Below are 51,984 nucleotides of genomic sequence, written 5' to 3'. Positions count from 1 at the left end.
CTTCCACGCATTGGGCATCAACTGCCCCGGCGCTACCTCCAGGCGATTTAGCACATCAACCACCACTTGAGGCAATGGCAGCCTCAGCCCCCCTTTCAGCGCCTCCTCGTACAGGGAAAACTCCCCTGGCTTCACCATAGACGGCCTTTCCTCTGACGTCGGCAACCGTAAATCTACCTCCGCCGGAATCTGGTATCGCCCCCTAATCGCCTCCAAATCCGCCACCGTGAGCGTGGATCTGTCCGCCTTAGTGTGCCACTGCCCCGACTCCACCTGGTTTAATGGCTTTGGGGCCAATATCAAGTCCGATGCCTCTGCCCTGTACTGCGCTGCTAACTCCTCCCCATCATCGTCCCCCAACGGGTCTACCCTCACGTTAACTACTCCTTCTTGTGCCATTTCTAGGGCTTGCTCACAAAACACTTCTGACGCAACCACAAGAAAGTTGAGAGAATGCTACACAGATATGTCGCACACCGTGCAAGAGTTGGATATTTTGAGTTCTTGTCCCACGGTAGGTAAAACGCATTATACCTAAAACCTACGGTTTTGCCCGTATTCCACGGATCCACATTAATTTTCACCCATTTCAAAACCTTTCAAATCAACCGCCAAAACCGCCTTTTTCAAAACCCCCCCTGACCTATCGCTTCATTTCCTGCCCCAACGCTTCATCTTCCCCCACGACACTGCCACGTGTATGGCCACGATGCACTGTCCCCTACCCTTACCCTGTCTTTTCCATTTTCACATCAGCACATTTTAGAACCCCACGCCCCCCTGGTCGGCACACCTCACGGTCGACCCCCGCCGCTCGGCCACCCTCGTGGTCGGCCCACCTCACGGCCGACCCCTCCCGCGCGGCTACCCTCATGATCGGCACGTCTCACGGTCGACCCCTGCCGCTCGGCCACCCTCGTGGTCGGCCCACCTCACGGCCGACCCCTCCCGCTCGGCTACCCTCATGATCGGCACGTCTCACGGTCGACCCCTGCCGCTCGGCCACCCTCGTGGTCGCCCCGCCTCACGGCCGACCTCTCCCGCTCGGCCACCTTCCAGTCGGCCTCTCCACCCGTTTCACACTTCTCTCCCTTCTCACTATTCCCTTCGTTGGTCTAAAGCTGCACTCGGAAATGGGGGACTACTGACATGGATAGGCCCACAAGGCACACGGCCCACGGTAAACCACCCCGAACCCAGTGCTTGGGGCCAATGGCACAACCCGGTTGCTTGGATGACAAGGCCCAGAACAGCTGGAGGCCACCTAGACATGAAGGGCCAACGGCATTTAGGCACACGGCAGGTGGGACACGGGCCACATCAGCAGACAAAGATCTGCAGAGTTATTATCACAACACATCACCATTAATGCAACCCATCACAGCATTTATTACAACAGCACTCCCCGCCGGAACAAAGCCTCCATCACCCTAAACAAGATGAGCTATGGCACAGGCTTTCGGCGGAAAAAGCACGTCACAAGAGACAGGAAAAATGATGACCAAAGGATATAAGCAAGGATAAGAGGAAAAAAAGAGGGTTAGGTTGCTCTCTCTCTTGATCTCTCGATATACAGTCTTTTCATACTCTGCTCTTCTAATTCTTGCACCGGAGGGTTCACTGGGGGACTACCCCGTTCCCCCCCTGAACTTGCTTGCAGGTCATCTGACGGAGCCAGCCTTCCTGAGCCGGAGTCTGGAGAACCTGGGCCGGTCCGACCCATCCACCCGGGAATCGATACATCATCAGATAGTAATCAGAAGTTTTAAAATAAATAAATAAATAAATAAAGGGTTTCCAAATCAAAAAAGGGTAATTGAACAAGCGAATGATTTTAAGTCCACACAAGACAAAGATTGAATTGTGGGTTTGGATTGCAATCTCGCAAGTAAAAAAAGGGTTTGCAATTCAAAAAGAGTCGACAAAGTAATTGAACAAGTGAATGGTTCTAGGTAGGGTTTTCGATTGACATACTACAATAACTACATATACATACATAAGAATACACATATATACACATCTTTGGATAAGCGTTGCAAAGCATGTATGTATATGAATATGACAAACCTGAGGAGTGAAAGAGAGAGAGAGAGAATGATGTCAAGGCGGTTAGAGATTAGCAGTGGCGTCTCGTGCAGGGAATGGAGAGTGAAAGTGTGCACGTAGTGCTTGGATTGAGGTGAGTCGATAAAGTTCAAACAACCACTAGCAAATCAACTTTGAATCCTCTTTGACTATTGTATTTATTTTCTTTTTTTATTGGTAAAAACAGAATAAGAAATTTCGATACTTTTTTCACTCGAATCTGTAGTTGATTTGTAGTTTTCAAATAGAGTTTTCTGTTTTCAGTTTTTTTATTTTTATTATTTTATTTTTTTATTGATTTTTTATATGCTAATTATTATTTTTAAGATTAAAAACATAAAATATTTATAGAGAAATCTAAAAAAAATTTAATAATTATATTAAAGTTTTGTATATTTTTTTTATATTTAGTGACTTTTTTAAAGGTTTTTTTTTTTCCAAAAAACAAAAACCAAAGCCAAACATACAAAAAATCTAAAAGGATAGCCAACATAAAACTCAAAAAAATGTATTTCAAAACTCTAAAATAAAGTGATGAGTATCTCATCTAGGTTAATCCTCGACTTTATACTACAGAAAAGAGGATGTTAAATGCTACCTAAATTACAACTTTTGTTCCACCACCCCTCCAAAAAAAAATTTGGTGGATGAATTATTTGAGCTAGATGATTTTTATAAATTTTGTTCTTATTTGGCAATAATTTTTTAATTTCCATTATTATTGACTAACTAACTAAGTACTGTAATAATCAATCTATATTTGAATATACACAAGTAAAAATTAGGGGTATGCAAAAGAATCACATAACTCATAAATTGATCTAACCTAGGGAAAGACTTGAGATTCAAATTTATGAAAAAGCATCAAACATTAGGTTGTGCTAATTTAACATATTAATTCGTTAGCATCTTTCTTTGTACAAAAGAAATATTCAAGTTGAGTTGGTTTACTTTCACGCCTTTGATTGTTCTTATTTTAAATTCAAAACTTGGGAATCGATGAATTCGATTGTGATCTTTAACATTGGGCTTGACTCTTTCTAGGCATTATAGTGGCCCTAGTTTTGTCCCATGAATTTATTTATTTTTTGGAGTATTTACACACAAGTTATAATTTATGAACTTATACTCTGTTAAGTTCTAATTAAGATTTTTTAGACCTTCAAATCTTATTAAATTTTTAATAGTTGAAATTGTTCTTCAAACAATAATTGTTTATCATTTATGATTATCTATAAAAGAATATGATGATTTGACATTTATTTTAATCTTTAAAACTTTAACACATTAACTTTCAAATTGAAAAAACTAAAAAAAAAAATTATGTGAAAAGGAAAAACTAATCAGCTTGGTTGGTTTTGGTTTCCAGAAAACATTTTTCAGAAATTCTACTTTTTATTTTTCATATATATACATATTTTCGTTTTCAAATAATTTTTGTAACATTTTAAGCAATTTTTTAATTTTTAGACACAATTAATATAAATACATTTAAAAAGTATAATATTTGTGAAAAAAAAAACTTTAAAAAATTCACTAAATACCAAAATTGCAAAAAAAAAAATGAAAATTCAATACATTTTTGTGCAAAATTGAAATTTTGTGTCTATAAAGGAGCATGATGATAGAACATTGATATGCAAAATTGAAAAAAAATGAAAAAATTGATAATATTCTCGGTTTTATTGGATAGTTAAATCAAATTAATAAGTATAAGGGTAAAAACATTTAATCTCATTCTCTGTTTGTTTCATCAGTTAGTGAAACAATTATCTGAAACAACATTATGCAAAATTGATAATGTTCTTAGTTTTAAAATTTGAGAAAAACTGATAATATTCTTATTTTTACTAAATAGAATTTATTGGTTCAAAAAATCTTAAATATAATCTGAGTTACCAAAACATTTGTAAATAGGGCTTTTAAGTAATTAACTTTTTATTTTTTTACTCTGTAGCATGATCCAACTCTATACTTCATGAATTCCATTTTGTGATTATCTATTTATGTTTTTTTTTTTTTTTTGCTTTATAGAAAATACAAAAAAAAAAATAGTTTGGTGAATTATTTACTCAAACAGTGTTTAATTTAAATAATAATAATAATTCACTTTTTAGGAGACGTCAAACAGTTATTTTTATATGAAAATAAAAATGATATGAATACTATAAATGTTTTTAAATTTATCATTTTTTTTTTGTTTAAAAAACATGAAAAATGAAAATAAAAACTAGAAATACATCAAATTGTTAATTGGAGTTTTGAGTTTAAGATTCTTAATATTAAAATTTTATAAAATAAAAGATATGTAATATTTTAATAGTAAATAGAGTCACTCAATATTTTTCATAGAAAAATTTGAATTTCTTTATGATGAGTTAAGATTTCTCTAATAATATTATTGAGAGACCTTAACTAAATAAGAGAAAAACATGTTGAACCTCTCTTACGATAAAAAATTATTCATTGAAGAGAGATGTTTTAGTAATTTTCTCTTATTAATTTGGTTACTTGCATTTTTTTTCAAAAATTAAAAAAAAAAAGAAAAAGAAAAAGAAAAAAAACAACCAAAAAGTTATTACTGGGAAACACTCAGAAAGTTGTTTCTGCATTGTGGAAAATTTTGCAGAAAAAGAAAAACGGAATTAACAGCCCTGATAGTGACTTCATTTGTTGTTTCCCCAAAAAAAAGGAATACAGGGGCAATCAATCCTCACCACCAGCCACTGATACATACATACCATTCCATACCATACCAAAACTACGTGCTCAATATCCATGTAAAATGTATGTGCGCGCTCAATATCCCTGTAAAATGTATGTGACTTCTGAAATTAGTCATGCTTATAGCTAACTGTTAATATCAATTCTGTTTCTGCTTTTTCTTGTTTTTGTTTTTATTTTGGGTTAATTACACTTTTACTCCCTAAACCATCACCATTTTGTTTATATAGTTTCTAAACTATTAAATTTGTCTTCTTGGTCCCTAAACTTTCAAAAACCCATGCTACTTAATCCCCAATGATAGATGACGTTAATTATTTAATAGAAAATGGGGTCATGTGCACTGCACATGAGCTACAACGATGGTAAGAGGGTTAAATTAGACATTTTACATATATCTCCATAAAAAAAAAAAATCAATAGGACGGAAACTTTCCCGCCAATTTCATAGATAGATAGATATATGCTCATCAAATCCAAACCAAACCAAAGTTCCTATATGAACAAAGCACATTGCCCAATTCTTTTGGTACTTATTCCAGAAACATGTAAACCTTAGGAGTGTAAAAATGGCCTACGGTCCGTGGATGGCCCGAAACTCGCTCGCGGCCCACTAAGGTGGGCTTGACCTGTTTAGGCCCGTTTGGACCCAGGCCCGAGCCCAGCTCAAAACCCTAGGCCTAGGCCTAGGCCATCATTTTAAAGCTCGGCTTGGCCCGTGGCCCCACCCATCGACCTACTTAAGGCCCGACCCGAGTCCAGGCTCATGCTGAAGCCCAATGTCTTTTTTAGTGAAAAATAATAAAATTTTGGTAAAAAAAATTAAAAAATTAAAAAAAAAATTGTTTAGGCCCGCCCGAGCCCGAGCTCAGGCCCAGGCCCACCAGCCTGCCTAAGGTCCGAATATCCCTGGGCCTAATTTTCTGGCCCCCAGTCTAACCTAAAGTTTGGCGAGACCCCGCGAGGCCCAACATGGGTGGGACCGGGCCAAATTTATACCCCTAGTTGACCTGCTCAAAGCAGCAGATCCATCTGATAAAAAAAAAATAGCAAATTCATAAGCAGAATTGTATTGCCTTCTAGGAATCAAATATATGCATAGAAACAGGTCTGAAAAAAAAATAAAGGAGAACAGAGTATTGAAAAAAAAAAAAAAGTTGAGAAGATGAGAGGTCTGAAAAAAAATAGAGAACAAAATATTGGGAAAAAAAAAAAGAGAAGAAAAGAAAAGAGGTTGAAAAAAAAAGGGGGGGAGAATAAGTTTTTTATTTATTTATTTAATGGAGATATATGTAAAATGTCTAATTTAGACCTTTTACCATTCTTGTAGCTCATTTGCAATGCACATAATCCTATTTTCTGTTAAATAATTAACGTCATCTACTATTGGGGACTAAGTAGCATGATTTTTTGAAAGTTTGGGGAGGAAGACAAATTTAATAGTTTAGGCATAAACAAATGGTGATAGTTGAGAAAGTAAAAGTTTTGGTTTGGCAATTTGACTTTTTGTTAATTTTTTTAAAAAAATATTATAAAAAGACAATCTATTCTCTTTAATTTATTACATATTATTTTTTAAAAAATAATAAAATTATTAAAAAAATTCATTTCTCAAACCACCTCAAAGTCACTAAAAGAAAAATCAATTCTCAAACCAATAAAAAAAAATCACCATTGAACAGGTTATTTTAATAATTTCCTACCTTTTTAATTAAAATATGAAATAAAAGGAATAGTATGTTTGAGATAACTTCTTAACTTTTTACACACACAAAAAAAAAAAAAAAAAAAGTGTAAAAGTATAGAAAAAATAAATTTTTGATTTTTTTTTTTTTATAAAATTTGTTAATTTCTTTAAATGAGTTTTTTTAACTTTTAAACTAAAAAATGAAGGGAGAATTACATATAGATAGGAGTTAGAGAAAAAAATTACCAACACATGAAAAGATGCAAGTAACACTTATACCTCTATAACATTTCATTTGTACTTTATACCCATGTATTTGTAAAAAAAAAAAATTCCAACTCTCACATTCCCAAAAAAAGAAGCCAATAACATGGGAAAATCCAATCCCACCACATGTTTAACTTAAAAAGATAGCGTAGCACAACACGTGCACCTCGAAAATGACCCCGTTTGGTAGAATTGTGGGAAAGTGATTATAACTTATAACCTTACAGTTTATAGCTTATAACTGTGAACATAAGCTGATTTTTGACTTATAAATTAAGTTTCTCCTCCCCCACTCAAAGAATAAGTTGATTTTTAACTTATAAAAAGCTATAAGCTGTATTGTTAAGCTGAACCAAACACATCAAAATAGTTTAAATTAAGCTAAAAGCTGAAATAAGCTAGAAATAAGCTGGAAATAAGCCCTATCAAACAGGGCCAATGATTCCTCACCACACTTGGTGCTCTAAATCCCCCTCACACGTGTTATAACCCACGTGAGCGAGCCGCCGCAGCTGGGAACGTTACCAAAACCCATAGCTCACCACCTCACTTTTCACTTCCACGTGGCATATTCCCCAACACCACATTTTTACTGTCAAAAACCCACTCCCTCCCCCCCTTCGTCGCTAACGTTAATGGTATGCGCACAATCCCCCACATACAGAAATTGCGACTCTAACAAAAAAAAAAACCAGCTCACACAACTAAACTCTCTCCCTCTCTCTCTCTCTCTTTCTAACCTTAGATCATACCTTTGTTATACACACATATACATACATAATATATATAGAGAGAGAGAGAGATTCTCTCTCCTACATATCCAATTGCCTTATTATACATAAATATGTGTGTATATATATAATACCATTATCTCTCTTTCTCTTGTTATAATTAAATTTTTATTTTTATTCTATTGATTAATTGGATTGTTTGATGCATTAGAATTCTGGGTTTCTAATATTCAGTGTTTTGATTGTGTTGTTAGGTCTCTTTTAGGATGAATGGTTTGAGATTGTATGCTTTTTAAATGTGTGAGCTGCGTTTGTTTTCTCTTGTGTACAAACCCCATTAATACTATTGGTTTCAACTTAATCTGATTCGTTTTGTTTCCTTTTCATATAACACCGTATGTCCTTGTCGTTGAATATACTCTAAACAACCTATCAAATCTTGAATTTAATTTAATTCAAGGGAGATTTACAGTTAGGTCTTGTTTCAGTAAATAATAGTTCATTAAGTCTTACCTAAAAAACTTTTTACCTGTAAGTCTCATAAAAAGTTTAAATGACAAAACTACCTATACCAAATCAAAAACACAAAATAAAATCACAACTTTTCATTCATCACAGTTCATTCGTGCCATTTCACATCCCTTACAGATTTCAATCTCACCTTCATATCGCCTCACATTTCGTCTTACTTCATCAAACTCGGCTCAGATTCCAAAACAACAAACTAGATCATCAAAGATTTTCATATTCGAACAACCAAAATGGTGAAAATAAGTAAGATTCAAATACCCTAAACACTAGTTTCTGCGAAATCTTCCATTTTCAAAACTTTTGTTTTTGATTTCCATTTCAGTTTGAATGTTGAGTTCCAAAATGGTGAAAACAAGTAAGATTCAGAATATCTTAAACCCTAGTTTCTACGAAATCTTCCATTTTGAAACTTTTTTTTTTAATTGCCATTTCAGTTTGAATGCTGAGTTTGTTACTGTTGTTATAAATGTTTTAAGATTTCAAGTCGATTTGAGTCAAAAATCATAGTTAATAACGTTATCTTCCTTTAGATTTTAGTTTGAAGGTTGATTTTGGTACCATTATTGTGAATGCTCTCAGATTCTGAATCAATTTGAGTGAAAAGCCCTTAGTTAACCATGTTCTCATGTTTGCAATTTAGGTTTCATTGTTAATTTTGGTATCATTGATGTGAATGTTCCCATATTTCAAGTCAATTTGAGTGAAAAACCCTAATTAATCATGTTCTCTTACTCCTAATTTAGATTTCAATATTGAGTTTGGTACCATTACTGTGAATGTTCTCAGATTCTGAATGAATTTGAGTCAAAAACCCTGGTTAATCATGTTCTCATGCTTTCGATTTACGTTTTATTGTTGATTTTGGTACCGTTGCTGTGAATGTTCTCAGATTTTGAATAAATTTGATTGAAAAACCTTAGTTAATCATGTTCTCATACTTTCGATTTAGGTTTCATTGTTAATTTTGGTACCATTTCTGTGAATGTTCTCAGATTCTAAATCAATTTGAGTGAAAAACCCCACAAAATCATGTTCTTATGCTTTCAATTTAGGTTTCATTATTGAATTTGGTACGATTACTATGAATCTTCTCAGATTCTAAATCAATTTGAGTGAAAAAACCTAGAAAATCATATTCTCATGCTTTCGATTTATGTTTCATTGTTGATTTTGGTACCATTGCTGTGAATGTTCTCAGGTTCTGAATCAATTTGAGGAGAAAACCCTAGTTAATCATGTTTTCATGCTTTCGATTTAGGTTTCATTATTGATTTTGGTACCATTGCTGTGAATGTTCTCAGATTTCGAATCAATTTGAGTGAAAAACCCTAGTTAATCACATTCTATTTCTTTTAATATACATTTCAGTATTGATTTTGGTACCATTGTTGTGAATGTTCTCAGATTTTGAGTCAATTTGAGTGAAAACCCCGACTTAATCATATTCTCTTGATTTCAACTTAGGTTTCAATGTTGAGTTTGACACGATTGCTTTGAATGTCTTAAATGTTGAATCAATCTGACTGAAAAACTCTAGTTATTCATGTTCTCTTCCTTTTGATTTAGGTTTCATTGTTGATTTTGGTACGATTGTTGTGAATGTTCTCAAATTCTGAATGAATTTAAGTCAAAATCCCTAGTTAACGATATTCTCTTGCTTTTGATTTCAGTTTCAATGTTGATTTTGTTTTTATTGCCATGAATGTTATCAAATTTAGACTTCATGAGAATGACATTGGAGTGATTCTTTTAGGAACATTCTCAGTGTTAATATGTCTTCTATGTCGATTTTCCGTACAGGAAATCAACTCATGGAAACACCAAGACTAAAGAGCAATGCAAGGAAAACAATAAGAAGGCATAAAGGGTCAACTTTCAGAGAGAAAAGTTAAAGGAAAAGCATAAAGAATGGAAAGTAACTTTCAGATCAAACATGGTGACAATAGTAAAGCTGTTACAACACATCAAACTTAGAAACGAGCATATTAAAGGGTTAAAGAAAACCCCGTTCTGGTTATTTTTTGATGCAATATTGAAGAATATGTTGAATTATAAACAATGTAGAAAATATGATGATATTGCATTCAAAATAATTCAAACATACCAATCAGGCAGCAGTGGTTCGCTCCAGTTAGGACCGGAAACTGTAAAGCTAACAACAGAAGACATCAAGTCTATTTTTGGTATATCTTGTAGAGATAAGCCGATGAATCTTGGTTATGAAAATAAAATTATATCATCATTTCTGACAAGAAGATCCATACAAACTGAAAGACTATCGAACACAACCATCATGGACTTGTTGCAAAAAACATTGAAAGGCAATAAGAAAGAAGACACTGAAGATTTAATTAGGATGGTGTGCATGTATACTTGTTTGAAGCTTTTTCTTTTTCTCTACATCAGGAACGACAGTTGGATGGGTATTTCTTAATTATATGGAAGACATAAAATCAATGAGAAAATACAATTGGGCAGAAGCAATAAAGAACACCCTGATATCTTCAATTGAAAAATACCACAAAAATCCAACAAAAGTCACAGAATGTGTTATGGCTTTCTTAGTAGGCACATCTTTACTCTAATTTATTAGTTTGTTGTTAATAACAGAAAGTATTATTTCTTATTCAAATGACAAAAATTCTTTACATTTGGTTTGTAGTATTGATTGTGTGAGCACACACTGATCATCCACCCTGAAGTTAGCCAAGTATGCCCAAGGGTGATCAAGTGGAATATTATCAAATTACATAAACGTATGAAAGTCATATCACTACATGAGCTGACAACAAGACAAGTCACATTCTCATCCCATTTGAATTTCAATTCAAGTTGGGAAAATTCCCTATTTTTATACATTGAACTACTACCAAATATGTAAATAGGACTTTTAGGTAATTAATCCTTAATTCAATTTATTTTTTTTTTTCAAGAGAATTTCAATCCTAAAAAGGGTTGTGTTCAAATTCAAAAGAATTTAATCAGAATTCAAAGAAAATTTTATTTTCATGGAAAACAGGAATTCTTGAGAAGCAAGAAAGACATCGCTTTTCAAACATTTTGGTCACCAATAGAATACATATTTTTAGCGACTAATTAATTTTTGTCGTTGTTACTTTTGCCCACTAAAAGTTTCGTAGCCAAAAGCCTCTTAACATTCCCTTCTTCACTTTTTGCCACCAAACGTTTTAGTCACCAAATGATACCATTTTTTTTCTATGACTAAAAAATTTAGTGGCCAATAGTTTCTTTCTCTCATTCTCAATTGTTTTAGCTACTAATTATTTGGTCACAAAAAAATTAGTGGGTTATGTTCATTTCTACTAAATTCTTAATCACCAAAACATTTGATTACGTATTTAGCTACCAAAATATTTGGTGGCCAAATACTTTAACGTGTTTTTTTTTTTTAAATAAAATTTTCTGAACAACCTGTATCCATTATTAATACAATCTATACCCTGTATAAACAATATAATCCATCAACACTAAATATGTTATCAAGCATTCAACAACGTGCACATATTTCAGTTCCAACCATCCAAAAAATTAATATTGAACGTCCAATTATATATATATTACAAATTCCATAAGAACCAAGTCTAATCCAATGTCAATAATTTAATTTCATACATAATACAGGAGTAACCAAATTAATTGTACACCTACAACTTCTGTACCACAACAAAAATTATATTCTCTACCGCCTCAAAATTATTTTGTACCACGTGCTATGTTCATTTCTACCATGCCAAATTAGATGATATTTACCACACCAAAAAATTAATTTGTACAAACCACTAGATATACGGATAGAGATATAAAAACAATGCCCTCCCGTACTTGTCAACAAAAACACAATGTCATTTGTATGCCAAAAACATCTGCAAAAAAGGGGAAAAAAATCATTAGTTTGGTGCGTGTAGAGGCACTTTTGGACTACATATATATATTGTAATAATTTCAAACATTATATGTATAGGAGAGTAATATCTATTAACTAATGAAAGACATCCAAACATGGACCCATCATGAGCTCTTGTTTTAGCTTTTTAAGCTCTAAATCTATCTAAGTAAATTTTAGTAATTAAATGTGAAACTAAACTGTGTGGGTATTACCAAATTACAGAAATTATGGGTGTACTTACCATTTCATCCAAAAATTATTTGTTATAAAAATGTAAGAGGACCCATCATTAGAGTTTGTCTGGTATCCATAAAACTCACTATGCTTATGCTTTTGTGACCTCCATGAAGCTTCTAGTTACGTTAAAACGGTGCTTTTCTGACCTCCATGGATGGAAATTGGTGTGTACTTTTTCTTCATAAAATATTCTAATTTATTCGATATAATCATAGAAAGTTTGGAAACGCTTTCCTTAAAGAAGAAATTAAGTCAACAATGTAATGAAATCATAATACTGTTCATTTCTATTTAACTAATTAGTGGGTTTATAGATGTAGATATACTTCTATTTGTGAATGAGTAATGCCTTAGGTTCTTTACAGGCTTATGGAGACAAGAGCTGAAAAAGATTATGCTTAACTATTCTTCCATAACACCATCTAATTTTGATAGATATCTTCAATACTTAGCTTCTTTAGTCCTAAGTTCCCTGATCTGTTGCTGACGAATTATCCTCTCATCAGCCAAATCTTGAGGCCATGTTATATATATGAATTGTGTACTATTCAACTGTTGTTGCACATTTTGTAGTGGTGATAGTTAAACTGATCAAATACACAATTGCGCCTAAACCTTTGCTGAACTTTACAAATCCATTATTCGAATTTCCAACCGATTAGGTCAACGGGATATATCCTTTGTCACATTTAGTTCTTGCAAAATGGTGCCCCCCAAATCCCTTTTTTCGACTAAGTTTATGACATTTTCAACTCTAACTCCCAACGTACTTGTCCTACTTATGTACCGTCTGTCCTTACATGTCACATTTATCATCGGGAAGCTTCCTGTTACGAAAAAACAGTGGCTCGGGGGCTGTTTTGCATTTTCGCCCCCCGAACCATTTTTTCGACTAAGTTTATGACATTTTCAACGCTAATCCCAACGTACGTGTACTACTTATGTACCGTCTGTCCGTACATGACACATTTGTCACAAGGAAGCTTCCCGTTACAAAAAAACAATGGTTCGGGGCTTGTTTTGCATTTTCCCACCCCGAACCCCTTTTTTCGACTAAGTTTATAACATTTTCAACTATAACTCCCAACGTAGGTGTCCTATTTACGTACCGTCTGTCCCTACATGTCACATTTATCACCGGAAAGCTTCCCATTACGAAAAAACAGTGGCTCGAGGGCTGTTTTCCATTTTCACCCTCCGAACCCCTTTTTTCGACTAAGTTTATGACATTTTCAACCCTAACTCCCAACGTACGTGTCCTACTTACGTACCGTCTAGCCCTACATGTTGCATTTGTCACTGGGAAGCTTCCCGTTACATAAAAACAGTGGTTTGGGGGCTGTTTTGCATTTTCGCCTCCCGAACCCCTTTTTTTGACTAAGTTTATGACATTTTCAACTCTAACTCCCAACGTAGGTGTCCTATTTACGTACCGTCTATCCCTACATGACACATTTGTCACTGAGAAGCTTCTCGTTATGAAAAAATAGTGGCTCAGGGGCAGTTTTACATTTTCGCCCTCCGAACCCCTTTTTTCGACTAAGTTTATGACATTTTCAACCCTAACTCCTAACTTACGTGTCCTACTTACATGCCATGGGTCGAGCTAAGCTCATTGTATAGCAATTCATATATAAACAAATAGATCTTCGCTGTCACTTTTATTATTCCAATTTTGTAATTAAGAGCTTGTTTTAACCACAGAATGCCCATCCTAAGTAAGACAACTATGATTGAGTTGAATGCTACAAAAACTGACCAGATAGATTTTTGGCAACTCAATGACATACTGACCATTGTGATTTGTAGATGCACAAATTGTGTCCCAATTCCTAACCCTATCTGCACAACTCAAGCTTCCCAAAATTTTGCAAAATAACAGAAATAAGAGACAAAATTTGGCAGACTTGGCTAATAATACAGTTAATTCCACCAAAGTATCAACCTAAATTATAGCCTTTCCTAAATGTCGTGAAATGGTATTGCATTTGAGCAAGACTTGCCAATATTCTGAAACCTGACTCCATATTTTCATGAATTGTGTATTTTTAGGTAGTGAATGTCAGATGCAAGTTGATTTTGGACAACTCAATGACATACTAACCACTGTGATTTGTAGATGCACAAATTGTGTCCCAATTCCTAACCCTATCTGCACAACTCACCCTTTCTTTTCCTTTTATTACTACTTTATTACCAACTCAAATGCCTCAATCACATTTCAATAACAATGCCCTAAGTGTTAATTTCAATCACATTTCAAAAAAAATGCCCTAATTTTCAGCATTTCCTATATGATTTATGTGTGTTTTCACATATATATATATATGTATGTGTGTGTGTGTGTGTGTGTGTGTGTGTGTGTGTTTAAACAAAGACAGAGGCAAAGAGAGTGATATCGGGAGGGAGATATAGAGAGAGGGAGAGACAGATGCGAAATGGAGGACATACCTGGAAGGGAGTTTGGGGGATAATCCAGCAAGCCTTGCGATGATGGCGATGGAGACAAAGCTGTAGAGAAGAGGGCGGAGGCATGAGTGAGATAGAGAGAGAGAGAGAGAAAGAGGGAAATGGAGAGGCCTCTATGAGAAGGAGACTATCTTCGAGAGGGAGATACAGAGAAATAGAGAGAGAGCGAGAGAGAGAGAGGACATACCTGGGAGGGAGTTCGGGGGATGATCCAGATATTTGCAGTGATGGCGATGGAGACAGAGCAGAATCAGACGCAGGAGTGCGAGAGGGAAGGAAATGGACTGTTTTGGTAATAAAAATAAGACAAACAAATAATAATTCCCGACCAAAATAAATTTTCGTCGCTAATAAATTTAAGAAAAATGTAATATTCCCTCCAAAATTTTGTGGCACGTTTAGCTACCGAATTATAGTCGGTATATAATTAATCATTAGCGACCAAAATTGAAATAATCGCCCAAACCCAAAATTTCCACGACCATTGTACAATTAGTAGCCAAAAATTAAATAAATACAAATTAAACAAATTATATAGTTATTTTTCGCGACTAACATCATATTTAGTTGCCGAAAATTATATTTTTAACGACTAAAACGTAGTTAGTCGCCAAAAGTGAAGACAAATTCTGACTACACATTATTTTGGTAGCGAAATAGAGGACATTTACCAACCAACAAACTTTAGTAGCTAATAATTGAACATTTGGCGACCAAATGTTGTTTGGTAGCTAATGTGTGAACCATTGGCGACCAACTAATTTTTAGTAGCTAATACGTAACCCTTTGGCGACTAAATTTAGTTTAGTCAGCAAAATTAGTCGCCGAATCTGTTTTTTGTTGTAGTGTATCCATGCCATGGGTCAAGCTAAGCTCACTACTTTGTGGTTAGCTAGGCCAAGCTGAAGATGGACTTGAGTCTGCCTAACAGAGCTGACCAAGCTCCCTCTGTATTCACCGAGCTAAATCCACTGATCTGTGTTAAACCGAGCAGAATTGTGCCCTTGATGGAGGGCAAGGGCAGAGATCACTTGCATGTTTCCAACTGAGCTGATAGCTTAGTTGAGCTCTGGATGGCAGCATGGCATAGTACTTATAGGCGATAGCCACGGACTTAAACAGATTATTGCTACCTCGATCAAGGATGGATTGATTAGGTGCTACTCATGCCCCAACAGTTGGTAAGGGACAAACAGTGTCTTGTCCAAGTTAGTGTTGTTCGTCAGATTCTTTACTTCTGACAGGTACATACGTGTAAGAGAATAAGAGAACATAATGTTCTTGTACCAAGACAATGGGAATAATGCGCACTACATGGAGAAGTGAGACACGTTGTCCATATAAGACCTATGAGCCCATTCTAAATGGTAAGCAATCTTGAGCAAAAGAACTCTCTCATTCTCCAATATTATCTGAGGGTGTTGACTTGACCGTCAGAGGGGTTTTCCGACAAGAAACCTGCCAGTTAGCTCACATCAATTGTGTTTTCAAGAGAAATGACATCGTTTGGAGTGAGCCGAATCCAAAGGCAAGGAGTACGGTAGTGAAGAATATTTACTCATCGTAAATTGGTTTCATCTGTGGAAACTTCTTGACAAACAGAACCTTGTTCTCCAGGATTCTTTGGTCGACTTAGATGGTGAACAACGATGACCTTCAGATGTCAATCATCGACGGTTTGACACTAGAATATGTTACGAGGTGAGATGACTTGCCCTCCGTGCCAACAATGGCAAATCTGGACACTCCTATAGGCGGATTGACCAGCGAAGTGCAAGATAAATGCACAAGGAGCTCAGAACGCTCAATGGGCTCTAAAGTGCGATGATGGCATAAAGAGTCGCACACTCATCACTTGGAGAATAGATTGAAAAGCTAAGATGCCATTATTTAAAAGATAGCAGCATAGATGAAGACCATGAAGCGAAAATTAAAGGGAAAGAGCATAGCTAGAGTCGAAAACCACAATAAGCGCGCCCATTTCCTTCGTTCAAATGATTGGAGAAGTAGAGAAGCACATGCGCTCTCTATAAGTAAAAGTTTCAGGATAACTCTTCATCACTGACGAAGAGGTCTTATACTAAGGGTAGTAGCTATCACCCATTGCATTCTATTACAACATCTAGGTACTCCTACTCTGCTCGTTCGAGGACCTAAGAGATGTCCTGGAGCAGAGAGCAAAACAGAGGGAGACCTAAGGATGCCGGCATTACAGAGGTTAGAGCCAAGATCCCATGAGAGCATAACAGCCATTATATTGCCACCATGCGCCGTCGCACACACACTTGCAGATAGGGACTTGGCAAGGCTGAACGCCACCCCTTTCTCTCTAGAAATTGAGAACGCGCCACTCTCCTTAATCTTCCACCAGCCCAAGTTCAACTTTTATGATGGAAGGACTGACCCTTACTTGCACGTAAATCATTTTCGCTATGTCATGGTTGTTCATAGGCGTAACGACACCCTGATGTGCATGTTATTCCCATCAAGTTTGGGTGAGCTAGGCCTCAAATGATTCGAAGGATTGCCAGTTGGGAGCATTCATAGTTGGCAGTAGTTGGCTGGAGCATTTGTCACCAGATTTGAGGCACATACAATGGCACTAAAGGAGATCGACCATCTTCTATAGGTGAGCATGGAATAGGGAGAAGCGTTGAAGGCGTACAACGCTAGGCACTGGGAGGCTTCAATGAGATCCATGATTGCCCAACCAACCTAGCTATCGCTCAGTATAGACGGGGTCTACCAATTGGACATAGACTGAGGGATCCACTTATGATGACTCAACCTCCAACGTTGGAACTATTGATACAAAGGATAAATGAGCATATAAGGGTTAAGGATGACGTGACCATAGCTACTAGACAAATTCGGTAATAGTGAACAAAAAACCTACAGGGAAAGTTTATACTGTCAAGCAGGAGGAAAATCGTTTAGACAACTGCAAGAGGGAACGGAGTCATGGTCCCAACCATGACAAAAGCCGTTGCAATAATTGAACTGACAACCCTCAAGACAAAGAGGAAGAGGCAAAGCGGAGATTAAAGGCCCAAACTGGCATCACCATGGTCTTCAAAATACCAATCTACTGCATTTTGAGTGAAATCTGTGATGAGGCATACGTCCAATAGCCAACTCGCCTAGGTAGTTCTTAGCGGAGGTTCAATTTGAGGTACTACTGTACCTACCACAACGAAGGGGCATCGCATAGAAGATTGCGGGCTTATAAAGTAACAATTAGAAGAATTGGTTGTCGCGGGGTATCTTGATAAGTACATTGATGGAGAAGCAAGGGCAGTACCTTAATGGCAAGCCGAGCCTAATAGCTTAGTTGCCATGGACACCCCACCCCAGGGAGTCATTAATGTGATTTACGGCATTGTTGAGCCAACGCAAGTATGCGAGCTCAGAGGGATAATTAAAAAAGCAGAACACATAAGAGAAGTGTTGTTCGTTCAACTTGCGGCCAAAAAGGGAAGAGCTAAGGTGAATGACATCATGACTTTCTCGAGCAAGGATCTTAGGAGAATCCAAACTCCTCTCAATGATGCGCTAGTCATCACTTTGCACGTCAGGGACTTAGATATCAGGAGGATTTTGATCGACCAAGGTAGTTCAGTCGAGATCATGTATTATGATGCTTTTAAACAGTTAAAGCTAGAAGACAAAGACTTAGCGCCAACAACTTCTTCCTTGGTAATTCATAGCTGGAATGGCCTTTGGGCAAGATCATATTGCTGGTGAAAACAGGGTTGGTTATCAAACAAGTCAGGTTTTGGGTGTTGAAGGTGCCTTCCATCTACAACTTGATCTTAGGGCGAGGATGGTTACACGCCATGAAAGCGGTGGTGTTAACCTACCACCAGGTAATGCACTTCCCTTCTGTTGTAGGTGTAATTGAAGAAATTTAGGGAGACCAAGTGATGTCCAAGCAATACTTCGTATCGATAAACGGCAGGCGTGCTGCCAAAGGCTTTGTCCAGATGGTGGAAAGGAAAGAAGACCAGGAAGTCCTAGATGATATCAGAAAGCGGGCCGAGGAGAAAGCTATAGAAGATCTGGTGGAGGTTCGGATTGACAACGACGACCCAAGCAAGTTCTTTTTGCTGGCAGGAAATTGTGGATTTTTTAGTTGCTAACTTGGAAGTGTTCGCTTGGATGCCTAACGACATGCCTAGATCCAAGCTTCATTTAGTATGATCTTAAAATGACTACGATCTGGTCATAAAATCGTGTATCGTACTAAGATCCCAATTCTACTATAATCCCGATCCTACCACAAAACAATTCTTATTATTTATTTCTTATATATGTATGTATGTGTGTATATTTATATAAGAAATTTGACTATAAATTCTTTCTACAAACATCTCTTCTAATTTATGATAACATAACAGATCCATTATATCAAATTAATCATTTTTCTTTAATGATTTTATAATTTTTATTTTTATTTTACGTTAAAAGTAAAATCTTACTATTCTCGGTCCAATTTTATGATCCAATCCACAAGTCCTTCCCAACAATCCTATCTAAGATCCCAATTTTAACAACCTTGATTATATGTCACATGCTGGTGTTGGTGTGTTTTCATCAATATATATTTTCTTGAACCCCTTCAATAACGGTCACATCTCCATGTTTACTTCTTTGGGCTATCTATCATCTATATTGATGTCGAAGAATTCTAACATTATTATGGACGCTGATGTTATCTAATGGGTCAATCTGCAAGTGGAAATGTAAATGGACTGTTTGGCTTGTTTTTCTAGTCTTGTACAGGCAAAAAGGGATCCATTTTGTAAAAGATGAGATCAGTTTTACGCCTGTGGTTTATTGGCAGTTAAATTTAGTAGTTCTGCTACTTAGTGCAGTCCTTCCCAAGGTAAATGTGCAAACACTTTTGTTGGGGTTCTGGTCGGTAACCATTTATCATGTGTCTAATTTTTTTTTTTTCTTTCTAAATATAGAAAAAAGGAAACCTTTATTCATATTCTGGAAATCTATCATACCCTGTTTACAATTGAACAGAGTTAATTTATTTTGTCACAAAAATTGATGCTCCAGCACCCCGTTACATTATTTGGACTGTCAAGTTTAGTAGTGAATAAGTTGTAAACATGATGATCTTATGATCTTTCATTTTGTGTAATTTTTTTTTTTTGTAATCTTGTATGATTTCTTAAGTAAATTCTGCAGGTCAGCAATTAAAATAATTTTTAGTCTGTTTAGTGGCAATGGTTTAAATTTAAAGTTTTGAGGCGGGTAAAGATCTGATAAGGGCAATTAGTTTTACCCGTTTATGCCATTAACACCTCTCAATTAACTTATTGATTCCTTGTGGCATCATGGAATATTTGCAGTTGAGTTGATGCCGTACAACTCAGCTCTAAGGGCTAGTTTGGCTTGTCTGAAAAAAGTCAAAAAGTTAAAAAGTTGCTATTCTATTTAAGTCACATCATTTTATAAAAAATAAAAAAGTGCACTTAATTAGATTATTCCAAACAAATCGGATTAGATTTCATTTTGTTTGCAGAATTGCTAATGCCCCAGAATCTGCTCGAATGGATTGGTCCGCATTCACCAAAGGCTACTTCTTGAATAGAGAAACTCTGGTTGTCGTCCTACTTCTAATTGATTCTAGTGTACCACCTCAGAAGATCGACCTTGACTGTGCTAATTGCCTTTGGACGGAACAATATATGCTCTTATCTAATTTTTAGCTACTTTCCGATCCTCTTTCTGTCAGCAATACTATCAATGGTATGAGGCTAAATCTTGTCCTTTCCCTCGACTTTTATGCTTTTTTGTGCCTTTATCTTTCAGATACCAATGACTTTTGTTTTCACAAAATGTGACAAGATGAAGGGTAAGGGAAAAGGCCTCATGAGAACATCAAAAAATTTCTAGAGCTGATGAGAGAAAATTTCCGGGAACATCCTGCATGGATCATGACCAGCCGTAGTAACACTGGTTTGGGCAGAGACGAGCTTCTTTTGTACTTGTCACAACTACGAAACTTTTGGGATAACTAGTACATCCTAGCCAAACCTTGCAACTTATCCTCTTCTGGAAATGGCAACTCCAAAACCTAGTGATTTTATGTATTGATTAGCCAATTAAATTTTTGATATCGAAAGTATCCTCGAGGAATTGCTCAATTGCTTAAATTTTGTGAGTGTTTTTTTTTTTCTTTTCTATACTTGGGTGTAAACTCCTCTGTATCTACATGCTTAATTTGTGTTATACATGTCTCAAAAGTATTATCATCGTCTGTGTACTGTGTAGACTCTTTTATTCCTGTTATGTTATATAGCACTCTAGTATTATATTGAAATTTCAGCGAAGTAAACCCTTGTTCAATTATTACAGAGGATCATATGCTATTCCGGGCACGTAATCTTTGAGTTCTTCACTTGGACTTGTCTCTTGCTTGTTGCTTCTTCCTGATGTGGACTACCCCATAGCAAGGGTTTCGGATAGATATAAATCCATTTATGTGAATATCAATTATTATTATTTTTTTTTAATTTTTTTTTTTTTAAAGTGCATCAAGAAACAGATTTGTATTATCTTATCTTGGACTTCATGGGTCTTAACCATTGAACTCTAAAATGGATGCGTGGTAAGACTAAAAATGAGAGTTAGAAATGAGTTGAATGAGTAAGAGTAGTACTGATAGAAGATATGCTAAAAGAGAATAGATTAAAATATGTTTGGTCATATACAAGATACGATATATTGACGGTAGATGGAAATGTTAGCAGAATGAAGACTTAAATTGATGTGGGGTAGTATAGTAAATAGAGATATGAATCTTTTTATTTTGACTAACTAAATAACTTCTGAAAAAGTCAAATAAAAAAAGAAGAATTTATATAATGGATCCCATTTAATGAAATTTAAGATATTGTTTGATTTTGGGTACTCCTGAAGTTGGCCCAACTGCATAAACTTGACATTGGACGCTTTCCATCGTGCATTCAATTGTAGTCAAACCATGTGAACTGCTTTTGCATTATAAAATTGAAGTTCACATGTTCTATGTTTTTTTTTTTTTTTTTTGGGTTAATAAATTGGTATATATCCTTGTCACCTTGAAACACTTTCTCAAATAGATATGGTTAACACAAGGGTTGTGCATCTTGTACGAAGTGAATGTAATAGAAAGTGTACAATTTCATAAGCTTGTTTAACATGGGCTTTAAAGGTGGTGGTTAAAATGATTATTAATAGTTGGAGATAATCGTTAGAAATGATCTGAAAGTGTTGGCCAGAAGTAGTTATCAATTGTTGAAGGTGGTGGTCAAAAGTGATTCTCAACAAGAGGTGGTGGTTGAAGTGTTTGGTGGTTGTCGGCTGAAAGTAGTACCTGAACGTGATTGGTAACTGTTAAAAATGGTAGTCAAAGGTCATTTTAGACAGGAGGTGATGGTTGAAGGTAGTTTTCAACAAGATGTGATAACCAAATGTAATTTCAAGCAAGAGGTGATGACGGAAAGTAGTTGACGTTAGTGGGAGGTGATTGGCACTGGTCGGAGGTGATTGATCCCTAGGAAGTGGTGATTGGAAGTAGTTCTCGAAGGAAGTCATAGGAAGTGATGGTTAGAAATAGTTATCGGAAGAAGTAACTGATGTTGATAATAATGATGATGATGACCAAAGATGGTAGACGATAGGGTGATAAGTGGTGGCTTTAGAGAGAAATGGGAGAAGAAAGATTAAAGAAATATTTTTTTTTTAAATTTTTTTTAACAAGCGAAACAAATATTTTAAAATTTAAAATATATATATATGTAACTTTTAAAAAAAATTTAAAATGTTTTTTTCGGTTAACGGTTTTTAAAAACGGCGCTGCTTGAGGGCCCGAATTTCGGGGCTCGAATGCCCCGAAATTTCCACTTTAGGTAAAAAAAAAAAAAAAAAAAGGAAAAAAGAAAGAAAAAAAGAAAACAGTTTCTAAAAATAGAAATTAGGGGCATTAGAGGCAAATTTTTTAGGGCCACCAATCATTTTCCTTTTAAAAAATGTTGACAGAAACTAATGTCCCAAATGTATAAGAGGAGGAAGTCAAATAGCAACAGAAAAGTTCAACAATGGAGGTGCACTAAAGTCCAATCCAATACGTCAGGAATTTGAATATGATTTTTCAGTCCCTAGTTATCATTTTTTTTTTTTTTTTTTGACAGCTGGAACTAGACACATGTGGTGAAGTTTCTAGATGATGTACTCAGTAGAACCACTCACATTTTCAATAGAGAAATTTTACCCCAATTATTATTTATTGTGATATTCTATTTAAAACACAAATTTTATCATTATAATTATAATTTGTAACCATGCCACCATTATTACAATGTTTTGAGGGGGTAGTACGATAAATAAATTATAATTTATAATGATAAATTCATTTATGTAAAAAGAAATTGTATAAATTATAGAAATTATTGATATAATGAATAAATTATATCAGTAATTAATCTTTAATTTTTATTGAATTATTTTAGTTTCTATAATTTTGTAAATTTAAAAAAAAAAATGCATCTAAAATATTAATGGCGCATGACAGGGGATTTAGAACCCTACACAAAGGGCATTTCTTTTCAAATGACAATTGCATCCTACTGTTACGAATACGTTGGGTAAAACCAAACCGTCTCTTACCCGTTCAAGTTCAATTGCTTTGCATTATAATAAAATTAGAAGTACAAAATTTAAATTGTTTAAATTGAAATTACAACTATTAAAGTGACACTTCGTTTTAAATTACAAGGATGAATAGTGAAAATTGCCCAGTATTTTTATTATGTAAATGAGAAAGAAAAAAAGAAAAAGGAAATTATTTGTTTTAAAAATTAGGGATAAAAAAAGTAGTATTTACCAACTGTTACCCTTCTTGTCTCTTAAATTTTCTCATATTGGAGATATTTTAAAAGTGACTTACTTAAGCATCCAACCAAGTTGTTCAACTTAGGTGCCGTTTAGCAAACTTGGTTTTTTAATTTTTTTGACTTTTTTAGTCTGAGACTTTTTTGTTCGTTTGGTTTCTTTGTTTGGCTTTTTTGACTTTTTTACATTGGAATAACAAAATTGTCCTCCACTTGAAATGATGCTTTTTTGACTTTTTGTTTGTATATCGGTCAATTTGATAATTTTACATCAAACATTAAGTGTTTTGTCATTTTATGATTTTTTTTATCCTCGTGTGCTTATTTAGTCCCAACTTAAAAACCAAACCAAGGCTTAAAAGAGGTTTTATTTATTTTTTGAGTTTATCCAAATCACGCAATCTAAATGAACTGCTAAGGAACTAGCGTTCGGATCCTCTAGGGTGATCCTCTAAAGTGATCATCTAGAGTGATTCATTATGGTGCGACACGTGTCCCATTAACAGAATCAATGGCTGAGATGATTCCTCTCCAAAACGACGTCGTTTTGGTAACCAAAAAAAAAAAAAAAAAAATCAGCAAAATTTGCAGATCGAGAGGGAGGAGTGAGAGAGAGCTGAGGAAAAAAAATTTTTGGAAATTTTTTGTAGAGTTTGATCCACAATACTTGTCCATGAGTTTCTCGAATGTGTGTTCTCTGGATCTGGAGGCTACATACTGGGATGAGGTGGTTTTGAATCGGAGAGTGGTGGACATTGAAGGAACATTGGAGGTGGGTTTGAATTTGAATTTCTGGAAGATGTGGGTTGCCATTGATGCACAGTGAAGTTTGGGCTCTGTGAATGGAAGAGATGGGCTTATTGTGCACACTGCTCACTGATGCACTACAAATTTTTGCCGAAGTTCATTTACCCAACAAAGCAAAAAAACGAAGAACAATGAAGAAAAAGAAATTGAAAAACTTATTCACCCAAAAAAAATAAAAATAAAAAAACAAATTGAAAAATGAAATAGGATTGAACTTTGAAATCCATGTACAATTAATGCAAATCAACACTCATCTACAACTCTCTCCTACTGCAAATCAACACTCTGTTTCACCAGTAAAACTTCCTTCTTCTTCCTCAGCTCTCTCCTCCTCCGCCCGTCTGCAAACTCTGTACAAAAAAAAAAAAAAAAAAAAAATTCGCTCACCAAAACGACGCCGTTTTGGAGAGGGATCATCTCAGCCTTTGATTTCATTAATTTGATACGCGTCGCACCATGAAGGATCACTCTAGAGGATCACTTCAGAGGATCACTCTAGAGGATCCGGACGCAAGGAGCTATGCCAGCCAAAATCTTGTTGGGAAATTAGGCACAAGTTTGGACAAAATCTTATTGTAGTGTTTGGTTTGACCCGAAGGTGCAATGGAATAATTATATATTTTTATCAAAATATTCATTCTTACACTCGATTTACCAAAAAAATTAAAAATAAAAATATTATAAATGCAATCATTATTCATTATTGAAAAATAATGATCATTTTATAGGAATCCAAATAATTGATCATTTTATTTTTATTTCACCTTTATTCCAATGAACAAAACCCAACATTAGAATTTATAAATGTCTGTAAAATTTGCTGCTCTAATTCATTTAGATAATTATTCTACCAAAAATGCTAAAGACAATCCTTAAGACAGTTTTTAGTGACAGAAAATGTGTAAAAAATATATAAACATGTAAAAAAAATTAAAATATGTGAATTGTATTTTAGAATTATGTGTTCCTCATTAATCGTCTTTAGGTCTGTCAGTAACATAACCATTATTCTATTTCATTGCAATGGACAGGACATTTTATTTTAAGAATATATATAGTCTTAAGTAGTGGTATTGGGAGATAAATTGGTATCAATAGTGACCTAATGATATAAAAAACAATAATGTTTTGTTTCCCAAATCTTTCTTTTCCGAATTTCCTGACTGTTCAAAATGACGTCGTTTTGAATTTTCTTACCGGTAAGATATATTAAAATTCTCTCACCGGTAAGATAATTTTCATTAAATAAAACGAAACTACTGTTTAAAACGACGTCGTTTTGGATTCGGGATAAATTCGAGCTTAGAAATTTTCAAGTTACGTATCATTACTCTATCAAAAATATCAAACGATATGTATAAAAAATGAAACATCGTAATCTTGAATTTTTTAAATCATTGTCGCAAAAAAAATAAACAAATAAAAATGAAAGAATTTGTAGCAACCACCTTGATTATATTAGTTGGGAACTAATTAAGAGTATTGCTATTCAAAATAAAAAAATTAGACCCAATTTTTAAATTCAGTGATGTGACAATCAATTAGCATATTAAAGATAACACTCTTTCTCATATCACTTACATATCATTGAGTTTATAAATTGTATCTAACAAGTAGATTTGTATATCATTTTTTTATTATTATATAAAGGTTGTGAATCAACTATGAATTAATATGTATTGAGAATCAAATAATATAAATATAATTTTCATTTCAATCAGTATGCTTGTTTCAATATTCAAATATATATATATATATATATATATTGTCTTCGTTCCAAAATAATAATCTATTTTCGAAAATTTAATTTTTTTTGATAGTACAATTATTACACTTTAAAAATGTTTATTTTCCAAAATTACCTTTCGATAGTAATTTTTTGGAAAAGATCAATTGCCATAATTGTACTTTTGTGTTGTTAATAAATTTAAAAGAATGGCAAAATAGAAAATTCATATTATTTTAGTCCTTAATTTTTAAAAATGACTAATATTTTGGAATAATGAAAAATAAAATAAGAAATTAATATTTTGAGACGGAGGGAGTATCTACTAATACAATAAGGCCCCGTTTGTTTTGGGCTATAGGGAGGGTATTGGGACTAGTAATACCAAGGTATTACTAAAGTCCCTGTTTGTTTGCAGAGAAAGGGTTGGGACTATTAGTCCCTTGGTATTGCTAATACCCTTGGAAGGGGGATTGGTAAGGAGGAGGTAGAGATGGTATTAGAAAATAGTGAGGGGATTAGAAATTTTTTTATTTTTTATATATTGGGAATTTTTTTTTAAATATAATGTTTAATTTTTTATATTTTTTTATTTGTTTTATTATTTTATATAAAAATAATTTAACAATTCCTCATTATTAATCCCCTCACTATCAATCCCCTCACTATTAATCCCCTCACTATCAATCCCCTCACTAACAATCCCCTCACTATTAATCCCCTCACTATCAATCCCCTCCATTCTATCTCCCAAAACAAACGGGCCCAGAGTAATGCTAGGTATCATAAAAAAATATCATGAAAATGATCATGAAAGATTATTTACTTTTAGATTACACATACAATAAAACACCATACACTAATCAAATGATGAAAAATCTTCATGATATTTTTTTCATGATCCCTACCATTACTCATACAGTAATCAACTAGTATCTAAAACACGATTTGTGAGGCCAAAATATTGGAAGAAATTGCTACACATCGATAGAAAAGTGAAAATAAACTACATGTCGCCTTTGGTTTTTACGATCATCGTCTATGACAAAGGCATAGAAATTCTAAGTGCTAATCCCATTTTTCCAGCTCTAAGGAGAGCTTGATAAATGAAAAAGGAAAAAAAAAAAAAAAAAATTAGAGACCCAAGATGTTGTCTCTAAAATTGTCACCAAGCTTTTTTAATTTTTTTAAGCGAGCTAGACCCACTCAACTTGTATTTTTTGTGAGAATTTGTTAAAAAACAAGTGATAGAACAAATTACAGAACTGTGCTGTGCTGGAAAGAGGATAGTGTTCCGGGACTCGGAAGAAGAAACGAAAACCATTCAGGAGACGAGGATGGCGACAAACTGAATCCCAGGGGACTTACTGCACCCAAATCGCGAAAAGTAGCAGACAAAGGTGTCATAGTAGTATTAGGTAAGAGAAGTTGCTCCAAAGTTGATCCTACTGCTACTGCTTTATCACTATTATCTGATATTGCAGATTGTGTTGAGGAGAGAGTGAGTGGGGGAGGTGCCACGCTTTGGAGGCGTCGAGACTGGGACTCGGATGCCCCGGTGAGCTTCTGAACTATTTGCTTGAAGTCTATGGACTTCACCTTGTAGATTCTTGGCGGGGTTATGGGTTTCTTCCATGGCTTCGCTGGAATCTTACGGACTGAATGGAGAGTAGAATGAGAAGAGGGTGTTTTGGTGGAGGAGAGGGAGGAAGAGAATGATTGTGATTCCATGGTTTATGTTTATGTGTTTTGTTACAACTTTACATTCGTTTATATAATAGTATGATTTATTTACAGAAAATTATTAAACATTTTTGGAATATTTCATTTCTACGTTTCTATATTATTTAATTAATTATCATTTAATATATCTTTTCATATTTTTTAATCATTTAATACAATACTTTACCTACTTATCTTTTCTATCAATCATAATATTATGAAATATCATGGGTCTATATTTTGAAATTACTAAATAATTACCATTTATTTACTTATTTTTTTCTTATAGATTATAAATGCGGGAGAGAAAGAGGGAATGTTGATTAACGGAACAGAGAGGACGAGTGAGGCTGTATTTTGAGTTCAAATTTGAATACATATTTAAAACGCGAAAAAAAAAATTACTATGCATAAAATATAATTATATTTTATTTATTTTTAAAAAAAAATTATTTAAAATTCATATCCCAAATACACAGAGGTAACACAAATTTGATTTGTGCGTAGGCCGTCGTCGGCCTGTCGTTGTGCTGTACTAATGATGTTGAAAGGGTGTATGGTCAAATATGGAAAGTTTGACTCTGTTTTTTTGTCAAATATGGAAAATTTGACTCTATTTTTTGGGCAAATATAATAATGGGTGATGATTGAGACTTCCTCTAATCACTATCTCACCACTCCACACACACGTAGTGGGTGGTGATTGGAGGAGAAGAGAAACAAAAAAGAAAAAAAAGAAAGTGACCAATCATGGGAAGAGGGGGTCAAGGAGGTGAGAAAAAAAGGGATTTAAGTCATTATTAGCCCTCCTGATGATTGAGACTCCCTACAATCACCACCCCCACCACCCCACACACACGTAGCGGGTGGTGATTAGAGGAGAAGGAAAAAAAAAAGAAAAAAAAAAAAAAGTGGCCAATCATGGGAAGAGGAGGTCAAGGGGGTGAGAAAAAAAGGGAGTCCAAGTCATTATTGATATAAATAATGGGTGATGATTGAGATCATAGGAAAATTAAAAAAATTGTTGAATTAAATAGTGAAGGGAAAATTAAAGAAGGAAATGATTTCTATGCTATTATGCATCTAAAAGGAAAAATTACCTATAGGTTCTGTTTGAAATATGTGTACACTATTTAATTCAACAATTTTTTTAGTAAATCCAAAAGCCATACTTTTCCCCTCTCTCTCTGCTTTTTGTCTCATTCTTTACGTTTTACTCTCTTTCTTTTTTCTGTGCTTTCCTCTCCTTTTGTTTGTCATGGACGACGACCGGTGATCACACATTTCTTATTCTCTTTATTTTTCTAATATATAGTCACCGGTGACTGACGATCACCATTGATTGGGGTTCACCGGCAACTACTAACCATCGACATCAACTCGTGACTTCATCTTCACTGACGGTGAAGCAGATGAGTAGATCTACATGAGATCTGACTAGATCTAAACAAAAAATAGTTGTCGGAGCACAATATTCTTTCTATATCTATTCTTTCTTTCGATTTCTCAATTTTTCTACCTTTTCTCTGTTACACAAGTCTATTTTTCTGTTTTAATAGAGAAAATTTTCAAATTCTGAATAAGTTGTTTTCGAGTATTAATTACAGGCAGTGAAAACTGTAAAATTTTACAGTTTCATCTTTTTTGGGTGCTGGAATGAATCATGGTTTAAACCTGCAAAATTTTATAGTTTCATAACATTTTTTAAAACTGTAAAATTTTACAGTTTCATAACATGTTTTTCAGTTTGATTAATAAGGATAAATACTTAATAGATTTTTGCTCTGAAACTATAACATTTTACAGTTTCAAAACTTATTTTCAGTTTGATCAATATTAGAGATTATTTGCTTAAACCCTACAAAAATTGAAAAATAACATATGTTTTTTCCATTGTTGCTGCTTTTTATCGTTACATTTTTTTTTCTTTTAGTTTATCAATATTTAGCACATTTTGCTATATTTTTTCACTCTAATTTCTCTATTTATTATTTTTTTTTCGGGCAATATTCTGGACATTCCAGTGAGTTTCTAATGATGTTCTTAACGTCCAGCAAATGTTATGAACATTCCGGTGACTTCCATTGGTGTTCATAAACAGTCCGGTGAACTTCCGACGACTTCTCGGCGATACTCCGGCGACTTTCCAGCGATACTTTGGCGACTTCCCGGTGATGTTGAATATTCCAGCGAGTCTCCGGTGATCGTTTGACGGTGGTGGATGTAACAGCATCTATAAATTTTTTTTATAAAAAAAAAAAAGATTTTTTGGTAACTATTAAAAATATATAAGATTAATTGGTACAAATATTTTGTTTTGGAATTAGATGGGTTTTCAACTTTGTATATATGGGACATATTGGTAAGTTTTCCTAAAAAAAAATTTCAATCTAAAGATTACATTAGGTCTATTTTGGAAAGATAATCAAAAGTTTTTTTTTTTAAATTTTTTTTTAAAAAAAAATTATGAGAGATAATGTGATCTATACTACATATTAAGCAAAAGGGGGTTTTTAACCCCAAGTTTTGTGGGAGCTCCAATCTCCCAATCTAAATTTCTTGATTTTTTGATTTTAAAAAAAAAAAATCTTTGCATTTATTAACTTCTCCCAACTCTCAAGTCTTACCCTCATAATAATACTTTAATGCATTAAGAACAAGAATAAAAAAAAAAATCTTTAAAATCCAACACATATGAATTCTTTGAAAAATTCCAACACATATGATTATTATCCCTCATAATAACACTTTAATACATTAAGAACAATCATAAAAAAATTTTATTGAAAAGTCCAACATATATGATTATTATCAAAATATTAAACTTTAATATAATATAATAATAAAAAAAAGACATTTAATTCTTTGAAAAGTCCAACACATATGATTATTATTAAAATATTAAATTTTAATATAATATAAAAAAGGAAAAAAAGAAGACATTTAAAAAAAAATTTAAAATCACAATTCACATATATAGATAATTATAAACACAATCCACATATATCAATAATTATAAATACAATTCGTACATAGTACAGGTGATATGCTAGTTAAAAACGAATCAAAAGCTCACTTTTAACCTTTTTTTTTTTTTTTTTTTTTTTTTAAGCTGTTTCAAAAAGAGCCCATCATATAAGGTGTCAGCAATTAATAAAGGAGAAATTGACTTCAATCTAAGTTTGTAAAAACAAATACAAATCAGTAAAAAAGTTATTAATTTTAATAATTAAAATTATAAGGTTTTTTTTTTTAATGAATTTGTAAATATTTTTATAAAAATACTACTCACCTTGTTTGGTTACACTGTTTTTCTTAAGTTTTTTTATTTTTCATATTTTTTTCTTTTTAGTAAATTTTTTTAATATTTCTTGTAATTTTTTATTCTTTAAAAACATCTGATCTAGATACATTTAAAAAGTATAATATTTTGCAGAGAAAACTTTAAAAACTTTACCAAATACAATATCCAATGAATTTTTAAAAATATGTTTTATTATTTTCAAGTATATAAAAATTAAGTGGATCTAAAAAATTAAAAAATTGATTAAAATATTTTTAAAAAAATACTAAAAATACAAAAATACGAATGAAAAATTCAAAAAACAGTTTTTGAAAACTCCAAACCAAACAGAGTGATTGATTTGTAATTTTCTCGTTAATAAAAAGTCGCAAATAAATTAAGTGAACAAACTTTGTCTCTTGTCTCTCATTAACCTAGTCGCCGTTTGGCAAAAACTTTTTTAGTTGACTTTTTGAAATTGAAACTTTTTAGTTTGGAACTAAAAAATTCGTTTGGTAAAAACTTTTTAACTTTTTTAACTTTATGAGAAAAAGTGAAATGATTATGGTTTGAATGTGATATTTTTTCTTATTAGCTTAGCCTATTTTATCTTTAATACTTTTTTAGTCCCAACTAGATAGCTAAACGAAGCCTTAATAATATTTTGGTGCTTATCACAAATCAAGATTACTTGTTCAATTGGATACCATCTATACTATATATTAAGTAAAAAGGGAGTTTTTAATCCCCAAGACTTGTGGGAACTCCAATATGCTAATCCTAATTTTCTAATTTTTTATTTTTTTTTAAAAAAAAAATTAACCTCAGCATTTATTAACAGCATCTCCAATGGTTTTCCATTGGAGCTGCCATTGCTATATATAGCAGCTGCCATTGAATTTTGATGCTCCAATGGCAAAACATAACAGCTACCAAATTTGAGAAATGCCAAAGCTTGTGTCAAATTTGACACAAGCTTTGGCAGCTGCCATTCATGCCAACTCAGCCAAAACCAACGGTTTCCCTCCCTCCCTTCATGCCAACTCAGCCAATTCATCAAACAGATTCACAGAAAAAAAATTATTATCTGTTTGTTAATTTGATTCATTAAACAGATTCACAGAAAAAAAAACAAATCCAAAAAAATTAAAGATTCACAGATTCATCAAACAGATTCAAACAAATCCAAATCTAAAAAAATTACAGATTCATCAAACAGATTCACAGAAAAAAAAAAAAAAAAACTGATTAATTCACAAAAAATTGAATTGATGAATTAAAAAACCAATCAATCCATTTGAGAAGATCGAGGTAGAGATGAATGAAATGAAAACAAAAATTAAAAAATAATCAACCAGGGCGTAAACTGATTAATTCACAAAAATTAAAAAATCAGTCAAAAATTAAAAAAAAACTGATTAATTCACAAAAATTAAAAAACTGATGGAATGAAATGAAGACCTTTGAGAAGATTGGGGTAGAGATGAGGGGCGTAATGGATCAACCAGGGCTTGAGATCAGTGGAGAGAGATCAGTGGAGAATCTGTTTCACTACTCTGCCGGAAAGATCGGGCTTAAAAATCAGTGGAGAGATCAATAGCGTAATGGATCAACCAGGGCTTGAGATCAGGGCTTGAGATCAGTGAAGACCTCTGCTGGAACTCGCACTACTCTGCTGGAAATCAGGACCGAACTCGAAATTGGGACCGAGATCAGTGGAGAGAGATCGAGATCAGTGGAGAGAGATCAGCTTGGTTTGGGTTTGATTTGGAAGATTTGAGGAGAGGAGATGAGAAAAGAGGAGAGAAAGATGAAGATCGGTGAGGGCAATGAAGGAAGGGAGAGAGAGAGAGAGAGAGAGAGCTTGGTGTATAGATAGATAGATCCGACTCAAACAAGAGGGTATATACATAGATAGATAATGCACGGATTGTTCTAGATAGATAGATGGATGAGCCGTTGGATCATATAATCCAACGGTGCTATTTTGTGAAAGGAATGCACATGGGTTTGAGCAACGGCTCTTTTTCATCCTTTTTCAAACAACAGATATAAATTAACGGGCATTTTTTCCAAACGATCGTATTCTGTATTTCTATAAATAAAAACTCTTCATCTCAATTTCATTTCACACCAAACATTTTAAATTTCATTTTTCTTTTCTCTTCTCTTTATCTGAATTTTATTTCACACCAAACTTCACAAATTATTTTCTTCTTTGTTTTTCACACAATCACTATGGAAGGTTCATCAAAAATGAAGAGAAGAAAATCATTTACCACTCAAGAAGATGTGGCAATTTGTAGAGCTTGGTGTCACATTACTGAAAATCCAATTGTTGGGAATTCACAATCTCATGCTCGTTTTTGGGGAAGAATTTTTGAAAATTATTGTTCATTACAGAATGATCGCTTAAGAACACAAGTGTCTATCTCATCTCGATGGGGTGTAATCATGAAATGTTGTAACAAATTTCATGGGTGTCTAGCGCAAGTCGAAAATCTACATCCAAGTGGGGCGTCACAAGTTGATATAGTAAGATTTCATTTCCATTTATTATGTTAGTGTTTTTATTTGTCTTACATAAAAATTAACTGATTAATTAATTTAATATTTTATTGATATAGATGCTTCAAGCAAAACTGTTATACCATCAAGATGAAAACAAACATTTTCTTTTTGAACATTGTTGGCCAATCTTGCAAAACAATATCAGGTGGCAAGATCTAACTCCTACGAATATGGTGAAGTCAAGAATACATACACCGTTTCCCCCTAATTCAACCCCTGATTCCCCTATAGATAACTGCATTTCTCTTGAAGATGACACCAGTCCAATTGTTGATAACAATATAACTGTCGGTGAGGGCAGTGTCTCTACAAAGGGTAAAAGGCCGATGGGTAGGAAATCTGCAAAAGAATTATTTCGGAAAAATCAAGTCGCTCAAGCTGAAGTTCAAAAAATGGGCACACAATTGGACATATTTAACTAATACTGTGGGGATATATTTTTTGAGTACCAACACGTGGCTAAGGTAACGCCGACGTGTCAGCCGCCACGTGTCCTGGTTATTATGTCGAGGTCATCTCGTATAGGCCGAGGTTACCTCCGAAGATATCGAAATCCGAGATAAGCGGATAAAAGATAAGGGACAAGAGTCCTAGAATAAAGAGGAGACTTAGCCAAGATAAGGATAAAGCTCTTAGGGAGTTTATCTTTATCTCTGAAGGAGTCCAAAGTAAGTACTGAACAGGAATCCATAAAAGTCAAGCTTCTATTCAGATTAGGATTGAGGTAATTATAAAAGAGAGGTACCCCCGTGGGTCTAAGGTACGCAATTTTATGCTTTGACCATTGAGTTTAGCATTATTGAGAGATATACTGACTTGATCGTCGGAGTGCCCCCGAGTGGACAAATCACTGCCGGAAGCTTCTCTTCTGTTGCAGGTTAGCCAAGTGTCATCTATTCTGCCAGTGTTCTCCAGCTGAATACTGAGTCGGGCAGTGTGGTCAGAAAATCACCCACACAATTTGGCGCCGTCTGTGGAAACGAAAGTAGAATAGATGGCCAGTAACAGACAGAAGGAAAAGATTGGGGACAACACTTCTACTAGGAATGGGAGACCTATTGACCTTGATGGCGAAGGAGAAAGGTCGAACGCAGAAACTCATGAACAAAATCACGGAGCGCAAGACGTCGGCTAGACTAGCGACGCACCAAAGAAACCTGATCAAAGCAAGCACTACAACGAAGACGACCTCCAGGTTTGAAAGGATAGGTGCCTACAGAGGGACGAAGAGGTAAAAGAGATGGCAAACAAATTGGCAGACCTGCAGTCGGTCATCAATTTCATGATGCAAAATAACGTCATGCATCCACCATACCCGCTGCACGACACGCCGATTCCAGCGGCCAATACCCAGAAGGAATGACAAAAAACAATCCCCGTAGCTCCTCAGCACAATAGAGACGAGAGATACTCTCACCGACCTTTTAGGGAGGACGGACGAAGAGAATCAAGAAGAGAAGGATCACAGAGGACGCATCACATAAAAGAGGCAGACCCCAAAGGACATCGGCATGTTCAGGGGCAGGTATTGTGCTTCGACACAACTCATGGAAAAGGATCGAAAAGGGCTCACCACGAGGCCAAGAGTAGTATACCGAAAAGACTGAAGTCGAAAGATAGCCGAGCTCTTGGGCGGAGCAAAGAAGACTTAAGAGATTACCTCAAAAAGAAGCAACAAAATGCCTACGTCGAGGTAACCTCCCCAGATAAGCCGAAGACACCAGTCTCGGTGGAATTAGACAGATTTGAGGCACCAAAGCGATTCAGTATGCCGAGGTTTCAAATATACGATGGTAAGTCAGACCCCAACTTCCACGTTGGACTCTATTTGAACTCAATGGCATTGTATAGTGGGAACGAGCCGTTGCTCTGCAAAGTGTTCTCCTCATCCTTTGGGGAGATTGCATTAGATTGGTTTCACAAACTACCGAAGGGAAGCGTGAAGACTTGAGAAGGCCTGGCCGAGATGTTTGTGGCCAAGTTTGTGACAAACAAGCTGCAGCCATTAAGGGTGGACGCATTGATGGCTCTGAAGATCAGCAAGGATGAAGGCCTTAGGGCCTATGCAAAAAGATACTATGAGGTGTTCAATCAAATACCCGAATGTAATCAAGAGGTGGCAGTCGTATCTTTTAAAAATGGCTTGAAAGACAACTGTCCACTACGAAAGTCTTTGGCAAAGACATTGCCAAAAAGTATGGAGGAGCTCATGGCGAGAATCGAGAAGTACGCCAGAGCCGAAGAAGACACGTCGAGAACCAGGGAGATAAAACAAGAGAAAGGAAACGGCTCGCCGAAGCGAGGCCAAGGTAACAATGGAACGAGCAGGAAAGAGGCGGAACTGAGGGCCACATAAGCAGTAACAACTGTGTTCTGAATCTCAATTCCCAAAGTCCTGGATCAAATTCGGAACCAGCCCTATTTCAGAACGCTAGAAAGGACTCCAGGAGAGTTCATGGGAAGAAACATTGGTGGGCATTATGCCTACCATAATGAAGATGGGCATACAACTCAGGGTTGTAGAGCCCTGAAAACATATTTGGAAGATCTGGTGAGACAAAGACATCTGAGAGACATTGTCGATGAGACCAGGACAAGGGAAGAACAGGCAAGATTGCCTCAGGCACCAGCAGCTCCACCTCTCCCAGCACAACAGCCGCAGGCAGGAGGACCTCGGATAATCAACGTAATCCATTCGAAGGTCAACGAAAACGAAATCCGAGGAGAGACACAGAAAGTGAAGCACCTGCAACATGTCTACCAAGTCGGGGAGCAAAGACATCGGGCAAAAGAATGCCAAGGACCAATGATAACCTTTACTGAAGCCGACCTAGAGATGGTCCAGCATCTGCATAATGATGCCTTGGTAGTATCCCTCTAGGTTGGGGAATGCCAAGTGAAATGCATCCTGATTGATCAAGGCAGCTCTTGCGACATCATGTACGTCCGATGTTACAAAGAGATCGGCCTTCACCCAGATGATATGGAACAGTCCAATGGCCCAATGGTTGGGTTCAATGGAACGCCAACATGGCCTCTGGAAGCAGTAAGCTTGGAGGTGCAGGCTGGCACCAGGAAGATCAAGACAGAATTCACCATCATCGACACACCCTTCCCTTACAACATCATCTTGGGGAGGCCATGGTTGCATACAATGGGGGTAGTTCCCTCAACATTGCATCAACTATTGTGATTCCCAATAGAGCATGGGATAGAGGAAGTCAGAGGCGATCAGCTGCAGGCGAAGAATTGCTCCATGGCAGCAATGAAATCTACCTGTAGCGTACGAGAGCCAGATAAGACAGAAATTGAAGATGAAGACATGGAAGTCCTAGAAGACGTCGGCAAAAAGCCAGCCGAGAAGAGCGAAGAAGCACTAAAGAAAATCCTCGTCCAGGATGGGGATGAAGAACACTTTTTTCTTCTCGGCTCGGGCTTAGCCAAAGAAGAGGAAAAAGAGTTGGAAACTTTTTTTAGAACAAATATTGAGGTGTTCGCTTGGACACCTTACGAAATGTCGAGCATTGACCCCGAGGTCACTTGCCACAAACTAAATGTTGACAGGTCGGCCAAACCTGTAATTCAACGAGCCAGAAGACCGACGTTGGTGCACGTCGAAGCAGTAGAAGAAGAAGTAGACAAACTTCTAGAGACCAGGGCCATTAGAGAAGTACACTACCCAATATGGCTATCCAATCTAGTGGTGGTAAAGAAGAAGAACGGTAAATGGAGGGTTTGCGTAGACTTCACCAGCCTCAACAAAGCCTGTTCCAAAGACAGCTTTCCTCTACCCAAGATTGACCAGCTAGTAGATGCCACTTCAGGGCATGAAAGAATGAGCTTCCTAGATGCCTACAGGGGGTACCACCAGATAGCCATGTACCTCCCAGACGAAGAGAAGACAGCGTTTATCACCCCAAAAGGCCTGTACTGTTACAGAGTAATGCCTTTCGGGTTGAAAAACGCAGGAGTAACTTACCAAAAGCTGGTAACCAAAATGTTCAAGCACCTGATTAACCGAACAGTAGAAGTCTACATCGACGACATGGTCGTTAAGACCAAGGAGCCTGAGGGTCATCTTACCGATCTAAAAACAGTCTTTGAAATCCTTAAAACATATCGGCTCTGACTCAATGCATCGAAGTGTGCATTTGGAGTTGGATCTGGTAAGTTTTTAGGATACCTGGTGACTAGAAGGAGCATCGAGGCCAGCCCAGATCAAATCAAGGCCATCCTAGAGTTGAAGAGCCCGACATCGGCAAAACAAGTGCAGATGCTAACTGGAAAAGCCGCAGCCCTAAACAGATTCATCAGCAGAAGCTCAGATAAATGCAGACCTTTCTTCAACTTGGTGAAGAAAGCCACAGACTTCTTGTGGACAGAAGAATGCGACGCCGCTTTGGTCGACCTGAAGAGGTACTTGACCACAGTTCCAGTTCTTTCAAATCCAGAACCTGGGGAGGAGCTGTTTCTGTACTTAGCCGTTTCAGAACATGCGATGAGTGCAGTACTAATCCAAGAAGAAAAATGGGAGCAAAGGGTTGTTTACTATGTAAGCAAAACCCTAGCCGATGCAGAAACGAGGTATCTAACCTTAGAGAAATTGGCACTAGCTTTAGTAATGGCTTCAAAGAAGTTGAACCACTATTTCCAGGCCCATAAAATTGTGGTACTAACAGAACACTCCTTGAAGTCCTTACTACAACAAGGAGACCTGACAGGAAGAATAGCCAGATGGGCAGTCACCCTAGGCAAGTATGACCTAGAGTGCAGGCCAAGGACTGCAATCAAAGGCTAGGTTCTGGCCGACTTCGTGGCCGAGTTCACACCAGAATCCATCAAACATCGGGCTCCGTTGAGCCAAGAAGAGCGATGTCCAGCCAAGCAAGAAGAAGCAGAGCCAAAGACAAAAGAACAAAGGAAAGAGGACAAACTCAGACACTGCAGCATTTACATCGGCGACTCCTTTCGACTGTTTGTTGATGGGAGTTCAAACCGACAAGGAGTAGGGGCAGGAGTAGTATTGATATCCCCAGATGGGCAGGTACTAGAACAGTCAATTCGTTTGGGGTTCAAGGCCTCAAACAATGAAGCAGAGTATGAAACACTCATTGCAGGACTGAAGTTGGCCGCAACAGTGCAAGCAGATGAGGTAATAGTTTTTTGTGATTCACAACTAATAGTTAACGAGACAACAGGTGAGTTTGTAGTCCGAGATGAACAAATGTCGGTCTACGCAAAGGAAGTCATCAGACTGTCAGCCTTATTTCAGAACTGTTGACTACTTCAGGTAAGCTGAGATGACAACAGCCACGCCGATGCGTTGGCTAACCTAGCTAGTGTAGTACAACCTGGAAAAGCAAGGACAATAATGATTGACTATCTGTCGGGCCCAAGCATTGAACCAGTAACCACAGAGCATGAAACAATGTGCATAGACATGGGACCAAGCTAGATGGACGCAATTGTTACGTTCCTAAAAGAAGGAAAGCTACCAGATGACCGCAAGGAGGCATACAAAATCAGATTGAAGTCGGCAAGATTCAGTCTGACAACAAAAGAACATCTTTATAGAAGGTCCTTCACCAGACCCCTTTTAAGGTACGTACACCCTTTGCACGTTGAAGATTTTCTATATGAAATCCATGAAGGAATTTGTGGAAGCCACGCTGGGGGTAGATCACTATCTCACAGGGCCATTACCCAGGGGTATTGGTGGCCTTACATGCAAAAAGATGCAGAAGCTTACGTGAAAAAGTGTGAACAATGCCAAAGGTTTGCACCCTTGATACACCAGCCAGCTGCTGACTTGAACCCTATATCCAGTCATTGGTCATTTGCCCAATAAGGCATGGATCTCGTTGGGCAATTACCCCAAGCAACTGGACAAAGAAAGTACTTGCTGGTAGCAACAAATTACTTCACAAAATGGATAGAAGCAGAACCTCTTGCCAAGATCTGAGATATGGATGTCAAGAACTTCATATGGAGAAACATCATCACCAGATTTGGAATTTCGAGAGCCATTGTTGCAGACAATGGAACTTAATTTGACAGCAATTTCCACAAAGCAATGGACAAGCAGAAGCATCCAACAAAGTAATTTTGGATGGAATAAAGAAGAGGCTGCAGGCAGCAAAAGGCAAGTGGGTAGACGAATTGCCCAATGTACTTTGGGCATATCGGACTACGCCGAGAAGATCAACAGGAGAATCTCCCTTCGCCATGGCTTATGGCACAGAAGCAGTTATCCCACTGGAGATCGGCATCCCAGGAATCTGAACCCAGGGAATAGAAAACGGGACTAATGATGTACTCTTAACCAGAGATCTGGATCTTTTAAAAGAAAGAAGAGAGAAAGTTGCAATCCAGCTTGCAGCATACCAGCAGCAACTTGCAAAAGCTTATAACAAGAAAGTCAATCCAAAAGAGTTTTAAGTCGGCGACCTAGTCCTGAGGAAAGTCGTCGGCAATAAGAAGGATCTCAGAGAGGGCAAGCTTGGCCCAAACTGGGAAGGACCCTACAGAATCATCTCGGTACTGGGTAATGGGGCATATCGACTTAAAGATAATGAGGGCAAAGAGTTGCCAAGACCTTGGAACACTTGTAATTTGAAATTTTTCTATCATTAAAATTTCTTTGTTCCTTTGCCATTTGTCGAAGTAAATAAATAAAGATTCAATTCTATTTTCAAGACATTTGACATTATCTCTAGAATACATGCATAATGAGAACCCAAATGGAACTCAGGTTCACATTAGGAGGCAGATAGAAGAGGAATATACTTAACACTTGTTAAAATTTGTGGACAATTTACAAGTTAAGTTAAACCGAAATCATTGTTTAACACTTGTTGAAATTTATGGACAATTTACAAGTTAAATTAAACCGAAATTATTGCTTAACATTTGTTGAAATTTGTGGACAATTTACAAGTTGAAGTTAAGCCGAAATCATTGTTTAACACTTGTTGAAATTTGTGGACAATTTACAAGTTAAGTTAAACCGAAGTCATTGTTTAACACTTGTTGAAATTTGTGGATAATTTACAAGTTGAAATTAAGCTGAAATCATTGTTTAACACTTGTTGAAATTTGTGGACAATTTACAAGTTGAAGTTAAGCCGAAATCATTGTTTAACACTTGTTGAAATTTGTAGACAATTTACAAGTTCAGTTAAACCGAAATCATTATTTAACACTTGTTGAAATTTGTGGATAATTTACAAGTTAAGTTAAACCGAAATTATTGCTTAACATTTGTTGAAATTTGTGGACAATTTACAAGTTGAAGTTAAGCCGAAATCATTGTTTAACACTTGTTGAAATCATTGTTTAACACTTGTTGAAATTTGTGGACAATTTACAAGTTAAGTTAAACCGAAATCATTGTTTAACACTTGTTGAAATTTGTGGACAATTTACAAGTTAAGTTAAACCGAAGTCATTGTTTAACACTTATTGAAATTTGTGAACAATTTACAAGTTGAAGTTAAGCCGAAATCATTGTTTAACACTTGTTGAAATTTGTGGACAATTTACAAGTTAAGTTAAACCGAAGTCATTGTTTAACACTTATTGAAATTTGTGAACAATTTACAAGTTGAAGTTAAGCCGAAATCATTGTTTAACACTTGTTGAAATTTGTGGACAATTTACAAGTTAAGTTAAACCGAAATTATTGTTTAACACTTGTTGAAATTTGTGGACAATTTACAAGTTGAAGTTAAGCTGAAATCATGGTTTAGCACTTGTTGAAATTTGTGGACAATTTACAAGTTAAGTTAAACCGAAATCATTGTTTAACACTTGTTGAAATTTGTGGACAATTTACAAGTTAAGTTAAACCGAAATTATTGCTTAACACTTGTTGAAATTTGTGGACAATTTACAAGTTGAAGTTAAGCCGAAATCATTGTTTAACACTTGTTGAAATTTGTGGACAATTTATAAGTTGAAGTTAAGCCGAAATCATTATTTAACACTTATTGAAATTTGTGGACAATTTACAAGTTAAGTTAAACCGAAGTCATTATTTAACACTTGTTGAAATTTGTGGACAATTTACAAGTTGAGTTAAACCAGTATGATGTTCAACACTTATTAAGAGTTTACAAGTTAAGATTAGAACCAAAGAGTTTGTCTATCCGATGTGTGTTACCCCGAGAAGATTGTACAAAGAAGGAAAAGTATGCGAAAGACATGCAGAATATTCTAAGTATAGAATCATGCAGAAGCAATGAAGAGAAGACAAGAGTGCAAGCACTTAAAAAATAAAAGTTATATTAGCATTCACCGAGAAAAGGACACATCGGCCATACAAAAAGCTTACATTGTTCCAAAAGATAAAGAATAAACAAAATACAAGTAAGCAAAAGAAAAACATGAGGCCAAGACTCCTCTCCACCAGCTGGTTGAATTTGAAGATCAGATGATTGTTGAGAAGACATCTCAGCAGCCTTATCCGCCGCGAGCTCGGCGTCAATTTCTGCAAGAGTGTCGTCAAGGCTCTTATCAGCAAGGGTGGCATCGGCTGATTCCTTCTCATAAGCAGCGTCTTTGGGAACCTCATCGCCTTCTTCATCCTAAGTCAAGTCTAGGACTTGCTCATTCTGAAGAGGGGACTTGGCCCCATCAGCATCTTTGGATTTTCTTACCAAAGCCTCATCCTCTTCCTCATCACCATCCTCAGACTCAGATTCGCCGACGTCTTGACTTGGAGGTTGAGCTGGAGGGAATGGAAGAGGAATGGCATCAGCTTTCCTCAATGGTGAGTCCTCTGGGACATTGAGTTTCTTTAGAAGGGACATCCAGCCAAGGGTGAAACCCTTGTTGCATGCCTCCTTCACCTTATGTTCGTAGGCATCTGTGACGTCGGCCATGCCTTGGGTATACGCCTTCTCGTCGGCGTCTTTTATTTCGGCTTCTTTGCTGGCCAGTGCCTCCTGAAGCTCCTTTTCGGCTTGGACCATTTTTTCCTCGGTTTCTCTCTTCTGAGACTCAGCCACTTTCCTGATAGCCTCAGCAGCCTCAGCCTTCTCTTCGGCATTGGTCTGAGCTTTGATTGCGGCCTCAGCTTGGTCTTCCAGCTTCTTCATTTTTTACTGTAAGCCTTGGTTGGTTTTTTGAAGAGAAGAGAACTCCCTCTTCATATCAACCAACTTCTGCCGATTTTCGAAAGACTGAACAGAAAAAGAGTGGACATGCTGGATGGCCTGAAGAAAGCACAAGGTAAAAGTTATTTCAAAAATTTCTAAGTATGAAAAAGAAAAGGAAAAGTGCCAGATGAAGGACACTTACTTGAACAGAGCATTGAAGCATCAACGCATAGTTTTCGTATTTGCTCAACTCGGCGTTTCGCTCCAGATCGCCTGGTAACAGCAGAGCAGTACTGAGTGCAACGCCGACATTAATATCCTTGGCACTATCATTTGCCATGACTGGCTTATCCTCCAAAGTAATTTCGGGGGCCTAGGGGGCAGCAGGCTTCTTAGATCCCGAAGTTGTAGCGGAGGATGACTTCGGCTTTTTGGATTTTGGGGATTCTGATAGTTGGGCTTCAGAGCACCTCTTCCCAGCAGAGGGTTGAGGTTTGTCACTCTTAGCCAACTTTGAGATAGGCAAGGTATCTTCAGACTCAACCTGAGTTACCTTAGCCTTGGGTTGAGCCTTCTTTATTCTTTTCAGCTTCAATGAAGGAAGGGTTTGTGCTGGTTGATCATCAACGGATGACGGAATGTTGGCCAGAAGATCTTTTGCAACCAGTTTTTGATGACCCATCTCGGCGTAAGAAACTGATCGGCGTCGACGACGGCGTTGGGATATTGGAACCAAGTATGGACTTGAAGTTGACGGTTGCTCGGCTAGATCAGAGGTTGACCCCTGATCTGTCCGAGATGTGGATGCGATCTGTGGTGTTGTGGCAGATGGTGGAGAAAGGTTTTTTTTTCTTCTTCTTAGGGACGTCGGGCAAAGCAGACCTGTATGTTGGAATAAAGTTGAGGAGTAGAGGCGCCTTTCGTTTGTGAATTAGCAAGTTCAAAAGTTTTTTCAAATCCTTGCTGGGATAGAAAGATTGGCGAAAATTCTTTAGAGGTTGAGGAAGAACTGCAAAGATAAAAACAGCACAGACATTAGAACAAGAATATTGAAAACTTTATGCAGGAAGATAAAAAAAAAAACTTATGAAGGGTGGCCCTTACCAGCTCCTTCCCCCAAAACAGTTCGGCTTAAGGGATAAAGATGGAGGTCGTCTTTTGGCTGAAACTCCCAATTGTCCGAGACAATGAAGTAATCGTCTCCAGCTCCCTTGTTGGAGTTTGGGAGGTCGGCTATGATTTTATATTCGGTGGATCTCGGCTTAAGGTAATAGACATAGTCCGTGTCTTTTCTAAGACGACACATAGTATAACAGTATTGGAAGTCGGCAAGTGTAATCCTGGCATTCTCTTGTTTAACTAAAGCTATGGTACCAGTAATAACCCGATAAGAATTGATGGCGAGTTGCATTGGGTTCAACTTATAGAAGTGAAGGATTTGACGGAAAAAAGGGTCAAGTGGAAACCGAAGTCTACACTCAATAAAGGCAACTACAGGGAAGGGCATGGAGTGATCAGTAGGCATGATGGAGTCATCATCCCCAGCCAACCTCAGATTGACATCGGCTGGGATTTCAAACTCTTGCCTAAAAAAGTCTAGCTTAGAAGGGGTGTCTACCCGATGTTTCCACATACCCATGATATCGGGATAACTAAAGGTATTAGACTTCAGAAAGAAGATGTATCAAAAAAAGGGTTATTAGGACCTCGGCAAAAACTTAGTTTTGAGCTGGTACAGAAATTTGTAAGGGATGTTTTAGTTTTGCCCTAAATTATGGGTTCTACAAACAAATCCCAAACCTAAAACTATGGAGATGAAGATCAAAGGCACAGATCTAGAAAAGACACAAAAAAAAAAAAAATAGAAAGCAAGAATGGAGTTTCAGAATCAAGAACAGAGATGGTTTATCAAGAGTATAAAGAATACCAAAAATATAGGGCCAAGAAGAGTGACAAAAATACAGGGAAATGGTAAAACAAGTGCGTGTGTTCAAGATATGGGCAAGGGCCAAATCATGGAATAAACGCATTCAGATTCACAAATTGAACATTCGAATAAAATAGTACTAACAAACAAGAACTGAAATAAGAAGGAATAGTTGCTTACTAGAAAAAATAAAGCCGGTGTAGGGATCGCCGAAGTCAGACGATGGTTACAGAAGTAACAAGACGGCGGAAGCTTCACCGGAAAGAAGAAAGAGGGCAGTTTTAGAGCTTGAGGTCTGGAACAATGGAAGAAATGAGAAAGCTAGAGAGAGAAAAAGTTTTCCAGAAACGAGAATAAAGGTGAAAGGAAAAAAAAAACTAAGAGATGTTTTTGTTAAAAATGAAAACAATGGCAAAAAGTAATCAATACGCCTAGAAGAACGTATGCATCAGACGGCGCACGTGAGAGAGAGACGGCTTACGAGCGCGTCACAGGTACGAACCAGTAAGAAAGAAACGCGTGGCTAAAAATGGTTGAATTATGGTGTATGACAGCTCATAAGCGTGAAAGGGTTCTTGAAGTTCTTGTTCTTCAACAAAGACATGTCGGCCAAAATAATGATCTCGATTGAGATTCTGAAAACCGACGTACTGGAAAAACGGAGTGATATTGGTTCCATCACCTCAGAATGCCGAGGTAATAGAACTTATGGGGCAGTTGTGGGGATATATTTTCTGAGTACCAACACGTGGCCAAGGTGTCACGACCCAAACCCGGCCCTATGGGTTTAGCACCGTAACCGGCCAGTAATCCGAGATTACCGAAGGCCTGCTGAACAGTAATACAGTAAAACAGAGTACAGGGCCTGGCGGAAGCCAAAACAGTAATTAAACAATGTCCAATGAGCTGCGACGGTCTGCATGCCAAAAAGATTTTTCATGCATTCATACATACACAAACAGTACAGTCTATACAGAATTTACAGTCACATAGTACCGGGACCTAATCCCTTGATAACAGTACGGTAAACATTCAGTCTATACAGAACAGTTAGACAGTATGAAGACAGGCGGGGGAAAACAAACAAAACACCCCCAAGCCATAGCATGGCAACTCGGAACCTCGCAGTGAGGCACAAAGGCTGGCTTGACAAAACTGGAGTTACCCTGACGCTCCTAGCTCCGATCTGGTGCCTGTACACCTACATATATATATGAGCAGTGAGCTAAAGCTCAGTGAATAACATAAAGCGTAAAGGGGTTTAGAATGAATGTCCTTACAGTAATGAAAACAGTTCAATTCAATCAGTATTTCAGTTGTTCAGTACAGCAAACAGTCATATGTGGTACATCCATTAGCATAACAGTAACAGTAGGTCTTAAAAGACCGAACAGTAATGATGGCCATCAGTCAGTAAACAGTAGTGGTTCCACGAGGGAACCGACAGAGATCTCTGTAACAGTAACAGTAACAGTAAACAGTAGGTACTAAGGATGCCACAGTACAGTTCAGAAATAAAGGACATACATTCATTCAGTAATACCAGTTCAGTAAACAGTTCAGTTCAGTATTCAAAAGATATCAGTTGAACATATCTTTACACAATTGTTACTCACAGAGTTTGGGCTACAGTATGCTAGAGCGTGTCTCCCCAGTCGCCAACCCTACACAGTTAACAGATTGAACACACACTAAGTTACCCAATTGGGAACGGTAATAACTTAATTCCTAATGCCTCGGTGTGTTCTACATCTATATCCTCAACAAGATGCCTTAAACTAGGCCTAAGAATGCCTAGAATGGAATGAGGATGCAAAGATGTACATTTAAAAGCATTTTCAGAAAAATAGGGTCCCGCTCGAGCGCATGTTTCCCCGCTCGAGCGGTCACGCAACAAAGGTACACGCTCGAGCGTACTGTAAAAGTACTGGATGGGTGAAATCTCCGCTCGACGCCCGCTCGAGCTTGAGACAAGACTCCGCTCGAGCGCCCAATCCTCCGCTCGAGCGGACTGTAAAACAGTGCAGAGAGATGCTGGATGCTCGGATTCCACGCTCGAGCGGCATTTCCCCCGCTCGAGCGGAAGTGCGAAATCTGGAAAACCCAGATTGCACCTCCAAGCTCAAAACCAAGTTCAAAGCATCAAAACTCGACCTCTTGGGCTAAATTTCCAGAAAACACATGTGAACTCATAGTTAAACATGGTTCAAAACTCAATTTGAGAAATCAAAGCCCAAGGGTGTTTTATTCAAACCCAATTTCAAACCAATTTCAAGAACAATATGAACATGCAACATGCATGAATTCAAACCATTTTGAAGCTCCAATGTGATGCTCTAAGGAGCCAATTCTTTTCAAAACATGGTGAAAACATGGACCATTACAAAATTATCAACATGCATGTAACCTTTTGCCATGAACTCAACTCAAAATCCAACAATACTAACATGCATGCAAAGATTGAGCTTCAATTCACCATTAATGGACCAATTCATGACTTAGCTCTACAACTAGACATGAACCATGCAAGAACCAGTTCAAACACAAGAATGAGAAAATAAAATCCTTACCTAGAGCTTGTATTCAAGGTTTAGGAGTCCAATTAGGCAAATCTCCTATGATCTCTTCAAGCCTTTCAAGCCAATTCTCTAGAACAATTCCACTCTCTCACTTCCTCTCTCTCTAGTTCGGTGGTGTGCTCAAAATATGGTTGAAGAAATGTTTTGATAAAGCATACACAAGGCTCAAATATGAGTAAACAAAGGCCTCACTAGATGGCAAAAGTGTAATTACGTCAAACTCTTTAATTGGCTTATTTTAATCTAATTTAATCATACCTAATCGGTTTTCAGATAATTATACCATAAAATTACATTAATTATGAGGATCATAAAACACTGACCAATTCCGGATTCGGCCGCCGATAAGGCCTTCAATTAGCAGTTTAAACATATAAGCATGAACAGATAATCATACAATCAAACAGATAGAATGCAATTCAAACAGATGTATTCATTTAATTCAGTTTAAAGTTCGGTCAGTCAGTTCAGTACTTTAATCAGTTCAATTATCAGTCAGTTATCAGTCATTATCAGTTCCGTTTAGCAGTAATCGGTGATTATCGGTAATCAATCAGTCATTAATCAGTAAACAGCATGAGGGTTGTTACACAAGGTGACGCCGACGTGCCACGTGTCCTGGTTGTTATGCCGAGGTCATCTTGTGTAGGCCGAGGTTACCTCCGAAGATATCGGAATCCGAGATAAGCATATAAAAGATAAGGGACAAGAGTCCTAGAATAAAGAGAAGACTTAGCCAAGATAAGGATAAAGCTCTTAGGGAGTTTATCTACCTTGCTGAGAAGGAAAAGAAAAAAGAAGAAAGAGAAGAAAAAAGGATTCAAGCACTGCAGGAGATGAAAGAACTTGAGATGAAAAAACATGAGTTTGAGGTCAGAACACAAGAACATGAGATGAAAAAAGAAGAACATATGATAATGACTACGGATATTTCTCATTTAGACCCTCAGATGAAAGCGTATTACACAATGCGAAAAAATGAGATTTTCGCCAAGTGGTCTTCAAATGTGAGCAGCCCAAATTTTTATTTCCCCCTACCTCCTGATGAATAATTATAGGATAAATGTTAGTCTTTATTTTTTGCAATATCATTTATTTTTTGAAGTAATTTTTAGTCTTTATTTGCAATGTAATTTTTATTTTGTAATGAAATTTCATGTTGTTTTTTTTTTTTTTTTGAGTATTTTGTACTTAACAATGTAATATTATTTTTTCAATGTATAATGTCCACTAATTTGTATTATAATTTAATATTTTCAATAAAGTATAATGCAAAAAAATAATATATTTTTTCAAATGAAGGCAATAAAAAGATAAAATACTTTAGCTGATATTAAATGAAGATAATTTTATTATAATAAAAAGACATTATAATATAAATATATAATTTTTTTCAATTTTTCCAATTTTTCATTTTTTTATATTTTTTATATTTGTCTAGTTGGGAAAAATATAAATATATAATTTTTTTAACAAACAGGTAAAAAAATGTTACAAAAGACAAAAAATAAACAAAAATAAAATCACAAAAAACCTATATCCAAACAACACCTACAACCTTGGAGGGAAAGTTGGTTGAAATTTGCCAAAGATAGCAAATGACCATCGGAGCACCATTGCTATAATTTGGCAAAATAACACTATTTATTGCCAAATTATAGCAATAGCAATAGCAAAATAGCAACTACCATTGGAGATGCTCTAACTTCTCTCAACCCACAAGACTTTTTGACTTTTCTCATAATTGCTGCAGTACATTTTCCAAAACAAATAATTTGTATATTAAAAATAATTTAAAACAAATATAAATATTTATATTTATATCTATCTATTTATTTATATCTACCTCTAACCTACAAGTTTTGTGGGAGTTCCAATATTTGAACCTTAATTTCTTAATTTTTTTAATTTTTTTTTGAAAAAAAAAACTTAGCAATTATTAAATTTTTCTAAATCTTTTTAACTTCTCCAACACACACACTCTTTTTAACTTTTCACATACCTATAGCAAACAGTGAGTCTCCTTTTTGTTTTCTCCTTCTTGACTTCTCACTTCTACACTTTCAATTTCAGTGACCACGTATGCAAACAGTAAGTGTTCTTTTTGTTTTCTCCTTCTTGACTTTTCCTTTTCTTTACTCTTTTAATATTGTAGTTAGATAACGCATAAAAATATTTGTGATTTTTCTAACGAATAAAACAATTATAATTTGATTTTTTAATATGATTGAAATTAGATAAATATAAACCCTCACAAAGAGAAAAATGTGATTATAATTAGTTGAATGATTCTTTTTTTTAAATGTGATTGTAGTTAGTTTAATAGTTCTTTTTTTTCATTTATTCATTTTATTATGGGAAAAATGTGATGTGATTGTAGTTTGTTCAATGGCTCTTTTTTTTAATATGATTGTTGTAGTTAGTTCAATTTTTTTTTTTTAATGTTATTATTTACTATTTTAATTTTATTTTTAATATGATTGAAGTTAAATAAACATAAACACTCACAAAGAAAAAAATGTGATTGTAATGTGATGTGATTGTAGTTTGTTCAATGACTCTTTTTTTTAATATAATTGTTGTAGTTAGTTCAATGGTTTTTTTTAATGTTATTTAATCTTTTTATTTACTATTTTAATTTTATTTTTAATATGATTTAAGTTAGATAAACATAAACACTCACGAAGAAAAAAAATGATTGTAGTTAGTTCAATGATTCTATTTTTTTAATGTGATTGTAGTTAGTCAATGGTTCTTTTATTTATTTATTTATTTTTATTATGGAAAAAATGTGATGTGATTGTAGTTTGTTCAATGGTTTTTTTTTAATGTGATTTAATCTTTTATTTACTGCTTTAATGGTTTTTCTTTACAATTATTTATGAAAAAAATATTTGTGATTTGATTTGATTTTTTTCTGATCTGATTTTTAAAGTACCAATTATTGATAATGATTAGATTGTATTTTGAAAAAAAAAATTGTAATTGATTTTTTTTAACTCACTGTGTTTTTTGAAAAAAATTATTGTGTTTTTTTAACTATCAATTCACTTAATTTGTGATTTGATTTTTAACTCACTGTATTTTTTGAAAAACAAAATGGATTGTACTCATTAAGGTCACATAATATACCAATTATTGATGATGATTAGATTGTATTTTGACTCAAAAAAAATTGTAATTGATCTTTTTAACTCACTATATTTTTTGGAAATAAATTATTGTGTTTTTTAATTATCAATTGACTAAAATTGTGATTGATTTTTTTAATTATTGATGATAATTAGATAGCATTAAAAAAATTGTGATTTGTATGATTAAAGTTATCTCATTATTTTATAATTTTATTTTTTAATATGATTGAAGTTAACTTACAAAAAGAAAAATGTGATTGTAGTTTGTTCAATGGCTATAAATAATATTTTTATTTACTATTTTAATGGTTCTTTTTTCAATTATTATTTTTTTATTATGAGAAAAATATGATTATAGTTAGATAGCATTAAAAAAATTGTGATTTGTATGATTGAAGTTATCTCCTTTTGTTTATAATTTGATTTTTTTAATATGATTGAAATTAGATAAACATAAATACTCACAAAAAGAAAAATGTGACTGTCGTTTGTTCAATGCTACTAAATAATCTTTTTATTTACTATTTTAATGGTCCTTTTTTTGAATTATTTTTTTTATTATGAAAAAAATGTGATTGTAGTTAGATAGCATTAAAAAAAAATGTGATTTGTATGATTGAAGTTATTTCCTTTTGTTTATAATCTAATTTTTTAATATGATTGAAGTTAGATAAACATAAACACTCAAGGGGATTTTTAAGGAAAATAGGGTTTTTAACCCCAAGGCCTGTGGAGCTTCAATATCCCAATCTGAATTTTCTAAATTTTTTATTAAAAAAAAAACTCAGCATTTATTGATTTGGTCAAAATCTATTGATCAGTATTTATTAACTTTTTTCAATCCACATGCATGCATTTATTGATTTGGTCAAAATCTCCTGATCAACATTTAAAATCCCCTCATACAAATAATTATAGACACAATTTGTGTATAGTTATTGCAGTACCCTTTTTAACTTTTCTCATATACTATGGTTAGTGATAAGATTGTTAAATTATTTTTATAACAAATCTTAAAAAACATAATTTATATATTAAAAAAAATCTAAAATAAATATAAATATCTATAATTATCCCGTACATAGCACGGGTGATAGGTTACTTTTTTTTTAATGCAAAAATAATTTGATTAAAATGTAACTCTTGTTTGATCATCTTAATTATTTTCATAAATATTTTATTTAGTAAATCTTAAAAAGTTAATGATTAGAGCTCTAATCTCAAAGATGGACTTGGAAGTGAACGCACCAAATCTAATATGGTCTCTCTAATTTTGTAGTTAAAATTACATATTTTTTTGGTAAGTTATATATAGTATGTACTGCTAAGGGTGCACATCGGAGCATTACCCTATATAAATAAGTATGTTTTGTTTATTGAATTATGAAAGATAACACTAAGTATGATAATCTATCTATTAAAGTGAGGCATTTTAAATCATGCCTAAAGCTATTTCATATTAATTAAAAGTGTCAATAATAATATCAACAAAAAATTAAAATAATATATTTTTTAATTATGATCAAGTAACTTGTTGGCTTATTCTTCATATTTTTTTTCTTCTCTGCAAACTAGAGCTTATAATCAACAATTATTATGATAAATTATTTT

At 35.4% G+C, this 51,984-nt stretch overlaps 1 protein-coding gene and 1 long non-coding RNA gene across 3 annotated transcripts; one reads left to right on the top strand and one right to left on the bottom strand.

Moving 5' to 3' along the window:
* The first annotated feature begins 7,340 nt into the window (after positions 1–7,340).
* On the top strand, positions 7,341–20,907 carry LOC114290788 (uncharacterized). 2 transcript variants are annotated; one of them, XR_014329293.1, is made up of 3 exons: positions 7,465–8,268; positions 20,175–20,401; positions 20,501–20,907. It is a non-coding gene; the product is annotated as an uncharacterized LOC114290788 (long non-coding RNA). The 2 variants fall into 2 exon arrangements; XR_003639128.2 differs by having other exon boundaries at positions 7,341–8,268; positions 20,175–20,907.
* Positions 20,908–27,316: 6,409 nt separating this feature from the next.
* Positions 27,317–27,790, bottom strand: LOC145791298 (VQ motif-containing protein). The gene has a single exon (XM_082871643.1). It carries the CDS (start codon positions 27,788–27,790, stop codon positions 27,317–27,319), a length of 474 nt encoding a protein of 157 aa, XP_082727769.1.
* Between the last annotated feature and the right edge of the window lie 24,194 nt (positions 27,791–51,984).

The sequence above is a fragment of the Camellia sinensis genome, chromosome 5, assembly GCF_055761805.1.
Source record: "Camellia sinensis isolate YWXY chromosome 5, ASM5576180v1, whole genome shotgun sequence".
Taxonomy (NCBI): Eukaryota; Viridiplantae; Streptophyta; class Magnoliopsida; order Ericales; family Theaceae; genus Camellia; species Camellia sinensis.
This window is presented reverse-complemented; position numbering and strand designations above follow the sequence as displayed.

Bases quoted from the DNA above. Each gene is read 5' to 3' on its own strand.
- LOC145791298 (XM_082871643.1), bottom strand. From the start codon at position 27,790: ATGGAATCACAATCATTCTCTTCCTCCCTCTCCTCCACCAAAACACCC.